This window comes from Durio zibethinus, chromosome 2 (assembly GCF_047325235.1).
Source record: "Durio zibethinus cultivar Kanyao isolate XHJ-2024 chromosome 2, ASM4732523v1, whole genome shotgun sequence".
NCBI lineage: Eukaryota > Viridiplantae > Streptophyta > Magnoliopsida > Malvales > Malvaceae > Durio > Durio zibethinus.
Window position 1 is genome coordinate 33,842,248 of NC_143163.1, and position 60,948 is coordinate 33,903,195.

Genomic DNA, 60,948 nt, shown 5'->3' on the forward strand with positions numbered 1-60,948 from the left:
GATCTCACACTTACTGGAGTCTTTGGAGATTGGCCACTCATCAATCTAAGGTTGTTTCTACCCTCTGTTAGGTTATAGAGACCGTCAGAGGCTTCATTTTGCATTGCTGTTTGCTGCAATTGCACCATTTTCTTATAGGCCCCACCTTCTCCATTGTTCATTTGGATAAGATCATCATGAGAACCTGATTCAATAACTCTTCCTGATCGGAGAACTGCTATCAAGTCTGCTTTACGGATTGTGGAAAGGCGATGTGCAACAATAATTGTAGTCCTTCCTTGTGAGGCATGATCCAGGGCTTCCTGTACTATCTTTTCAGATTGCGCATCCAATGCACTCGTGGCTTCATCTAGAAGAAGGATCTTTGGATCTCGGATCAAAGCCCTTGCTATTGCGACCCTTTGCTTTTGCCCTCCTGACAACTGAAGCCCAAGTTGTCCTACCTGACTTGCAATGGTAACTATTAGTTCAGTAAAACAAACAACTTCTAAAGTAATATCAATTAGAGGATGCTAGGACTTACTTGAGTTTCATATCCGTTAGGCAACTTTACAATGAAGTCATGTGCATTTGCTGCCTTTGCTGCCCTAATAGCAAGTTCCATTGATGCTCCTTCCTTACCAAAGAGAATGTTTTCTTTTATGGATGTTGCAAAGAGAATTGGCTCTTGATTAACCAGTCCCATTTGGGAGCGCAACCATTTAAGCTCAAGCTTCTTTATTTTGCGTCCATCGAGGAGAATATCTCCATTGATAGGGTCGTAAAACCTTTCAAGCAAAGAAATGACTGTGGACTTGCCAGAACCACTACCTCCAACAAGACCAATCATTTTTCCAGCTTGCGCTTTGAGATTGAACCCGTGGAGAATAAGGGCATCAGGCCTTGATGGATAACTGAAGTCTACGTCTTTAAATTCAACTTCTCCTCTCACATGAGACATGATTTTTTCCTTTTCATTTTCGGAGTTTATATTTGGTTTGCGATCAATCATCTCAAAAATTTTTGAGGCAGCCTGTCTTGCATCTGAGATGAATGAGAGATTTGGAAGCGCACTCATAACGGCCCTGAATGTTCAACGTCAAACTGTTAGCTGCCACATAATACACAAAGTAAGTGAAGCCTATGAAATCTTTTTTTTTTCTCTTTTTTTTTTTTTTTGGTAGGATTTTTGTCAATGCTATAAAAGTAGGATCAAATGTTGGAAGAAATCCATTTGTAGTATCATACAAAGTTAAAATTGAATGTAGTCCTCCGGTACCAAGCCCAAATGGGAACAGTTTCATTTAAAAATAAGCATTTACTCGTTGCTTTCGACATGCATAAATTTTCTAGCACCCATTTTAATTATCTGCATGCCCTTCTGATTGAATTTTAGTTTTTGTGATTAACAACCGACTTTAAACATGAAATGAGACACTAATTCTTGAGAATTAAAGTTGTTGCAGATAAACAACAGAAGAAAAGGACAATATTAAGGGAAGTAACTCACAATCCTCCCAAGATGATACAGATCCCAGCCACGAAGACGGCGCCTCCGCTTTCTCCATATTCAGTAACAAGAACACCTCCAACCCAGGCTTGAAAAGCCCATACTGCATAAATCATTCCCATGCTTCCAATCAGCAATCCTTTTGTGAAACCCTGCTTCATCCCTAGCTCCATATTTTTTTGAAGGGCATTGCTAAATTTGTCTAGTGTTAGTTGCTCAGCAACATATGAATAAACTGTTCTGATCGAGGAGATTGCTTGCTCTGTAATCCCACCTGCATTACCACAAGCAACCTTCATGTCTGCTCCTATGTTCATCAGTACCTTACCAAATCCAAGTCCTGGGATTACGAACATTAGTGCGAATGGCAAAGCAGCCAACGTTAGTCGCCAGGAAAGTTTGAAGGCAACGACAAGGCTTAAGACGAATGATGTCAAGTGAGCCAGGCAGTTCGGTATCTGAATTAATAGAAATCCACCAACAGAATTATGAGACTAGAACATTTACATTTCAAGAGGGAGAAAGAGAAATGGCAGAGGGAAGAAAAGAAATATTCCAGGCAATTGATGACCTTTTCAGCTATGGTATCTTGGATCGAATGGGCATCAGAAGTGACCGTAGAGATGACCTGGAATGTAGGGGAAGAGGCTGTTTGATCGTCGAAGAAACCAACTTCTTGCCTGAGAACTGATTTTAGGTATTCCATTCTCATGCGAGATGCCTGCCTCTCTGCACTTCTTGTCCAACAAACTCCTTCTGGAAAATAAACGTTAAGTAGTTAAATAAATCTTTTATTTAACTTGGCAATCAGCCTTCGCATCTTTAAGAGGGAATGACCTCAATGCATTATCAATATGCTCTATAAAGAGCAACTAAGAAATACAAATTTAAATAGAGAATGACACCTTATGAGCTATGAGTATTTGAGGGGGTTTCACTCATTAAGTGGTCAAAAGCAACATCATATCTTTAAGTGGTCATTTCAACTTGCTAGATGAATCAGTGAATAAATTAGAGCAAACAAATGATATTTACATTTACACTTACCAATGAAAGCAGATATTCCCACTCCAATTGCAGAATAAAGTAGCCTTAGTGCATACTGAAAATAGGATGAGGCAGCGTGTTAACAATTGTATTAAGTAATTTAAGATTTATGATTCTGCTAAGACGATCCAAACCAAAAGATCTCAAACTTAACTGCATAAACACGTCTATGCTATGTTTTGATTTGCAGGAGTTACTGGTCATTTTGACTTCTTCATGCAGTTTCAGTAGATTGATTGATAATCTTAACCTGATGAGAGTTTGTCCTGCACTTTTTTACACGGTGTATATAGTTTTCTAGATGTGCATCAATGTAGGGGAGAAAAACCTTCTGATGGTTTTCTCATGGTTGCGTGGGCTCTATGGAGTGCAAGGAATGATGAACTAATTTAAAAGAAAAAAAAGAAAAATGTGAGGGCCATTGCCGAAATAGTTCTTTTCTTGAAGATTTAAACAGGCTCAGGAATTTTCTACAAGGAAGCAGAATTCGGGAAATGAAGGTGCCTCCACCTATATGTCGTCACAAAGTCAATATTGATGGTGCCTTGATATTCACAGAAAATATGGAGGTACAGGCATTATTATTAGGCCCATACGAGCTGCCACCTCCAAAGCTTTGACAGCTCCGGCCAGAGCTTCTATAGTACACTCCTCAAGGACTATATGGGGTGTTATAAATGGCAGATGAGGATCTCTTAAATATTGGAGCTATTCTAGCAGATGGCAGGAAAAAAATGCATGGATTTCATTAATGTGTAGTTCAGCATATAAAGCGAGAAGGCAATGAGCCAGAGCACACGCTGTAGCAAAAAATAATCTCTCAATATCAGAAGATATGTATTGAGTTCAGCAAATTTCCTAATGTTATAAGTTATATTGTACATTCAGATGTTTATATCAACGAGTAATTAATGAAATCGTCTTTTTGTTTCAAAGAAAAGAGGAGAAAAATCTGTAAGTTCAGTACTAAGCTATAACTGTCATACCTTGTCCACTATTTCATTGGAGAAAAATTGGTCAGAAGCTCCATAATCGTTTAGCGCACCGCTGAGAATGTACATGTTAACGGGGGACATCATCCCATCTCCAATGCTACCTAAAGTTCCAAAAAACATCAGCAGTTTGTCTATCCCATCAGCGTAGCGGAAGAGGCCACCAGCTTTGGTCGCCATATCACTAGTTTCATCCAACGCCAACTTCAATTTGTTCCCTTGATTTTGATCTTTAATATGCTGATCTTCTCCAACTCTGGAACTTTGTAAGTGATTGTTATATCATTAGAGGTTTACCCTCCATTTTGTGTCTGGTTTCAGGTGAATGTACACTTTGTGCCGAATTTATTTTATTTTTTATGCCAAATGGATTGAGTTTTGAGTTAAGTCGGCAGTTGTACCCGTATCTTATTCCTTAAAGGATTGTTGGTTTATGTTAAAATGGTATCATCTCGGACCAAATAAATATTTAATTTTTTGTAGTTTTATATTTAGGTTGGATTTTTTTATTTACAACCAATTGATTTTAAGTTAAATATTTAATATAATATCAGAATTAGAACCTTTTTTGTTACTCTTTCCTAATTTGTCACATGAAATGTTTCACTATTAGTGTATTATTTCATATCTAATAAGTATCTAATCTTTTGAAACCTTATATTCAATTTTTTTTCTTATTTTACATTTCCCTAGCCTAAATCCCATCGGATTCCACAGTTATAAGAATTTCCCTTGGCATCGGGGGGATTACGGCTCGAACTTGATCAATCCTCCAATGTTTAAACATTCTTATGTCGTTGAGTCAAATGCTCGTTAAAAAAGTATTTTTTATTATCTTTTTTTAATTTGTCACATAATAAAGTTTTTTTATATTAATTTATACGTAATGGTAACTTCTTAAAGTAATATTATCTCACGTCGAATAAATATTTAATTTCTTATAGTATTATATTCAGGTTGAACTCCTCCACTTAAGTTAAATGTTTAACATAATATCAGAATCAAGATTTCTTTCTATTGCTTTTTTCAAATTTATTACGTGATAAGTTTCTTATATCTCCGTTTACATATGATGGGGACACGTTAAAGTTATATTATTTCACATCTAATGAATATTTAATTTTTTGTAATCTTATATTCAAGTTAGACTTTTTTATTTACAGTCAATTGATTTTAAGTTAAATGTTTAACATAGTATCAGAGCTAGGATTTCTTTTTATTACCTTTTTCAAAATTTGTCACATGATAAGCTTATTTTATCTTTATTTACTTATGATAAGGGCTTGTTAATATGATGTTACTTTACATTTAATAAATATATAATTTTTTATAATTTTATATTTAAATTAAATATTTTCACTTATTATCAATTGATTTTAAGATAGATGCTTAATACTCACAATAATTCTAAATTGGGCTTCCTTTTAGGATTTTGCAACACTGATAAATGATCTTCAAACAAGAATTCCTTGTCTGTTTCTTTATTATTGTCATAACTCAAACTTTTGGAATTGAAGAGCTATGAATCTGCGATTTCGGATACCACGGAAAACAAGGCCAATGCTGCGACAACTTAAGCCGCTTGCTTGTTGGTTCTGGACATTGACCCTGTCTAGGAAATTTGCTTGTTAACATCAGTGGGTGGCGACCGGGTGACAAATGTAAAGGTTGGGATTCATTTGGTAGTAGAACAATTAAGAAATTTGAGTTTAGAAATGTTAGGGAATAAAAAAAAATTTTAAATGCTGATTTAGATGTTTAAAATTTTAAATTGAGTCATTTGTTACATGATATATTAGACTCTCAAGTAGTTTAGAATCGAATACGACGGGTGACAAACGGTTTTATCGCAGTATGTGAATTTTGCACTTACTTGTCTTAACAGGGAATGATACCCTTTGGAAAAACAAATTAATTTTAGATATATATTTGCTTGTTTGGATGCTTGCTTTCACAATGTAGCCTTCTTTTGTTTCATGTAAAATCCTATACTGTGGAAGTTATCTTTTGGGGAATCATAATGCAGGCTAAATCCTTGTCTTCTGCTTTGTATGCATGATAAAATATACAATGAGATAAAGAATTGAAAAAAAAAAAAAAAACAAAACAAACAAACAAACAATTCGGAAAAAATGACCCCACGTAACGAAAATGCTTCTGAAATGCTTATTGATTCTACGTTTTTGTCTTTACTATTTATATTTTTTGATGTGACAAAAATTAATTGGTTTAAATTTAAATATGATATTTATCAATAATATTATTTATCACAAATTGATAAATCTCGTCGTCAAATTATCTTTATCGCATCAGAAGGAATAAATAAAAGGGGATAAAATTGTAGAATCCAGCAACATCTCTCCCTTTCATAAATAGGCCATGCGTAAAAAAATTGGCTTGTCATAATTTTAGAATTATTTGAAAACTTCATGTTTATTTGATTTAGCAAAATTAATGGTCAAGTTAATAGAATTAATGACAAAAACTTAATTTCCTTAGTGATTGGATTGACATTTATAATTTCAAAAATAGAGGATTTGATTTAGTTAAATTATTAATAAGGTTTTGTTATTTTGTAATTTAATCATTAAATTAATAAATTTTTTTCTTTCCTTTGTTTTTATCAAATAAATTTTTAAGCTTTACTTAATAAATAAAAAAAAATTAAGATGAAAGCATTATTAATTTAATCGTTAACTTTTATAACTACATGTGTTAAAAAGGTTTTATAACTACTTTTTTAGATTAATAAGTTTTTATATTAATAATTTTTTTATCTTTACTTTTTTAAGTTAAATATAAAAATAACCTTTGTACTATACATTTTTTGTCAATGTATTACCTAAAAAAATAAAATTATCATTTTAATACTCAAACTTTTATTCCGTCACCACTTTAGTACCTTGAGCTAATATTATTAATTAACTCGTTAATATGGTATGAACATCCAATAAGATGCTAACATGTATTAAAAATTTTAATTAGCGCTCTATCATTAATTATCACATCAGCATTAAACAAATTTTTTTAATTTTTAAAAATTCTAAAAAAAAACTCTAAAAAATGAAATATTTTAAAATTTATAAAAATTTAAAAAATATAAAATATTTTTAGAAATTATAAAAATTTAAAAATTATTAAAACTTAAAAATTAAAAGAAAACTCAAAATTTTAATAAAGATCTAAAAAAATTCTAAAATTTTCAAAAATAAAAAAATTTTCATAAAAATAAAATTTTCTTAAAATTCAATAAAAGATTAAAAAATAAATAAAAAATAAAAAAATCTAAAATTTTTTAAAAATTTTTAAAAATTAAAATATCTAAAAAAATTTTAAAAATTCCAAAAACTAATAAAAAATTATTTAAAATTTTAAAAAATTCTAAAAAAGTAAAAAATTTCAAAAATCTAAAGTCATAGATAATATTATATTACAACATATATAGAAGCATGATAAACTTTGTTTACATAGATGCTTAGATGGATGGTTTCCCCTTTCGACAAGAAAGAAAATCTCAATAATTTCTCCTTATAATGACATGTAAAATATTTCCTAATTTTAAGCTATTTATAAAAAATTATATATTTACAAATTATTTAATTATCTAAAATTTTCAAACTTAAGTAAAAGACCAATTCAATTATTTTTAAGTTGTTAGTAACAAAATCTAATTTAAATATATTATTTTTAAAAATGCATTTCCATATAATATAAATATATATCCTTTTAATTTAAAATTTTCAAATATAGTGATATATTATCTTTTAAAATAGGTTCCTAATAATACAAATATATATATATATATATATTTTTAAATCTAAAAATCTCAGTTGTATTAATATTACAAAATGAATTTCTTAATAATTTAAATATATGTCATTTTAAATTTGAAATTTTAAAATATAAATTTTATTTTGAGAGATTTCATAATAATCTATTATTATTTGATTATTTTTAAATTAAAAAAAAATATCACATATATTAGAAGATATTTTTTTTAACAAACTCTCACTGTTAATTTTATTTTTTTAACCTTTATACTTACAAAGTAATGGTTTTTTAACTTGTAAGATACACAAAATTTTTTATTATGTTTTTATAAATTTTTTATATATGAGATACACAAATTTTTTATTATATATTTACAATATGTGCATCCATATGTTAAAATGTTAAAATCAATGTTTTTCTGTTTTTGAAATTTTAATGAAAATCTTGAATATTTTGTTTATTCCAGAGTGTATGCACAAATCTTATAAAAAAATTTTAATAATTCATGGATGTTGTAGCGGAGGAAGAAAATCGGTTTAATACAATAATGATTTTTCTAAAGTATTTTGATAATTGGAAGTAAAGAAATATTGATTTAATTGTTTAGACATTGTTTGTTGGGTTTATTTATTTATTTAGAAAGATTACATAAGCTTATTTTTAATTGTTGATTTTATTACTATTTTCTTTTATTTGTTTTTTTTTATTTATAAATAAAGGCAAATGACTAAAACACAATACTAATTCTAACATAATTATTTTACATAAAAGTAAAATCATGTTTATTTATTTGAAATTAATTTTTTATAATTTTATTCTTTTATAGTATTTTTGGTTTTTTCTTAAAGGCTAAATCAAAATTGCAAAAGTAAAAAGTAACTTTTTTTACCTTTGAAATTGATTATAAAATCCTGTGAATGAGAATTGACATTTTTTCATTGAACCCTTTTACAACAATTTTTTAAAATAATTATTTAATATTTAATATTTTTATTTAAATTTTAAAACTATTTCATTTCAACTTTATAGTAACACAATTTTGTATCAAGTCTAAAGCTTAAAACAAGTATAAAAATTAATTTGTCAAATCTTATAGATATTAAAAATCAAGATATTATTAAAATTGATTATAAAATCCTGTGAATGAGAATTGACATTTTCTCATTAAACCCTTTTACAACAATTTTTAAAAATAATTGTTTAAAATTTAATAATATTATTTAAATTTTAAAAGTATTTCATTTCAACTTTACAATAACTCAATTTTATATCAATTATAAAGCTTAAAATAAGTATGAAAATTAATTTGTTAAATCTTATAGATGTTGAAAATCAAGATATTATTAAAACTCATGCAAAAAATGTACATATGTGTAGGCTATCACGCATATTATTAAACATTTAAATTCAATTTTTTTCAAATTAATGAAACAAAATTTAAAATTATATAAACTTGTAAGTGTATAAAAATGATTGCACAAGATGAAAATGACACAAATTAAAGAAAGTTAATTTGAATTGATCAAATTTTAGTTTTCAAATTAATATTTTGTTGTATACTAAAAAATATGTGTATATAAATCTTTTGGATATTTTATTGTCCTCAAATATTATTATATGTTTTGAATTTTAAAAATTTTTAATTAAACATTTGAATTTTATTATGTTTGATATCTTAATTATATTAATTATAATTTACATATATATTAAACATCTAAGTGATTAAATAATATTATCTATATATCTTAACATGTTTAAATAAATAAAGATAATCCGCACATTATACGTGTAACAAGCTAATATTAAAAAAAATTATTAAAAAATTAAAAACATTTTCTAAAAAGTAAAAAAAAAAAACTGACAATTTAAGAAAAATCAAAAAAATTTCAAAAATTTGAAATTCATAAAACATAGAGAAAAAATTAAATTTGTAAGATTAAAAAAGAGAATTTTTCCTAATTTTAAAAAAATTACAATTTTTCAAAAATTTTTAGACTTTTCCAAAAAAATTTTAGATTTTTTTATTTTCATTTTTTTAAGTTTTAGTGAATCTTTCTTCAAATTTTAAGAAAAATTTATTTTTCTTGAAATTTTCATTTTTTATGAATTTTTCAAAAAAAATTTAAAACTTTTATGGGATTTTTTATTAAAATTTTGTGATTTTTTTAATTTTTAAGTTTTCATAATTTTTAAAATTGTTAAAAATATTTCAGTTTTTAAAATTTTTATAATCTTTTAAAAAATTTTAAATTTTTTAAAATGTAAAAAAAAAATTTTAAATTTTTTAGAATTTTTTAATGCTGATGTGGCAATTAATGATGTAGCATTGATTGGACTTTTTGATACATATTGCATCTTATTAGATATTTATATCATATCAGTAAGTTAATTGACGACGTTAATATCAAGTACCAAAATAGGTGGTAGAATGAAAATTGAGGTATTAAACTAAAATTTTTATTTATTTAGATATCAAATTGATAAAAATTATATAGTACAAGGGCTATTTTATATTTAATTCTACTTTTTTTTATGTTTCTTCCTACCAAAGTTTGAGCTTATGTTTGGGTTAAAGGGAATGGAGAGAAAAGTAAAGAAAAGTGAAGAAAAAAACTTTCTTTCCTTTATTTAGATAACCAATGAAATAAAATAATAGGAATGGAATGGTACTTAGTATCTCTTGATTTTCCTCAAAAACTCTATTTTTCAATTCCTTCATATTGAAGGAAAAAATAAAGAAAAAAAAGGTTAAATAAATTTAGATGCTAAAATATCCACAAAACCCTCAATTATTTCAACAAGTCTTGTGGCAGCTACTTTTTTTTTTTTTTTCAAAACATTGTTGTGAAGCAAAAACCCAACATGTAACAATGGATGAAATTTTTTATGTGTTTGCATGTTGGTCTGTTATCATGAATATTTAATGAATAACAGAGAGATATTGTGACCTAGATTGACTAAAAAATATTAGCTAAATGTTCAATTTGAGATTAAACATTTAAATGGTTATTTAATTTAGAACTAAACGTTTTGTTTTGTACGAATGAGGAATAAACGTTATTGATTTGTAATACTAATAGATTTTTTCGATAGATTTAGGAGTGTACATTATATACATCGTCATCTTAAGTAAATAATTCAACCCAACTAATATTTTTGTTGATGTGGTAAATTAAAAGTATCATCTTTTACTGATATGACAATATTTTTATCCACATGTGCAAAATAATACAAAAAATTAATTTCAAATGTAATTTATAAAAAAATTATAATTTAATTAATTAACTTTTAAGTTAAATAACTCTTTTTACAAATAAATGAATACTAGCTAGTTCTTTAACCTTTTCTAGATTTTGATCATCATACACCACTGCTAGCCACTACTTGCCAACATTGATTAACCTCCAAATTTTACTAATAAGTTTGTCTTAGTCTCTTCTTTAACATGATCTAGTTGGTTTTCTCAAAGACTCGCTAGATTTTTGTGGATCCCAGATCAAAGTTATGATTTTCTCTATTTTTTTCGCCTCTCTGATGGTTGTTACCTTAAGATATGTTATTCCCTTTTTTTCTTGACTACACCTTTATGAGTTTTTAAGACCTAAATCCCCTTTGATGATGCAAACTTGAATATGAAGAGGGATGAGACTTTCTCTTCCTTTTTGAAATTACTATTACTGTATTGGCTACTGATTTTCCCTTTATTTATTTCTCTTACCCCCAGATGAACAACAATCCATTTTTTAGAAAAATAGCTTCTCACTTGAGTTTCTAGCAATTTTCACAAATTTGGAAAACCCACTTCATTATTCATATAAATTTGAAAGAATGAGTTTTTAAACTATAAAAACAAAGTAGAAAAAGGGATTGCCTAAAGATTTGCAATTGGGATTTGCCCTATCTCTCTCTTAGTCTACCATTATCACTGTTATTGGTCTCTCTTCTTTGCTTGTTGTCTCTCTTATTTAGCAGCTCTTTGGTTTATCCTCCTTTCTTTTTTGTTGTGCAAATGACAATCTCTATTAATAGCTTCAAATTTTCAAATTGTATTTGAAACTTCTAAAATGGACATTCATCTGGCTAAGTAGAAATCTTGACCTATTTGAACTAATGAAGAATGTTATGATTAAGAAATTTTTAAAATTTTTAAAATTTTAGGATTAAGAAAACCTAGAAAAAAAAAAAAGAGATTTGTTTGAAAAGAGAGAATATGAGTAAAAAATAGAAAAGAAGCAAAATATTTTTAAAAGTTGAAAAATACACGTAATTTTTATCTATTAATATTTTTTAACTTACTGGCAAGTATGTTTCATTGCCTTTTTCAGTTTAAAAAAATCCTATATTATTATAAATCGATAATGTTTAAGCTTTATTTGTATAAAATAAAATGTTTAGTTATAAATTGAGTAACCACTTAAATTTTTAATCCTAAACTGAACATTTAGTCAAAAAATATTAGAGCCAAGAAAAAGTAAAGATGTTGACCACATCCATTATATATCCATAATTACTTGTATACAAAAAAAGGATTATTCCTTCGTCTCAATTTGATTGTTGTGTGTTAATTTTTACGGAGTTTAAGAAAAAAGTTTTTGACTTTAATATATTTAATATCAAAATTAAATTTTTTTATAAATTAAAATTTCATGATTTTTAATATTAAAAAGTAAAATATATATAATATAATTTTAAAATATAAAAAGTAAAAGTTTTAGATGTTCAAAAAAGAAAATAAGATGAAATTTTAGGACATCCAAAAAGAAAAGATAGATAAAAAAAAAAAGGGATAGAGGGAGTATATATTAACACATTTAAACAATAAAAGGTAAACTTACGAGGGTTTCTTTTTCATTAAAACTTTTTAACTACGTTATCTACTTAGTAACAAGTCAAGTGACACAACAATTAAAAATCACCATATAAAATATGTATATTTATTTATTAATTAAAATATTAAAAATAATAATTACACATATGAACTAAATGTTATTTTAGTTTTTAATTTTGAAAAAAAATAAATTTTTATATTTTTTTAATATAAAAATAATTTTATTTAAAAAATATAGTTAAAAATATTATAATAAATAATTTCCTTTCCTTTTCATTTTTTAACCAAATAATGGTTATTATGATTCTTTTCTTTTTTTTTTTATTAGTTTTAACTATCCAAACAAATGTTATATGTATCTTTTTCTTTAAAAAACCTCACTTTACTTTCCTTTACTTTTTTTTCTTTTCTTTTCATTTACTAATATATATTAAAACATAGCGTTAATGATTTATCTTAAAAAACTAGCTTATGACTCATACAATGCACGAATTAATTATATCTATTTAAATATGTATGATACACAAATTATTATTTTTTTAAAAATTATATTTAAATTTTAAATACTTAAATATCATATATATTATAAGAAAATTAAAATTTTGAAAAAAATGAAAAATTTTCAAATATACATTAATATTATTTAAAATAATAAAATAAAATAAAATATTTTCAAATTTAAACCCAACACTCACACTAATCAACAAATTACTAACGATTAAGAGTTCAACATTCATGGCAATACTATTAAGAATTGAGCCAGCAAGGAAAGCAAGACCTCCAAAACACAGAAGCTTTGAATAAAAAAATCTCTGTTACTATTGAAGCAACAAAGCAAGCTACCAAAGTAGCAATGTAGAGGGAAGAGGTGAAAAGGGTCAATAGCTAGCTATCAAATTTGTAGTACTCGCTTTCATGTTTGGTTTCATCATTAATTGTTTTATATACTGAAGGGAAGAACTTCTGCAAGAATTGTTCAATTGAGGTCACCCCTCTTACAAAGATTACAAAAAATTCAACTCAAGATCCTGAAAATGTTTTTAAAAGACGATGAAAAAAACCATGAGTCTGATACAAATATAATATTCCTAGGTCATAACTAAAGAAAATTGAATTCTCTTTATATTTTGAAAGATTAATTGAATATATGTTGCATTATTTTTTAAAATAACAAAAATATTGTTGAATGATAAATTCAATTATAAAAAAACTATTAGCATATTTTTACTTTCGTGATCCTAATTAAATTGCTAAATAAAATAAGAAAAATGATCAGAGATGTTTATCAAAAGAAAAAAATAATAAAAAGAAAACTTATTTTTATACGAAAAATAATATTATGCATGTATTATCATATCTTAATTATTGTGAGCTGATCAAATTACTGAAAAAATATTAAAAAAAAAAAGATTAATAGCGTATATTAAAAAAAAGAATTGTATGTAATTGACCTTGAAAATTAAAAACCAAAAAGTAAAGTAAGAGAAACAACAATAAAAGCAGAAGCAAAATTCAATTATACAAATTCGCACAAAGAGTACCTCAGGTTCCGAAATCTATTTATACTTGCATGCTATGAGCGAGCATTACACTGATATCTACTAACTGAAGTTCCTTTCTTGGTACAACCTTCATCAAAAGGAATCCATCAACAATATTCATTGTAAGATAGAGTGTCCCTGGCATAAGGTTGAATTTGCGGTGGACTATCCATCAACCAGTCCACGAGGATTGATCTCATCTTTGCATTGGTATCTAGCTGCAAATCCATATAATCATGTAATCGACCCTCATCCTGCATCAGAAGATTTATGATGTTAGAATATGAAATATATTGAAGTAAAAAAATTATTAAAAGCGAAAGATTCATACTTTTGGGAACTTGTAAAACTTGTAGATATCATCCACATATTCAGTAATAGCCAATTCACGACCAACATCAGCTCCATCAATGTATTTAATTAAATAATAGCCAATTCATTATCAACATCAGCTCCATCAATGTCCTCAATGGAATCTTTACGCTTATTTGTAAGACTACAAGCAGCCTAAAATGAAATCAATTAATCAACAAACAGTAAATTAAAAACACGAGAAAAAAGTTCAATCATTTCTTTGCTTGACATATCTATCTATCTATTATCTTACTTCAAGTAGAGAGGATCGAAGCGAAGGTTTTAACTTCCTTCCTTGAAGATCTTTCTTTTCTGCTAACATGTCTGCTTTTCTCAATTTTTTCATCAGAGCTTATCAATATCGCGGTATCAGGTTTTGGTTTATAAACCTTATCAACAACAAACAAATTTCATAAAATTTTAGTATCATATCTGTTTGTATGTGACACATACATCATACTTTTGAAGGAAAATTAAGTTGTAAACTGAAAAAACAAATACAATATTTAAAATCTTAAGATAATTCTTGGATGGCAATTAAGATATGTGGATAATTTTTTGAATTTAAATTAAACATAATGATAAAAAAAATCTAATTCTTTATAAATGCCGTGTGTTTGCAGGTGTGTGTATATATATTTGAAATACAAACTTGGTAGTTCTAATTGAAAATGGATATAGAATGCATTTATTGTTCCTAATATTTAGGAATTTAATATGAAAGAGCTTTTTAAATTTTAAATGTTATATATATTTAAAAAGAGTGAATTTTGAAATAAATTTTATCTTATTCAAATTAAGATAAAATGGTTGAAAGATTTGAATAATCTTAACTTTTAAAATTTTAAATATTTTTAAAATTAAATAATTAATTGAATAGGATTATTTAGCAGAGAACTAAAATGAAATTATTATCTTATGGGTGAAAAACATAAATTATTCATGCAGACATTCACGAGGCATACCTTAACATGTAGTTATGTATCTTGTAATATAATATAATATATATGATTTAAAAATAGTGAAATAGTTGGGAATACTAATAATTAATAAAGTCTCTCTAGGGTTTTGTCCATAAGAGGTGTTCTGGTTTTGTCCATAAGAGTAACAACTTTTAGATCGTCTCTGTGGGCATCTTCAAGTAAGAAGTTAAGTCAGTAGGTTAGTTCAGTAGTGGAGTCAGTGATATGGCGGATGACCTAGAGGATATGTGGGGGAACCTAACTCTCACAAAGGAGGAAATGGATAGGATAACACCAAAAAACAGTGGCTTGATCAGATCAAATGGAAAGGAGCAACAATGGATGGTGGGAAAGATTCATACTTCAACGCCATTCAATAAGAAAGCAATGATAAGCACACTCAGAATAGTTTGGAGGTTAGCAAAGCCTGTAGACATAGTAGATCTTGAAAAGAACTTTTCCTGCACAAATTCAACTCCAAGGCTAATAAGAATAGGGTACTGGGCGGAGCACCCTGGTCCTTTAATAAGTATACACTTTTGATGAAGCCGTACAAGGCAGTGTTAAGACCACAGGATTATCGTGTGTTTTTGGCTAAGAGTTTATATCTTTCCACTGGGAATAAGATCTCAGGAGGTAACAAGAAGTATTGGAATAAAGATAGGATAGTTGGTTGCTATAAATGACAGTTTGGAGGATGAAGGTTGGTCGGAATTCATCAGAATTTGGGTGGAAATTGACATAACTAAATCGCTGACACAGGCTTTGTTAGTAAAGGGAAAAAATGGTTCACCGAATATATATGGAAGAATCAAATACGAACAAATGCTAGCCTTCTGTTATTTCTGTGGTACAATGGGACATGTTGATGCGAACTGTTAGAGGAACCCAACACCATAAATCAAGCCTAAAGGGGGAACATAATATGGTGACGACTAAGGGCATCCTCATTGAAAAGAAAAAGCATGGGTGCTAGGACAAATAAGATGCATACGTCCGCAAAGAAGGGACATCACCAAAAAGGAGGTTTGAACTCAACTAGCATCGAGGAGAGACACCGGACAACAGTGGCTATTGATCTAGAGTCGACCGAAAATAGGCAAAGCTTCCATGAAGGGCAGTTATGGAAATGAGTTGAACAAAGCGAGAAATTTAGAACAAAGCGAAATTGGAGGAGGAATAGGTGGAGGAAATATTGTGATCGGAGATCTCGTAACTCGATGTGATACTTAAAGCATGAAGATAATGATGATGAGATAAGAAGCTTTGGACAAAATGAATGCAACAACATGATCATAGGCTTTTTTCGAAATAGGTGAAAAAACAGACTATGGCTGAAATAGCTCAAATTGGACTGGATACTAGGTTGATCGGGCTTCAACGAAATGGGCCAGCTACTTGTGGTTTGTTAGGCCACAAAAGAATAGGCCGAAAAGGGATAGAACCCAAGCTGGGATACTCCTGGGAGGAAAATGGATACTCGGGATGAGGGAAACATAGAAGATGGAGAAAATGAAAACAGAATTCCATGATGCAACACTGGAAGCAAAGGAAAGTGGAAAAGTTGACTCGTTCCACTTATAGTAAATCGTATGAAATTTTTGCTCTTTTGTGAAATAATCAATTATCATAAAGATAAATCGATACAATTTAAAGCTTTTAGAATGATAAATCCAATCACATCTATTTCTCACATAAAGAACAACCATAGAGATGCGAGAACATGTAAAAGAACTGAATGAGTGTGAATCTTATTTGCATATATGTGGCATTTATGATATTTTTTAGCAAAGTTAATACAATCACTCTTTATCGTTAACCAATAAAAGCCCATTCTCATGATCTATTTAGCCATCATGCACTTCTTCAAGTATCTTCTTTGCTTTGACCACATTCATGTATCTCAATAATATTTGATCTCAACTTCTTTTGTATAAAATTTCTCTATCGAGAAAAAATCTCATAGCCAATCTTTGAATAATTCATTTGTTATTTTCTAATGCATGTTCTGGGTATTGTTAGTGCTTAACATATTGCATGATATCATAATACCAAGGTAAACCATCAACCTTCTCTTAAACACTTAAGCAGTATGCCGGTGATCTTTGTACATTCAACTGGATAGGTTAGATTCTACTTTATCACTTACTTTGAACATTGCAGCCAATATGGCTAAAGCATCTGCCATCTGATTATCTTCCTAAGGTATATGCCAATTGAACCTTCTTAGATTACTTGATCAAATCTATCACATACCTTTAGTATCGTACTAACTTTGAATTTCTCATTTTTCATTCACCTTGTAACTGGTAAATTATCAAGGTCGAGTCCTTATATGCCTCAACCATTTCAATATTCTTCTCAATTGCCATTTGCAGGCCTATTATGCATATTTAATATTCTACCACTTTATTGGTGAAATATCCAATCTTATAGTACTTGGATAGTATCAAGGGGTATCAAAATTAATATCCTATGCCCCAAAGCATTCAAAGCTCCAGCAAAGAACATTTTTCATGGTTTTTCTATCGGTTCATCTTTTTCAACTTGGGAGATGGTCATCAAATATTTGTCAGAAAAGTCAAACTTCATGGGGTCATATTCATCAGTTGCACACTTTACAAGAAATTTAGTCATTACACTTTCTTTGATAGCCTTTTGTGCAACATATACAATATCATATTTAGAAAGCAAGACTCGTCATCTCGCTAACCTACCTAACAATGATAGTTTTTCAAAAATATACTTAAGAGCATTTAGTCTTACTATTAGCCAAGTAGTGTGATATAGCATATACTGCCTGAGCTTGTGGGCTATCCATGTCAATGCATAACATATTTCTTTCAATTGAGAATATGTAGACTCGTATTCGATAAACTTCTTGCTTATATAATAAATGGCATGTTCTTTCTCACCTATTTCATAGTGTTGCCTCAACACATATCCCATATAATGATTGTGCACCATGAGATACAAAATCAATGGTTTCCCTATGACGTGTGGTACTAACATCGGTGGTTTTGACAGGTATTCCTTAATCTTTCAAAGTTGCACTAACACTTTTACCCTATTTGTAGAGGTCATGTTTTGAAGTAACTTAAAAATTGGGTTATATTTGAAAGTGAGTTAAGAGATAAAGTGAGATATGTATTTCAAACTTTCTAGAAAACCCCTTACTTTCTTTTACATGTATGGAACAGACAAGTTCTGAATGGTAAGTATCTTATCTAGGTCAACTTCAGTGCCCTTTTCACTAACTATAAACCCCAATAGTTTTCTTGACTTAGCACCAAATGTGCATTAAGCCAGATTTAGCTTGAGTTGGTATGTTTGCAATATTTCAAATAGCTTTCTAAGATTGGTAACGTGTTCTTCTCCTACACGAGATTTTGTAATCATGTCATCCACATACATTTCTATTTTTTTATGCATCATAACATGAAAAAAGGTTACCACCAAGAGCTCTAAAGTGCTGAAGGCATTATATGGTTGAATTTTTTAAGAAATTTGAAATATATTGTCATGATTATCTGATTATTTATCTTAGGGCATTATTACCCAAATAGCCATCTTTGTATGCCTTTATCTTATCCCGTTGCCATCTTTTGTAATATGCTTCTTCTATCTATGTTTCACTTTCAATCCTTACCTTTTTCTTTCTATTTAAATGCTTTGCCATAAATAGAAGAAATGTATAATTTGCATCTTATATTTTGAAATTAGGATAATGGTTAATAATTGAATAATATCATGAAAGATTATGCATTACTTTGGGATAGTTGAAAGGATTAAGACAAAAGATGAAATCCTCAAAGTTTGGTAAAGGCATTCATTTTGAAAATTCCTTTTAAAAAAAAAAGATAAATGCCTATTTTGAGTGACAAAAAATGGATCTGATTTTCCTTACAAGAAGCATGCAGAGTTTGGGATGCAAAAGAATGAGTATGGAAAACTTTAGTATCACCATTGAAATTTTCATATAAGACATGCATTTGCATCGTTCACATTATTGTTTATTACATACAAATTTTTTATCTCAACAATCTATATCATGTTTTTTTTTTTACTCGCAGTTTGATCCCAATCACCCATTTTTTATCTTAACTCAGTCCAAATCATGTTGTTTTTTTTTACTCACGATTTGATCCCGATCATCCTTTTTTATCTCAACTCGATCTAAATTATTTTATTTTTCTAACTTGTAATTTGATCCTAGTCACCCAATTTGATCTCGATTTCGTCTAAATCATTTTATTTTTTTAACTCATGATTTAATCTCGGTTGCTTATTTTTTATCTCAGCTCAATCTAGATTATTTTATTTTTTTGACTCGTAATTTGATCTTGGTTGTTTATTTTTTAATCTCAGCTCGAGCTAGATCATTTTATTTTTTTGACCGGCAATTCGATCTTGATCACTCAGTTTCAATCTTGATTCGATCTAAATCATTTTATTTTTTTGATTTGTGATTCGATCTCGATCACTTAGTTTTGATATTGGCTCAGTCTAGATCATTTTAATTTTTTTATTCACAACTCAGTCTCAATCATTTTCACTTTTATATTTTGGTATACCTCAATTAATTTTGACTCAGACTCAATTCAATCATTTTTACATTTTAATTTGACTTCAGTTTTCAAGTCCAGACATAATGGTTATCGAAGTTTTTGCATTATTCTTGTTTCACAAGAGTGCAAAAAGAGGTAATTGTAAATACCTGTTTTCATCTGGGGTACAAATCGATTTTTCAATTTGGATCTTTTTGGGATTGTTGGGCCTCAAAAGGGTTAATGTTTAGATTTTTTATATTTTTTATTATTTTGTTTGGGCTTTAAGCTCGGTAATTGTTGATCAGATGCAGGCTTTAATCCAACCAATATTATTATTATTATTATTATTATTATTATTATTATTATTATTATTATTATTATTATCAATTTTATTTTAATTTTTCCTTTCTTTCTTTCTTACTTTTATTCATGTGTTAATTTATTAACAAGAAAACTAAAAAAAGAAAAGGAGTAAATGGGCAGTTAGGGATTTTGAGCAGAAATCAAGCAAAAATTTTCTAAAAGGATTAGAGACAACAAATCATTAAAAAATCCCAAGATTTGAGCTTAGATTAACTTTGTTTGAGCCCTAAAATCACTACTAAAATATGTTATAAATGGGATGCTAAAATCACATAAAAAAGAAAGAGGGAAGGTTTTGGGTTTTGTTGCTGTTTGGATAAATCTATTTTTAGGATTAGTTGACAATTAAGTTTCTAGGTTTGAGGAAAAGTGAAACTGTTTGGAATCGTTGCAAAAATCTGAAAGAGGGTGAGTTTCTGAAAATTTTGGAAAATTTTGGGTTTTAAAAAGAACACACTAATTTTTCAATTGAATTTTTTGGTAGGATTTGAAGTTTTTAACCAAGTTCTGATCAATTTTTCAAAAACTGACAACCAAACCTAGTTTTCAATGACTAAGTTTAGGAATCCTAGAAAGAAGCAAAAGAGAAAAAGAAACTAGAGAGACAGAGAAAGCTGAGATGGGTCTGAGGAAAAACAAAAGACTTTGCCTTTTATACTACGCCAAAACAACACCGTTCTGAATGCCTTAGACCCTCGCGTCGACCCATTGACTTACGTGTTAACCGCACTCCAAACCTAACTTGATCGTAGGTTTTCTTTTTTCTTTTTCATTTTATTTTCTATTTGCATTTTTATTTATTCTATTTTTCTATATTTCCTTTAATTTCATTTATTATCATTATTATTTTTTATTTATTGTTTACATTTTATTTATTTTATTCTTTTAGATTTTTTTTAATTTCATATATTATCATTTTTATTATAATTATTTGATTATCATTTTTATTTTTAAAATATTTTTAAATACCGTCATGAATCTCATTTTTTTTAAAAATAATAATAAAAATGTTTCTAAAATGAATTTATGAATCTTACCAAACTATTGAAAGATTTTTCATAAATTTAAATTTTTTTATGAATTCTACCAAACTATTAGAGAATTTCATAAATTGATAAAAAATATTATTAATAAAATATTTCATTTTGAGCCACCAAACTATTGGAGAATTTGTATCTTAAATTAAGTCTTAGCAAACTATTGAAAGATTTAATATATTTACTAAATCTCACCAAACTATTGGGAGATCTACTTCAATAAATCCTACCAAACTATTGGAAGATTTTACTAATTATTTTTTTGGATAAAATATGTTAATGAATCCAACGACAAAGCCTCTTAAGGATAGGACACTAATCTCCGTGAATACTCTTAAGGTGAGAGAATTATCTTAAATTGCTACCAAATTATTGAAGTAATTTTAAGATCAATTTTTAATATTAAATATTTTTTTGAAAATCATAAACATGATTAAGGCTTATATAATTTGAAATCAAATTGATACCATCTTTTGGATAGGTACTATGAGGGTGCTATAACCTTCTTAATACGTAACCACACTCATGAACCTAAAATTTGAATTTGTGAAATAAAATCTACTAATTAAAGGTACATAAGTCAATCTTAGGACTCCTCTTTAAATGGAACATATTTTATCAGACAGCCAATCATACCTAAATAAAAAATATTATCGATAACTCCTTTAATCCATGTCTAGTAGTAGATCCATAGATCTATACATTATGACACTATCTAATTAGACATACCATCTGGCTGTAAACCCAATAAGGTTGTCTTGGAAATAATGGATCAACAACTTATCATTATTTATATGGCTGCCATTATGTGATAAAATATTGTGAGATGAATAGATGGGCACTTAGTTTTGTCATACTTTTCAAAATCAGAAGGTTTAAACTTCAACAAAATTACTAGATCAAGGACTAAACTAAGTTCGTTCGCGTCAATACTTCCAAAATTATTCCTTCCTTCTATAGCTTTTAGTCTTTCTTCTAGCAAGTCATATTTGTGTTAAATCTCATCTTCTATTTGACTCCAATATGCTTTTTAATTTATCTTACTCTTTGGGTTTATCCATGTTTATAACGAAGTTGGATCAATAGGACTATAGCCTATATTGCGCCCGAATTGTACTTGATTTTGTTGTTGGTTAGTCGGTAGATTCATATTTATGAAAGGGTAAGGTTGACTACCCATAGGTAATGGATACACTACTTGAGAGGCTCAAGCATGAAGTGACGTAAACCCATGTGGGTAAAATGGCTTTTTTCTAACATTATTGTTTTCTTAAGGTCAATTTTCCTCTCTTGTAATAAAGGTTTTAGCAACGTCTTTTCCTTTGACCATGCCTTTATCAACTCCCTTAACTTTATCATTTGTTTTCTCATTTCTTCTTGTATTTTAGCTATCTATTTTTGCATATCTTCCTGAGCTTTTTTCATTCTTTCTATCTTGACTGCTTACTCATTTTTCATTATTCTGATTTGTGAACGTGTATTGTACAGATGATAAATAGATGAGTTTTAAACTTCTAATGGTTCAACTATCATTAAACTTTTATTACAACAATTTGAAAAATTAGGATGCCATATTATTTTTGTGAAAGCAAATTTCTCATTTTAACCCTTTAAAAAAAACCATTTTAATGAGATAAATATTAAGAAAGAATGAGCATGCACGATGTATGTATGTATGCATTAAAAGGTATCTACTTCATGACACATTTCAAACACTAGAACTTTCCATTGATTAAACAACTTTTGATTACATAAAGCATATCATTCTAGAATTGTAACCATATAAATATTTAATTTGCTTGTAATGATATTTAGCTTCAACCAAAAAGTCCAACAAACATTGCCCATAACCCCTAATTGGATTGATTTTTTGTATCAAAGTTTTTACCCTCTCGACCATTTCCCTTACTTTTCTCACTGCCTTACAAATTTGACTATTCAAATGCTCTATGTATTATTGCCTTCCCAGACTCTTCGCTTTCCATTTCACACGAGCGTTCACTTTGAGGTCACAAGTATATTTTAAGTCTTCTTCCTTATTTTGTCATTCTTTTATAATTATGGAAATATGGTCCTCGTGGTCTTGTAATTGCTGTTTCATTCTTAAATTACCTAGTAGAGTGAATCATTTTCCTTTTGCATTTCACAGTGCTTTTTTCTTTCATCTTTTATCTAAGCCTTTAATCTTGTATTTTTCTTTTAGCATTATATTAATCTTGCTGAAGTTGTCGAGTATAAATCTTTCCAATTTTTCTATTCATGAGAAATCCTAACAGCTCTTTCCTCGCTCTCTTTAGCTTTGTCTTTCCAAAGTTGCACCTCTTTTTAAAGTCTATGCTACCTACCACCAAGTATGGCACCCTTTCTTTCATTCAGTTATACTCACATCTTTTTGTTTTCTTGATGCAAATCTTTTTATCATTTATGGCCACATCTCTATCTTACATTACCTTTTTTAGTCTACTTTTTTGGGCTTTTGATTCATAACTTAATTGTCCTAATTTTTCTCAGAGTTTCAAATTCTCTTTCTTTATTTTTTTTCTTTTTTCATTTCAAGTTCGTACTTGACAAACTCAACTTTCGACAATGGTTTTTTTCCTCAAAGGTTAACTTGTTGAAATGAAAAGTCATCTAGAGGGAGCACAATATCTCTAGAATGTTTTACCTTTCAAATCTTTGTCAATGAGAGGTCCTAACCTTAGCATTCAAGTCTTTTTCCATACTTGAATGGACTGTTTTGCTGTTCTTAACAAGCCTATTTTCCCATAATTAAATTTTACTTAGGCGAGTCCATGTGTTATAGGGACAAATTACTTTGCACTGAATTATCTTAGCACCATTAATGAAGGGCAACTTACCACTCCTCATAATATCTAAAGTAGTACCTATGGCTCATTTCCCTATCGATATAACATAGGCACATGAGCCATCCATGGTGCCATCTATATAACCTGATCACTAGTAAGTCTTTGAAAGAATGCTAACCGTTCTTCTTTAAATTTCAGTGTTGGCCACTGACTCTAACAAAATTTTTTGATCGAGGCTCTATTTCAAAGATAAGGCTTCAAAAAAGTGTTTTTTTCACATTTGAAAAGGTTTTTTATCTAGACAAATAATAGATGCGCACACCCTGTAAAATGCCTTCTTTTCAAGCAACAAAAATATAATCCCCTAATAGTCTCAACTAAGATTACCAAAATGGGATTAATCGCCTAACTTTTGACTTGTTCAAATAGATCGACCATTGCCAGTTTAATGTACCTTAGAGTTTTCAGAAAGATTATCATGCCATAAATTTTTAGGATGAGTACTATCATGCCTTGATCATCTTCCAAGTGTCCCAAAATGAAATCTCAAAAAAGGGTTCAATTTAAATGGGAGTATTTCACTTGTCATTATAGAGGTTATCACCTCACGAGAGTATAAGTACTTTACTCCCTCCTAAAAGGGTTAGAACCCAAGTATAGAACTTATATATAATGTGAATGTGTTGTATGTGAATAAGGGAACAAAATATCATACTCTTTATTCTAAGTGCCTCATAATAACAATAATAATAAATACAAAGCATAAATAAATGACATGGTTAAAATGAGATGCAAGTTGTTGTTGTTGTTGTTGTTGTTGTTGTTGTTGTTGTTGTTGTTGTTGTTGTTGTTGTTATTATTATTATTATTATTATTATTATTATTATTATTATTATTAGAAATAAAATTAAGATTAATTAAATTAATTTTAAATACCAATTAAAACCATTAAATCAAGATTAAAGATAACACATGATTAATTTTTGACCCAACTTTTTTTAAAAAAATGACATCCCTTGTAGAGTCGCCAAGTTATCATAATGGTTTTGGTGCCATTAGATGAATTTTAAAAACATATGGAGTTGCCACCAATCTTTTTTTGGTTAGGTATGATTGACCACCTATTAAAATTTACCTTTTTAATAAAATCTTAAAATTAATTAAAATTTATTAAATAAATAATTTTTGGGTCTGTGAAAATAATTTGAGCTCAAGAGTTGCTTACGTGTGGGGAAGGATTAGCACCCCCACAGCGTTCGTAAAAATAGTACCAATTAATTATGTGTTATCTTTTAATCTTGATAAACATGTTTTAATTTTGGTACTTAAATTTTTTTTTATTGTAATAAAAAAACATATTTTTATTTTTTAGTTGTATGCTTGGAAAATAGAGAAGAACCTTACATATTAAAAAGTCTTTAAAAATATTTCAATACTCTAGCAATATTAAAAGGAACTTTCTCATTTAAGGATTTTTTAAGAATCGTTACTTGAATTTCTCAAGAGTCCCATCCTCAATAATTCATATCTATTTTCAAAATTAAAATTTATGACATAATAAATGATACCTATGATTTAAAAAACATTTTTTATTCAAATTTTTTTAAAAAAGGGAAATCTTTATTGAAAATTATATTAAATGCTCTAGTACTTTGGTGGTATTTTAGATAAATTTTCTCACCTAGAGATTCTTAAAGAATCACTACTAAAACTTCATTAGGACCTCATCCTCGGAGATTTTGTTTATTTTTAAATTGGTGTGCATGGATTTGTTTAAAACATTATTGCATTACATAAAAAATTTTTCATGAGGAAAAGTAAACAAGAATTTTTTTTGTTGAAAATTGTTCTAAATACCCTGATACTTTGACAATAATTTAGAAAAAAAAAATTTACCTAGAGATTTCTTAAGAATCATTATTCAAACTTCTTAAAAAGCCCATCGTCGAAAATTCACGTTACTTTTGAGATTATTGTATGAGATGCAAATGATAACATATGGTGTGCATGCAACAATTTATAGTCAATTTATTTATTTTTCCATGTGTTATATATTTTTTATTAGCTATTTTGTTTTACATGTCTAATTGATTTATTATCATTATTATTAAATTATATATATTTAGGGATTAAAGCAAGGAAAATCTTTTTTTCAAAAATTTTTTAAGTACCCTAATACTTTGGTGGTATTTTAAAAAAAAAAAATTTCACCTAGAGATTTTTTAAGAATCTTTACTCGGACTTCATTATGACCCTATTCTCGAAAATTTTCATTTTATTTCCTCTCTTTTTTTATTATTATTTTCGTTTTATTCTAACTTTAATTTTATTTTTAAAAATATTATTCATATTATTATTATTAGTTTTTGAAAATAAAAGTTATCATCACAAATAAAATTTAAATGTCATTATATTAATCTTGTTACTAAAAAAAAGTTATTTTTACTTTTGATCACCTTTTTTATTTTGTTTATTTATTATTATTATGTCTTATATATTTTAAGAGAGTTAAATAAATGAAAAATCTTTTGTATTGAATACTTTTCTAAATATTCCATTATTTTGATAGCATTTTAGAGAAATGTTTTCATCTAGAAATTTTAAAAAATTACTACTTATATTTTCTTTAATATCTCATCCTCAGAGATTTTTATTTTTTGTTATCATTATTTTGTACACTTGTTTTTTATTTTTCAATTTTTTTATTATTTTTTATATTTTTTTATATTTTTTTCACACACATTTTTTAATTTATTATTTTTAAACACTAATTTTTCTATTTTCTAAAATATATGCATTGATTATAAGTATTTTAAAATATAAATATTCATTATTAAATAACTTAAATAATTTAAAAATTAAAAAAATATAAATAAAAAAATTACTCAATAATTGATTGTTTAACGCCGCTCAACAGTCCATAGGCAATCTAGCCAGTTTAGGAGCGGTTTGAAAGGTTTTCAACGATTCAAGGATGTTATTAGCGGTTCAAGTCAAATTGGACTGGCTCACTAGCATTTCAACTCTAGTTTAGTCTAGATCAATCTAAGCACGAGAATCTAGGTGACTTTCAGGTCATGTAAGTGGACTCAGGGTTAGGTTATCGAGTGACGCGCAGATTTTACCCAGATAAAACATCTTTTTGGGTGTTTTCTTTCCTTATATAATCCTAACTTTTTTTTAATTCATTTTTCTCCTCTTTTGCAAAAAAAAAAAAAAAAATCTTCAAAGCTTATCTCCACCCAGGCTAAAAGACAGACAGATGTCGCTATGCATCACCACTCATTGTTACCATCACTAGTGGTTAGTCATCGTTGTTAATGGTGAAAAACTTTAAAAATCACTAACGAGCCCCTCTTTTCCCTATCTTTCTTGTCTCCACCTTGGTTTCTCTAGAAAAGACACCAAAATTTCCAAATATGGTCTTGAAGTTTCGGCCATCTCCATTCTCTCTTTTTTTTACTCTTTTTTCTCTTTTGTTTTGACACTGAGGCCCTCTTCCTAGAGACTGTGGTTGTGTTTTTTTTGTGTTTTATTTTTTTTATTTTCCAATATTAGGCAAAAAGGTTTTTTATTTTTTTTATGGGTTTCAGAAAAGAAGATTAAGTTTTTTTATTTTGGATAATCTTTGTCACTTTTTTGTGTGTGTTTATGATTTTGATAGATTTTTTATGGTGGGGTTTTTGGCCAATTGTTATGAAAGGCTAAAGGGTTGTTGATGTATAGTTAGGCTAAGGCTAATGATGGTATGGGCGACGAGGCTAGGTTACGACATTTGATCTGTATGGCTAGGGTACTGGTGAAGGTGTGAGGACTAGTGTGGCAATGGAATTAGGTACGTAAGGTAAGTGCTAGGGCTAAGGCCAGGTGAGGGTGGAGGCTGGTGATGGCGTTGGTGGATGACTTATGAGGGTGCAGAGATTAGTGTGGGCAATGGCATCGGGTCTGTGTGGCCAAGGTGTTGGTGAAGGTGTAAAGAATGGCGTGGCAATGAAATTGGTACACAAAGTGAGTGTTAGGGCTAAAGTCAGGTAAAGGTGCAAAGCTAAGGTTGGTGGAATTTTTTGTCTTGATTTTATTGGGTACCAAGTAGCGGTTTTCAATTTCTAGTTTTTTTCAGTGGTCTCTTCTTTTCCACTGATGTTCTCTTGACCCTTAAAAGTCCTTCATTTTTAACCTCTTAATTCAATTTAGTAATAGTAATTCTTTTTATTTTGATCCTTTTCTGTCAAATGCAACAATAGATACTCAAGAAAGTATTAAGGTGACTATATCTAGGATAGTCGGATCTTCTGGGTTATTGAACTTTTGATTAACTGATCATAAGACTATATAAGTGAAATTTAGGGATAAAAGCAAAAAGTTAGGAATAGGGGAGACAATTTGGAAAGAAAGACTTTGAGGGTTGACAAAAGCTTACTGCCAGGGCAGCTTAAACTAGATATTTCCTTTACCATTATTTGCCATCTTGCGTAAGCAATTTTATCATTTTCAGCATTTGAAGAAAAAGACAAAAGCCACATATGAGCCTTATTTTATTTTAAGCCTTCCAATTTACCTAACCCATATCTATAAATTAAATCCCTACTTGAGCTATGAAGAAATAGAAGAAAAAGCCCAAAAATTGGTCCGAAGAAAAACAGCATAAGCCTCAAGCATTTCAAATTAAAAATGAATTAAGCAAAAATTGATAACTTAATCTAAAGCTAGACCCAACCATATTTAATTGTTAAACAATGATATGCAATCATCTCGGACAAAAATGAATATCTACAAAATGATTGGAAAATGAAGTAGGTGTATGGTGTGAAGATTTAATAGAGATAAAAGAGATAGCAACTTAATATTTCAAAAAATTATCTAAGTCCCAAATACCATCGAACCATAAAGATATACTAGAGGCTGTTGATACAAAAGTTTTCGAAGAGATGAAAAATTTTTTGCTCGTAACTTTTCAAAAAAAAAAAGTCATTGAGGCTATCAAATAGATACATCCAACCAAAGCCTCGGGACTTGATGGTATGCCAACTTTGTTCTATCAAAAATATTGGCAAATTGTAAGACCTGCTATCACTACATTTTGTCTGTCTTTCTTGAATGATTAAGGTAGCATCCAGGATATTAATTTTACCAACATAATTCTCATTTCGAAAGTGAAAAACCTCAAAGCCATGACTAATTTTCAGCCAATCAGTCTATGTAATGTTAGATATAAGATCATTGCAAAAGTTCTAGCTAATAGGCTTAAATATATTTTACCTTATTGTGTAAGTGAGTTTCAAAATGCCTTTGTCTCTGGTAGATTGATATCTGACAATATGTTGATTGCTTATGACTTATTGCATTCTTTAAAATTGAAAAAAAAAAAAGGTAAGATAAGGAATACAGCTCTCAAACTAGACATGAGTAAAGCCTACAATAGAGTGGAATGGCTTTTCCTCAAGTCGATGATGGCAAAGCTAGGTTTTAAGGATAGATGGATGAATATGATCATACACTATGTACGATCAGTGTCGTACTCTATTGTAGTGAATGGTGATGTCTTGGAGAGGTTTTACCCAAGTCATGGCCTACATGAAAGTGACCCCAGGAATTTAAATAGTGGTCACGATTACGTTTTCGATCGCATCGCATTTATCACGTTTTTGGATGTAACGGAGATCATTACAATCATCAAGGTCATCATAGTCGTGAATTTTTTTTAATTTTGCATAATTTTTTATAAAATATAATAATTATAATTATAATCATAAAAATTCTTATTTAATGATTTTTAAAATATATCATACTATATTTTTTATTTTCTAAAAAAAAATATTCACAATTTTAGTTAGATTATAATAAAACATTCATATTTGATTAAGCAACAAAATTTTTGCTTGAGCCAAGTTCATATTCAATGTTAATTCTAGACAAATCAACATATTAATAAAACATAATATATTAAATACCAAGCATCTATATTTAATAAAATTACAAACTGAAAAATATAATAATTTCAAATTCTATCAACTATAACTATTGATATATATTTCAAAATTTACCACATGTTATAATGACGATGAGGATCAAATTCTTTATTTTCATTTTGAGAGTCAAGTTGACTCCATCCTCATCTTTGTGGCCTTTATTCTTGATGCATTTGAGGTGGATGATATATTTGAGAATTATATATATTTATGGTGGGGGATACATTTGAGGTGGAGGATACATTTAAGGTAGAGGATACATTTGAGGTGAATAATAACTATATAAAGGTGGATAACCATGAAAAGGTTAAAAATTAGGTTGTTCCGGTAGATAGTAACGTTCTTGAGTACTAGCAGATGATTCACTATACTCAAAATTATCAGAATTTAATCTCCTACCTGAAGATGAAAAATCTCTAGAAATATCATAATGGTGTTTCTTGGCTTTTTCTTTTGAGCGAGCTGTATATGCATTTTGACCCCCACTAGATTTAGTATATATATTTACTCAATATTCTGTCATGTTAATAAAAAATCTACCAGTAGCAGCAAGGCCAAATTCTCCTCCAAGTGAGCTATAAGGTCGATTTGCATTAATATTACCACCAAAATTTGCACTGTCACGATCACCATCACCATTAGCATCATCTGGCCCCATCATCATTACTCTAACTTGGTGTTAGACTTGAACTTGAATGAGACACATTCTTTTATTGAGATTAGTGTGACTATTCAACATTCATTTCATTATCAGAATTATCTGCAGGCAACTAATTAGAGTTTTGACCATCGAACAGAGGATTTTTTTTTCTCCTGCAGCTATTTTATTAGTAAATCATCCTCTTCAAAAATATGATCAAGGCTAATAGGATTAAAACTATTATTTATCTCGTCAATGCTCATTCTTTTTTGATGTCTCATCCTCAGCCTCATGTTGTAATAGGTATATACAAGTTTATGAAGTTTTTCAAACTTTAATCTATTTCTTACTTTGGTGTGAATATAACTAAATGTGCTCCAGTTACGTTCACAATTTGTTGCAGATGTTGTCTGACTAAGCACTTTGATTGCTAATTTTTGTAATTCAGGAATACAAGTGCTATATATCATCCACCATTCAGTTGTATAAAATTATTTAAATTAAATTTGAATATACTTTTCAATTAAATAATATAAATAAATTATAATTATTTAATTTACTAATTACCTGGATTCATTTGCCTCCAAGCTCTTTGTGCCTGTGGAGTACCAAATATTTCATGCTTGTCTCAGAATAATAGCAACTACATCAATTAAAAATACAATAATAAATGAATAAATAAAAATAATTTTATTTTTAATACATAAAATAAATGTCAAATTTATAAAATAGTATTAAATACTAACCTGATTAATTATTCTGATTTAAGTATCTATATAAGGTTCTAATCTTTCAATAATTATTCTTGTACCATCTAATATTTCTTTAAGTACATTTTCAGAATGCTCTACTCCAAATTAAAATTATGGATTTAGATAGTAACATGCCAATAATTCATAACAATATTATATTAAAGTAATAAAAAATAAATATATGAGCAATTTAAGCATAAAAAATGAACATATTTTTTTAAATACAATCTATATTCTTCGTTTACATACCAGTTGAATGTAAGTCAGTATGCATAAAACTTCATCTATTATCAATAATCTTTTCATATTTAGCAGAATATCGATAATTTTGCTAAATTGCTTGTTTAGCTCTATCCATTGCCTCGTAAATAAATCTCATTGTTGGTTTTTCATCACCATCAACAAGGCGTAACACTTTTACCAAAGGCTCATAAACTTTTAATATATCACTTGCTTTTTTCCAAAAATTTTTTCTCAAAATGATTTTTCTGGCTTCATGAGCAGGTTCTGATTTTTGTTGTCCTCATTTTGATTCTTTAAATTCTTATATATTTAATAATAAATTTTTAGAGTAATATATTTTAAATAATGATATCATAAAAAAGATGCTAGATTTAAATAGTTATACTAATTACTAAGTACTAACCTTTGAATTGAACAAATCTCTCTCAAATCTTACTTTTGCCTTGTTATTTCTTCTAACTGTATGAAATGAGTGGCAAATCGGGCAAGAGCATGATGAAGTATTTGCTTCCCTTGTATATATTTTTTTATCAAATTAACAGTCCAAATGTGATTGTATATAAAACAAGTCACTTTTTTTGCATCCTCCAAAACTTTTACCACATTTTTTTCTTGCCAATATCCTCAAGGCACAAGTCTAAACAATGAGCTGAACATGTTTTTCAATACAAATGTTGTCTCTTCTTTATCAGTCTTTTTCCTACAACCTTAAGTGCTGCCTTATTATCAATGACTATTTGAACAATGTATTTTTTTTCAATTTCTTCCACAACTTCATCCAATAATCTATAGTAGAAGTTTGCATCTCTACTACGAACATTTGAGACATCTATAGATTTCCAAAAAATGGTCCCTTTACTATAATAAACAAGGAAATTAATGATATGCATTTGATTCAAATTATTGGTCCAACCATCACACATCAAAGTGGCACCCAATTCATTCCAATGAGCTTTTAATCCATTAACTCATTCATGAATTTGTTGATACTCAGACTCTAAATACACATCTAAAACCTCATAAGGTGTTGAAAGTTTCACATGTTGGCCAATTTCTACTGCCACAGAAATCAAATTATGCAAACATGGAGAGTTTGCTAGCTGAAAGGAAGTCAATCATATATCAAAAATTTTGATATCAATTCACCGATCTTCCTTCTTAATGTCTTTAAAATGAATCGCTTATTTTTTGTTGTTTTAAACTCTTACTTCTAACTAATTCAATATAGCCCATCTTAATGAAAATTTAGACTTATTTAGAGTTGATTTTCTCATTTTTTTTCTCGAAATATTCAACAACTAAGCCATGAAAGCTTCGTTCCTCTTCATGTATATTACTCCAACCACCAGTTCTTTGTCTGAATTCTTGTCTTTGGTGCCACCTATATTGTGATTGGATACTATCTCGCATGGCTTGTCCAGTAGCGATGTCTTCATCAATAAAACATTCATAGTCATAGTCTTTCCTTCTTAATTGTAATAAGAATTCATCCTTTCTCATTTTGTTCTCAACTTTCTTTGATTTGCTTTCTTGAAAAAGTTTCATCATACTTTCTCTTACTAAACCTATTAATAATATAGTTAAGAAAAAAAAATTAGTTGTACATGTTTATGTAATTTTGTAATATTTATTGAGAAATTAACAATAATATTTTCAAATAAATTATAAAAATATAACGTACTAGTAACGTTGGGGCATGGTGCAACATTGCCAATTTTATGAGCAATGTATTCCTTGAAATGTGTTATTTCTCCTTTTACAACTTTGCCACAAAGTTTGCATTAAACATTTCCTTTGATATTTGGCACGGGTGTTCCAAAATGCCGACCTATATCATCACTTGATGTGCCCTCTACTCTTTTGCTTGGGAACTCTTCACGTGGTGGCATATTTATTATTTTGTATAAAAACAAAATAAACTTATATTTAGAAATATTAATGTTACTTATTTCATCATTAAAAATTGAATCTACATTAAATTTTTTAATTTTTAGTTTTAATCTTAAAAGTAATAGATCGTAAAATGCTAAATTTATTAAGTAATTTAATCTTTTTGATATACTAATTGATGTAAAAAAAATTTTATCACAATTTACTTTCAATATATTATATAATAAATAGAATATTCAATAATTACACAAAAATAAAAATAAATTAATAAGAATTAATTTGATAGCAAAAGAATTGACAACAATATAAATACCAAAACAATAGAAAAAATTATTAAATTTCAAATATAAAATTATAAATTAATAAATAAAAAAATCAAAATATAATATTTAATTTTAATTATTTTTCATCTAACTTATACAAAAAAATTTATTAAAATTTTTCATCTAAAATCCCTATGTATTTCATATTAAATTATTAATTTCTTAATTTTTTCAATTATAAAATCCCAATCCTTTAACTAAATTTTATCAAAAAAATTTTAAAAATTATAAAATTTTAAATTTAGATTTTAATAAATTTAATTATAAAATTAAATAAAAAACACACACCTCATCCTACCTTCCAATACACCCAATCTCACCTCACCCATCCACCTAACCCTCAAATGCACCCCACCCCACCCCCTTACCCTACACCTTACACCCCAAGCACCCCACCCCACCCCACCCCCCACCCTAACCCCCAAACAGCCCACCCCACCCCTTACCTTTTACCCCATCTCGAAAATTAAGAAATCGCCCTCCATTCTCTTTCAACCCCAAATTCTTCTCTATTCCTCTTCATTTTTTGATGGCATCAACGATATATCTCTCAAATAAACTCAACCAAACTTCTTATTTTTTCTTGGTCTCTCTTTCTCATATACACTCATCTCTCTCAACATATCAGATTATTACAAATATAAATATCAGCATTATTTTAAAAAAATTTCACAAAAAAATAGGTAACTTCATTTTTTTCTTATCTTTTTTTATTTTGATTACTGATAGAGGATTTAAAACTGATTTGAATTTGGGTAGCTACCGATTGAATGGTTGAAAGTATCTAAGATTTTTTAGATGAATTTTGAATATGAGAAAAGAAAGAATGAGACTAAGTTATCGACACTGGGCAGGGATTTTTTTCTTTTGGCTTTTGTCTTTATTTTTGCTTTTACAATCTTCTTGTTTTATTCTAATTGTGGAGAATCTTGGTTGTTTAAAGCTTTTTTTATTATTATTATAATTTGTGCTGAGCACCTGAGTGTGGATGAAAAAAATGGGATAACGGCAATAACAGACCGTTATTGCCATTATTCTCATTACGCCATTTTTTAGCGACCGTTACACACCATTTTGATGGTGATTAAATTTTTTAACCGTTTTTTTCTTGATAGCGGTGGTGCTATCACGATTTCGCGATCGTTATTCCACTATAGCACCATTATTTGAATCCCTGGGTGACCATCTATCACCATACCTGTTCCTAATATGTACTAAGGGATTTTCAGTATTATTGTCTAAACACCATAAAGAAGAAAGCAGAGGATTAGAGTACATGGCTATGAACCACGATGTCGAGGTTTGAATCCCTCCTTCCCATAATCAGCCCAAAAGGGAAAGACCTTTCCCTCTGAGGGTAGGAAAATCATGATTGAGAATAAATGGGATCAGAGCAATCTAGAATGATCCAAGAATCAATCACTTATTTTTAGCTGATAATAGTTTGCTTTTTTTCAAAGCAAATCAATAGGAATGTGATAGGGTAAAGCACATTTTAAAGGTATATAAAGAAGGTTTTATACGGTTGGTGGATTTGGATAAATCACAACTCTTTTTCAATACAAATACTCTAGAAGGTCCAAAGGAGGTTGTGAAACAATGTTTGGGTGTCCACGATACCAACAACCCCGAAAAGTACTTGGGGCTGCCATCAATAGTCAATAGAAATAAAATGAGGGCTTTCAAAGACCTAGTTAATAGGATCAAAATATAGGTTCAACAATAAAGCAAGAGACGTCTCTCTCATGGAAGGAAAAAGGTCTTCATAAAATTAGTTTTACAAGCCATCCCTGCATATGCAATGAATTGTTTTCTCCTTCCAAAAGGATTATGTGAGAAAATAAATAGTATAATAAGCAACTATTGGTCGAGCTCAAAAAAGGATAGGAGGGGTATGCATTGGCGGAGATGGGAAAAGGTATGTTCAGTTAAGCTTCATGGAGAGATGGGTTTAAGAGACTTCGAATGTTTTAATTTAGCTCTACTGGGGAAACAAGGGTGGAGGTTATTAAAAGATTCTGACTCCTTAGTGTATAAGGTGTTTAAAGCTAAATATTTTCCAAGAACATCCTTCCTGGAGGCGTCACTGGGAACGAGACCTTCCTTCACTTAAAGAAGTATCTGGACTGCCGAAGATGTGTTAAAGGCTGGCCTAAGATGGAGGGTGGGAGATGGAAAGCAAATCAGGATATGGCATGATGCATGGATGGAGGATGGTAGATTATTAGTATTCCCAGCAAATCAAAGTCGACTGCATGAGGATGCACCTGTTGCAGAACTGATAGAGCATCAAAATATGACATGGAAGAAGGATGTTCTATCTGAAGTGTTTGGAAATGAGGTTGCTAACCAAATATGCAACATTTCGCTTGGTCAGCTCAATCACAATGATGATCTGGTATAGGGTCGAGAGAGAAGAGGATATTATACGCTCAAAAGTGCATACCATGCAAAGCTACATACGCAGCAGACACAAAATAATCAAGGGAACCACGATAGTGCAAAGAAGTGTTGGGCCAGGCTATGGAAGGCAGGTATCCCAATGAAAATCAAGGTCTTTGGTTGGAAGCTGAACTATGGAATTTTACTAGTTCTTTGTAACTTGAGAAAATGAAATATTGAAACACCAACTTTGTGTCCACATTGTGGGCAATACGAAGAGACTATCATACATGCGGTATGGGACTGTAATAGAGCAAGGGAGGTTTGGACAGCAGCAAAAGTGGATAATAGGTGGTTGGACCAGTCTCATGCAACAGAAAAGGGTTAGTTAACTGGGTTGGTGGAATCGATGGACACAGATAGTTTTGAGAAAGGCTTAACAGTTTGCTGGGCAATTGGGCATAATAGGAATTTGTTTATCAAGGAAGGGGAGCTACGAAACCTTCAGGTTACAACCAGCTTTGCCACTAATTATATAGAGGAATTTAGAAAATGCTAAAAGAAACAAGTGAGAAAGGTGGATGGCCACATTACAGGGAAACCACCTCCAGCTGAGTTTGTAAAGGTCAACTTTGACGGAGCAGTAAAGATAACAGAAGCGATCATTGGTATAGGAGTAGTTGGTGAGAAGTAATATGAAGTCCTGGGAGCAGCTCTACGATATTTAGAAGGTGTGAAGGATCCTATAGTAATCGAAGCGTGCGCAGTACTAACAAGGATCACTTTTGCAAGGGATTTAGGTTTTACTACGGTAATCATGGAAGGAGATGCTGTAGAAATCATAAACATGTTGGGAATGCAGTCAAAGGATTTGTCCATGATTGGTAATATATACCGGATGAAGTGAGGATAATGTGCCAGGGATATAATTATTTCCTAGTAGAGCATACAAGACGTCAAGGAAATGAAGTTGTTCATAAGTTGGTATGGCATGCACTGAAGCTGAAGAGTGACAAATACTAGATGGAGAACTACCCCTCGTTGTTACATTATACTTTTGTCTCATAATGTACTCCTTCTATTTAATGGAATCTATCTTTTATTTAAAAAAAAAAAAAAAGTAAATTTTGAGATAAATTTTATCTTATTCAAATTAAGATAAAATGATTAAAAGATTTGAATAATCCTAACTTTTAAATTTTCAAATATTTTTAAAATTAAATAATTAATTAAATAGGATTATTTAATAGAGAATCTTTTTTTTTTTTAAAAGTAGAGAATTAAAATTAAATCACTATCTTATGTGTAAAAAATATAAGCTATCTACCTTGTCGTCCTACCTTGTCATCCACGTGGCATACCTTATCATGTAATTATATATTTTGTAATATAATATATATAAATATGATAATGTTGACACAAAATTCTCCAAATAAATTTATTTATTTTATTGAGATAATAGTATATTTTACTAAAAAAAATTTATAAATTTGTAACTACCTTATGTTTTTTTTTTTTTTTTAAGAAATAATTACCCAAAATTTTAAGAGAACTATGAGCAACAAAAAGAGAAAAATGTGACGTTTTTTAGTAGGTCAGATATGGAAGATGGACAACTAGAAAGCAGAGTGCATTAAGGGAGAAAATAAGATGAAGTCCATTCTAAAATTCCTTGGGCAATTTTGGAATTTTATCAAAGGAAATGCTATTTACACCTCGCTTTCTACTCTATACAACCCATTTCTAAATACATCTCAAATTCAAAACTTAATTTTCTATTTCTACTAAATAAACCTCCAACCCTCACTTTTTATGTACCATTTCTACCCTTTCTCTCTTCTTCTCTCTTTATTTTCTAAAATTGAGTTTCTCAAAAATAAATATCTGAGAAGTTTTGAAGTTTCTCGGAGATAGATATTTGAGAAGTTTTAAGAATTTTCAGATATTCATTTTTGAGAAACTTCAAAGATTCTCGAAAATAGATATTCGAGAAAACTCAAAGTTTTGAGTTTTCTTAAATATCTATTTTCGAGAAACTTAATTTTACTTTTAATTACTGAAAACCTTAATTATGCACTTATGAACTCATTTGCTTGATAATGTGTGTGAATGGAACTAAAATCGATGTTCTCAATATGTATAACCTAAACTTGTTCTTTTTCTTCAAACTTCATAGAATCGATATGCCCTTTTTTAGTTTTCTAGTTTTGCATGAGTAAAAAGGTGTCTTAATTTTTTAGTCTCAAGACAAAAACATTTTTATGCCCATACATACTTGAGAACTAACATATCTCTTCCATTCATACATATGATCAAGAATTGGTACATTGATGACTTATATGTATGCATACATTCTATTCCAAGCTTAAACACCCTATAGAACATTGACCTTGACAATATCATCAGTAAACCAGCGAATCAAGAGTAAGGATCTTTAATTTTTCAGCCACCAGTCCTTATTGCTAGATTTGCCAATATGCTGATTACATTGTCAGTGACCTAAAGATTAAAGATCTCTATTGTCAAAATTGAGCCATAGCTCAAAGAGAAATTATTAGAAATGTTTGAAGATCCTAGCATATCCAATTTTCTCGTACCAGACACTGATAAAGAGATTGATTTATTTTAGTATTATTTAAGGTAAAATATATAAATGATCACTCAACTTTATGGGTCTTTCTAAAATAGTAACTTAAGTATTAATTTTTTCAATTTTGTCACAAAGTTTGTGTCCGTTAATTTTTTGGTCACTCTACCATAATGATTGATGGTGTGCTGATAAGGCATTGCCATGTTAGTATAAGGTACAAATGGCACTGCCACCTCATTTAATAAGCGATATGGCATTATAAAACTTAAAATAAATAAAAAAAAATTTAGTCACTTAAGTTTTTAAGAATTTTTATTCTAGTCACTAACAAATAAGTCCTCAAATTTTATAAAAAAAAAAAATAGAAATAAGTATTTGATATTTTTATTGCATAGAATTAAATTTTTAATTTTTAATTTTATCACAATTATACCATTTAAATTTGAAAAATGAAAGAATATTATCCATTTGAAAAAATTACTATAATAATGTTATTTCACATTTTTGTCATTAAGCTCATTTAAATAAACTCAATTAAGTATTTCATATTTCATAATATCAAGATTTAGTTTTGATTTCATGTAATAAAATATTAAAGGAAATATAGATAACAAAATAAAATAAAAATAATTTATTATATTAAAATTTACAAACCATTGGTGATTAAATTGTTATAAAATTACGTTGAAGGTAACATCTAAATATTAATAATTTCACAAACAATGATAACCAAAATGTAAAAATTTAAAATAGTTACTTAAATTTATTTAGATTAACTGAACGATAAATATCTGAAATAATAATATTTAGTAACAATTGATTAATATTCTTCTATTTTCAAATTTAATTGGTATAATTATAACAAAATAACAATAAAAATATTAAATATTTATTCCTTTGTAAAATTCAATGACCTATTTGAAAATTAGGTTAAGTCATAATTTCATATATTTTTGCATTAGATATATTCTAACCATATCCAAAAACCTTAACCTAGTCAAAACCCTAGCAAAAAACCCTAACCCTAACTTAAAATCGAAACCTTAAACCACCTAAACCTTAACTTTAAACCACCTAAACCCTAAACCTAAATCTCTTAAACCCTAACACTTGAATATTATCCTAATATTTTTTAATAGTTAACATAAATAATAAAATAATTCATTATATTAACTTTTATAATAATTGGTGATCAATTCATTATAAATTCACAATGACAATGAGTCATTGACAATGAAGGATAAAATATTAATAAATTTCATATTTTATAATTTTAAAATTTTTTTGTCACTCAATCGTTAATTTTTTTTAAGTTTGGTATTCGATAATATTCATTCATTTTTCAAATTTAAATGATACAATTACAATAAAATAAAATAAAAATTATAATTTAATTCCATGAAATAAAAATATCAATACTTATTTCTACTTTTTTATAAAAATTAAAGACTTATTTATTAGTGACTAAATTATAAAAAATTAAAGTTAAGTAATCAAAATAAAAAAATTTTTAAAATTACGCCACTAGAAAAAAAATTTTTAAGTTTTATAATGCCACATGATCAATGCACGTGGCTTGTTAGATGATGTGGCAATACCACGTGGCACCTAAAACTAATATAATAGTGCCACATCAACAGGTTGTTAGTTATTAACGGTAGAGTGATTAAAAAATTAATAAACTCAAACTTAAATGATTAAATTAAAAAAATTAATACTTAAGTGATTATTTTAAAAAGATCTCTAAAATTGAGTGTAGATTTATATATTTTATCTTTTTTTAAAGATTAAATGTATTAATTTTATTTAAATTAAAATTAAATATTATCGAGAGTTTATAATTAAATATATATTTAAATAAAATTTTATGTATTTTAAAAAATAAATTTTTGAGAATACAAAATGATTTTTAAAAATTTATTTTTGAGAATGTAATATAATTTTCAAAAATCGGTATTTGTAAATTATATTATTTTTTTTAAAAATAAATTTTTAAGAATCATTTTTTTTTTTAAATGGATTGTTGAGAATATGATTTAATTCGCCAAAATTTATTTTTGAGATATACAAAAATGGTTTTAAAGTGTATAAGTTGTTGAAGGTATTTTAATTATTTATTAAATGTTAAAATTGATAGTTATTATGAAAGTACTTTTGGAAAAAAAAATTGAGTTGTAAAGAGAAATTTTTGTATTGCATATAAAGAGCCCCTTTTATCAATCAAGCGGCTGAGACTAGAATCTCGACTCTGCAACCTCAAAGTCGGAGAAGAAGAAAAGAGAAAAATGGTGAAAGTGGCCACTTACTTCGCAATGACACTGGGCGCCTTTGTTTTCTGGCAAACCATGGATAAAGTCCACGTCTGGATCGCCCTCCACCAAGACGAGAAGGTCCACGAAACCCCTCTCTCTCTCTCTCTCTCTCTCTCTCTCTCTCTCTCTCTCTCACTTTTTCTTTTTTTTTTTTGGTTATTTCCCCTTATTTTACTTATTTCAATTCTAGTTTTAAATCCGAATTAGGTCATCGAAATATGCCCATTGTTTTTTCCATTTGAATTCTTAGATAAATGCTTTCAATTTTGTTAGTTGCAAATAGATTAAAAGTTATGAAACCCTAGATTATTGATTATAATTTTTTGAATAATTATTTTATTTGCAGAAAGAGAGATTGGAGAGAGAAGCGGAGATCAGGAGAATGAGGGAAGAGCTGCTTCAGCAAGCCAAACAGAATGATCGTCTTGCGTAAATTCTGCGTTCAAGTCCTTTTCTTGTTGCTGCTGTCTCTTTTTTTTTTTTTTCATGGACTTTGTTTTAATTTAGACTTCATGGAATCATGGTCGAAAACCATAATATTGGCTTTGATTAGCTGGATAAACCCGTGCTATCATGTCATGGACGAATTGTTGTTTCCTTCTGCTTTATAAAACCCTATCTCCATCTATTTGAAATTGACGGAATTTTCTGTTTATGTTATGTGTGCTTCTTTCTCATTTTCATTTGTCATGATGAAGACAAATGTTTGGAATTTATGAATTGCATTATGTCGATTATTGGACGCATTTTTTTGTTAGTTCTTTTAGATTTTGACTGCTAATCTCTCTTGTTGAAAGAGTGAGAATCTGAGTGCTTGCCTTTAATTTTCAGATGAGGGCTAAATAATTAAATCAAAGAACCATAGGAGGGAGAGAAAAATAATAGTAGTACTAGTACATTATTTGTGGAAAGAAATGTATACCTTGTTGATATTGATGATGTGCACCACCTTCCTTCTCTAAAATGATTTGTTAGTCCTTACCTAAAACTACGTAAGCTGTTTTCTTTGGCTACGTGTTCTTTTCCATCCTCAACCAAGCAGCATTTGAATGTTTAGATTTAAGACATTCTATAAAGGAAACACTACTTTATTTGACATGGAGTACATTTTTTATGAAATATATGTATCAAAGGCTCACCAAATACTCTCAAGTGTAGCATGATTATACACACACACACACACACACACGCACAGATGGGAACCAAAATACTTTGGTTTCTTAATACTTCAGTATTATCATATCTATTTGCCATCAAGGCTTCAACAATACTGCCCTGTTATGATATAACAATCATATTGTCTGCCTGACATGTGGTTACTGTCAACTCCTCGGCCACACACTATCTCTCTGCTCATTATGAATGACTGATGGTTTATTACCATGTTTAGACACGATAAAATGTATTTGATCTGTATTCAAATATGAAGTATCTGAGAAGGCCAGATTCATTCTATTTGAAGGCTAACTTTTAAGCTCACTATTTGATAATAGCCATTTGCCCCCTCTGTCCGTTATGATGTGGGTGCAAGTGTGGGTTTTATCATGTATGTCTGCCTTACAAAGACAACTTTCCCTAAGGTCAGAAGTGAGATTGCTAAGGATATTTAGTTTAGTGGACAGATATTATGCCAATGATGATGAATACAAACTGATAGCATGATGGTGCTGACTCTGCCGAGGACTTGCTAAATTCGATTTTTTTATTTAAGCATTTCATACCAGGAACAATAACAGATTTCTGTAAGTTGTTGCTGCATGTCTCCCACACTCTTGTGCGTGTATATTTTGGCCGTTGCAAGGTGGATGTATGTTATACGAATGAAAGCCTCTCAGTTGGAGTTAGCCAGTGCGAATGGCTCTCTTCTCACCCTTTCTTTCTTTTTTCCTGCCAAAAGCATATGCTTAATTTGCTAGCTGGGCTCGAATGAAATGAGGCTGAGATATTTTACACATGTTTCGTACATAGCAGTTATTTACTGTCCAAATGCAACATGTGTACCATGTTTATATGCAACGTGTACAAATATCAGATTTTTGGAAGAAAAGACAGCAGTTTTGAGTACTGCTTTCTCCGGGACATGCAAGAAATCGTGTTCTATATCCTCTGGCAGCTTCAAATACATAATCATTTTGTCTCCTATGAACAAGTTAAACAAAGGCAGCGTGGGTTAGCATGTAGATCTTTGGTAAGTACTCACAAACTCTAACAAATCGCCTCTTAAACTAGGCGCAAAGTTGTATTCTCCAAAAAGAGCACACCCTTTTTGCCTTAATTTCTGGTAAAACCCTTGTAAACTTAAGATGCCAACACCCTTCCTTTATCAGCATAAAAGGACATGCTTGCATCGCTAGACAATCAAGGAATTAAATCTTTGATTGTAGTCGAATATCATACATTGATATTTTTTGTTTTCCTTGGATTCTCGTGTTGAGGATTTCACCTACGAAACCTGCATTTATGGTATTGAAGCCCTTGGAAATGGACATACGGAAGTTAATCTTGGTTGTATTTTTGTTGGCTCTGGTTTTTGGGCTGGCTGAGAGTTTCGAGTGCCATGAGAGCGACTTGGCCTCAGAGGAAAGCCTGTGGGACTTGTATGAGAGATGGAGGAGCCACCATACGGTCTCGCGTGACCTGAAGGAGAAGCAAAAGCGTTTCAATGTGTTTAAGGAAAATCTGAAACATATCCACAAGGTGAACCAGATGGATAAGCCTTACAAGTTGAAACTGAACGAGTATGCAGATATGACTAACCATGAGTTCATGAGTACAAGAAGCTCAAAGGTTAGCCATTACCGGATGTTCCAAGGTCCGAGGCGGATGACTGATTTCACTGATGAGAAAACTGACAGCCTTCCTCCCTCCATTGATTGGAGGAAGAAAGGAGCGGTTACTGGCATCAAGGACCAAGGCAAATGTGGTAAGGACTCTTATCTTTTGAAGTTTTCTACCAGCAAGCATCTATTAATAGATTCAACAGCCAATTCCCAAATCAACCCAACTATTAAAATTCAGTAAAAAAAATGTTATCAAGTTTCACCATAAGGAATATCTTTGAAGCTTCCAAGAATTTTAAATTCTGAGCTTGACCGATTAAAGTATCATTCAAACTTTCTAAATTGCAGTAACAAAGTATTAAAAAATTGTTGATGTCACAGGTAGCTGCTGGCATTTTCAACTGTAGTTGCAGTGGAGGGTATAAACAAAATCAAGACAGGAGAGCTTGTGAATTTATCTGAGCAAGAGCTAGTTGATTGTGATGGGGAGAACCAAGGTTGTGACGGAGGATTGATGGAACAAGCATTTGAGTTCATCAAGCAAAGTGATGGATTAACAACTGAGAATAACTACCCCTACAAAGCCAAAGATGAGTCCTGTGACTCATCCAAGGTAACAAAAGAAACTCCTAATTCTGTTTTTATGCAGATATGGTGATTTGAATATGCTACCCGCTGATTTTTCAGTTGAATGGTCATGTGGTGATCATTGATGGCTATGAAATGGTGCCGGAAAAAGATGAAAAAGCTCTGATGAAAGCTGTTGCAAACCAACTTGTGTCTATTGCTATAGATGCGGGTGGCAAGGATTTCCAGTTCTACTCAGGGTAATTAAATTTTCAAGCCATAAAACTGATAAAAACATGCGGTTAGTGACCTATTAGGGCTGCAAAATGAAAACGCAAAAGCAGAAGCCGATGCATTGAAAATGCCTAATAGGCAATTATTACAATCCCCATAACAACAAAATTTGTTGCAGGGGGTGTTCGCTGGAGACTGTGGCACTGAGCTGAACCATGGGGTGGCAGTGGTAGGATATGGAGCAACCCAGGATGGGACAAAGTACTGGATAGTGAAGAACTCATGGGGCAGTGAGTGGGGAGAGAAGGATTACTTAAGAATGCAACGAGGCATTGATGCAGAAGAGGGGCTGTGTGGTTTAACTTTGGAAGCCTCTTACCCTGTGAAGTTGCATTCTAATAACATAAGAAAAGCTTCCCCCAGCCACAAGGCCAAGGATGAACTGTAATTTCAGTAGATCGTTTTGTTGGTCGAGTTTGGAGGTTAAAGTGAGGCAAGTGTTGTGATAGCAGAATAAAATGTCTCGCAAATTAGGTGTTTCTGCGAGAAGCTGTATTTATATACTATGTGTTGCTATTTTGAAATGCTTTGAAATGATAATAAAACCTGTTGGATGCTTCAAACTTTATAGCTAAACCTGAAACAGCCTTATTTGATAAGACCAAGTAGTACAATTGCTCATGATTTACTTTTTTTTTTCTTTCGGTTTATTAATACAAAGTAGTACAATAACAGAGTATGTTGTGAACTTGTGTTTAGGTTTGGCCACAAAATACTAAATGTGTTATTGGGGAAAAAAAAATAGAAAGTAATAATTTGATGAAACCGAAGAGATAAAATAATTCAGTAGCTAAATGGACAGCTTCTACTATTTTATCTGCAAATTCGGATATTAGAGGAACTGGCCTTTATAGGTTGCGCCAACACAGCCCTTTTTTTTTTTTTACCATTTTGGACTTGACCCAGCTCCGTACTTAATATTGGATTGTGCTAGCCTGGCCATTGTATCACCCTTAGGTAATGCAGTAGGGAATATTTTTCATTCTTATTCTTAAATTTTTATATTATATTTATTTTCATATATATATATTAAATAAATATTTTAAATTTATCTCTATCTTTAATCTTATTTTTATTGATATTTAATAAATATGAATAATCTTCAAATCTTTAACTTTAAAAAAAAATAAAAAATAATTTTTTTTATTTTTTTATTTATCTTAGATATTTAAGTAATTTTTTAATAAAAATATATTAATTTTAATTAATCTAAAATAATAATTTATATTATTTAATAAAAAATTTATTTACTAAATATATATAAATATATAAATAAGATATGAGTACAAGGTAGATTTCATATTACTCATTTTCATCTCTATACCTAATAAAAATTTAAAATCATATACATTTTTATTTTCATACACATAATATAATACTCATCTATATCTTTATTTGGATAAAAAGTCAAGTTTTTCATTGAGTATAGATAAAATTAATATTTTTAATGATCTTAACTAGATTTAATAATTTTAAACATAATAAAATAACATAAAATAAAAACAATACAAAAAATGACATAATTTAAAATTTTAATAAAAATTATATATAAATTTAATTAAAATATATATATATATATCATTTTTTATGCATGAACACGAATTTAAGGCAAAAAATTTTTTTTTACGTAAACATGAAAAAAATGACATATACAAATTATTAAGTCTCATCCTAAGTAAAAGCATTTCTATGTTACGCCTGAAGTATTGTTTAATTAATGTAAAAATATTTTTGTGGGCAATTTTTACGCATACGTAATTTTCGTGGGTTCGGTCCAATTTTGGCTGCCCTTGAACATAATTTTTTAGGTCCAAATTTGGTCTGAAGTATTATTTAATTAATGTAGAAATATTTCTAAAATATTTTAATAATATTCTAAAATAGCGAATAGGACTTTAATGAGTTAACCTAACCAAGTTTTGGGCAAGTTTTTATAAATATTAACAAGTCCCATCCATAAATCAAACAAACTCATTTGATACTAAAAAATTTTACTAAATGTTATATATTCTTAAATTTTATGAAAATAATGCATTAAATATTTTTTTGAATATTTTTTATTTATAAAAAAAAAATTGAATTATGCTCAAAACATAAATTTGCGAATGCTTTTAAAATAATATTAAATTATATTTAATTATTATTTATTGACACAAGTTAATTGAACCCTATTAAAATTAAAGTAAGCCTAAGCTAAGCCTAAGCTTTGAAAGCACATGGAGAACATGGGAGAAGCACATCATGGCCATGGAAGATGAATGGTGGGCCCTGTGTGGTCTACTTTCATAGGCCTAACAGGGCCCACCAATATTGTTGGGTTCGCTTGTGTGGGCGATCATTTTCTGCACGTGGAAGTGCTCTTGTTGGGTCCTCCTTGTCATTCCTGGATATTGCGAATCCTAAATATCAGTTAGAGGTATACCCATGCGAATATTTCATCTTACATTAGTATAAATTTTATATATTTTATAATAAGTGAATTAAAATTAAATTTATGATCAATTTAAATTAAAATAATATTTTCAATTTTAGTTATTTTGATCCATGAATCATTTAAGTATCTTCCTATTAATTTTATTTGTAAAGTTAAAAAATTTAATTAGCAATATATTTAATAATTTTTTATATATATTCTTTATTTCAAAATATCGTATAATTTATTAATTTATTATTCAATAATATAATTTGACTATGATATAATAATTAATTATTCAATTGATTATATAGATATAATACTTAATCATTAGTGTAACTACAAAAAAATATCATATTTCAAGCATTTTATGTTTTATAAGGATGAGAAATAAATGAAAAAAAAACATTTTATGATTTTTTTTTAAACTTAAAAGCATTTTATGTTTTAATTCGTTACAAATAATGAAAATAATAACAATTTATTTATAAAAAACCCATATTGTCTTCTTTTTGTTTTTTCCTCCACTTTCTAAAAACATGTTTTAACAATCTTAAAAGGTATTTGGTTCAAGAAAATTTATATATTTTCTTCCGAAATCTTATTGTTGGATATTTGATTCAAACATTTGATTCAAGGTAATATGATTTTGAAAAAAATTAACAGATTCTCAGTAGAACCCAAAATCTCAAAATCAAAAACTCATTTTCTCTCTGTGATATTTTAAGATTCTGGGGACTTGACTAAAAAAATTACAAAATAGTTGTTACAATTTTGAAAAGCATGTCTGAAATGAATGCAAGTCAATTGTAGATTTTTACTGGTAAAAAATTTGGTTTATATATGACATTTGACATGAAAAACACCTTCAATAATCCTTTATCAAAAAAATTAAATGAGATTATTCGAAGCGTTTCTAGCCAAAAACCTCTTGAATAATCTGTTCGGCTAAAAGCCTCCAATCCAATCACATCAGCGGAAGCAAAATCAAATAATAAATCAAACACACAAGAGACAACAATTTAACGTGGTTCGGTCCAATTGACCTACATCCACGGATGAGAAACAAGATCCATTAGTTGTAGAGAATTACAAACTTACATCAAATCATCAACCTCACTCAATAATCAATACTCATAAGACACTCTCAATCTCCTCTAGTCCTATGAAGTATTCTCTACCCAAACAAACACAAACCCAAACCCTTGTGCACTCTTTCAACATAACCAAACACATACCCATATGTTCCCATACATCATAACTATGCGGACCTTCTCAATCTCCTCTAGTCCACTCACAAACAAACATACACACCCATAAGATGTAAAGCCCCAATACTCCTATGGGGTGTCTATCCCACAAAACCCTACAACTCTCTTACATCTTTTTCTCATACCTAACCCTGTAGAGACTTCACCTATTTATAACCATACAAACTTGCCCATTAAGAATCCCTCTCCTCTTAGAATTCTTCTCCTGTAAGTCAAACTTGCCTATTAAGAATCCCTTTCCTTTTAAAATTCTTCTCTTACAAGTCAAACTTACCTATTAAGAATCCTCTTTCTCTTAGAATTCTTCTTTTGCAAGTCTTCTTGTCCATCAAGCAATATCTGACAAATCCCAAACAAATCTCTAACAAATCTCAAACAAATCTCTTATGGGATTTGAGTCAATATTCCCAACAATCTCCACCTTGACTCAAATTCCATCAATCATCTGTCTCAATGCTAGACATTCTTGGCTCCACCTGTAATGGAAGTCTCACAATCATCTTTTCTTCTCTTGTGTCTTCACGCTTCATACAAATCAATCCCCAATCTTCAAAACTTAAACTCGAACTCTTCTCTTGAATCGAGCTCCTCTAACCTTACTTCTTCCCATGTCTCAAACCAAGCTCTTTCTATATCTCGAACTATCAACTCTTTCACGTCTCGAACCTTCGACTCTTTCCACACCTTGAATCTTCAACTCTTCTCACATTTCGAACCTTCAGCTCTGATACCACTTGTTGGAGATCACCACAGCTCTGATACCATTTGTTGGGCTAAAAGCCTCCAATCTAATCACATCAGCGGAAGCAAAATCAAATAATAAATCAAACACACAAGAGACAATAATTTGACGTGGTTTGGTCCAATTGACCTACATCCACGGATGAGAAACAAGATCCACTAGTTGTAGAGAATTACAAACTTACATCAAATCATCAACCTCACTCAATAATCAATACTCATAAGACACTCTCAATCTCCTCTAGTCCTATGAAGTATTCTCTACCCAAACAAACACAAACCCAAACCCTTGTGCACTCTTTCAACATAATCAAACACATACCCATATGTTCCCATACATCATAACTATGCGGACCTTCTCAATCTCCTCTAGTCCACTCACAAACAAACATACACACCCATAAGATGTAAAGCCCCAATACTCCTATGGGGTGTCTATCCCACAAAACCCTACAACTCTCTTACATCTTTTTCTCATACCTAACCCTGTAGAGACTTCACCTATTTATAACCATACAAACTTGCCCATTAAGAATCCCTCTCCTCTTAGAATTCTTCTCCTGTAAGTCAAACTTGCCTATTAAGAATCCCTTTCCTTTTAGAATTCTTCTCTTACAAGTCAAACTTACCTATTAAGAATCCTCTTTCTCTTAGAATTCTTCTTTTACAAGTCTTCTTGTCCATCAAGCAATATCTGACAAATCCTAAACAAATCTCTAACAAATCTCAAACAAATCTCTTATGGGATTTGAGTCAATATTCCCAACATAATCTTCAAAAATTTTTATGAGGAGATTATTAAAAGTTTTTTTTGTTAGAAATACCTTGAATAACCTCAATTAAATTTTTTGTAAGGGATTATTCAAAGAAATTTTTGGTTTTGGATTATTCAAGATGCTTTTTGTTAAAAATATCTTGAATAATCTACTTTAATTAAAAATTGAATTATTTAAGTTACTATCGTATATGCCAAAGAGATTATAGTAATTATTCAGGATTTAATATATGAAAATTCTCCTAACCAAAAAAGTGAATCTGAACATGAGATATCCTGAAAATTAAAAAAAAATCTTAGGTATCGTATTTTTTCGGAGATCACATTTTTTTTCAGAATCTACAATTTCGCAAACCAAACACCCCTATATGTTGTCTAAACATGTTGTAAGAGAATTGTCTAAGTTTGAGAATTCAATCATAAATTTACACAATTATAATCAAAAATGAAAAATCTTCTAATTAATTGCTCATGGATGTTAAATGTAACATATCAAAGGAAAATATTTAGATGAAATTCATGAAATTTTTTTATTAAAAATGATTAAACAGAAATAAAAATAAAAAAATTGATAGATAGAAAAGTTTTTATACATAAATCAAGTGTACAAAATTTGAAAAAAAATAAAATATATTTTTTAGATAAATATTTTTAATAAAAATATTAACAAAATTTTTACCATTAGATATGTATTGATCAAATTTGAATTATAAATAATATTTTTAATATTTTTTTACATATTCTCATGTTTATATTGAATTATATTAATCTATTAGTTTAAAATTTTTATTAAATTATTTTTTTAAAAATTCATAAATTTTACCTTAAAAACTTAATGTAAGTTTTGTCCCATATCAAATAACGAAAATTAACAGTATTCAGTTTTCCTTGAAACTTTGGTTTCTATCGAGAGAGAGAATTGGAAACCAAGCCATAAATCATGCCTTAAATACAACTAATATAAGTTAATAACCGGAGCCATTGCACAACTACAAATATAACATGTATTCACTTCCATTTTTTAGTAAAATTTAATGGATAATCAAATAATAATGGCAATGGCATTTACAATTATGTGGCAAGGGATTCATCCATGTGCCAAAGCTGTCATAACAATTGTTTGTTTTGTAATTAAAATTTAAAATAGAGGAGGCGGAAATTACAAAAGCATATATATAGAGGAAGGATCAACTTAATCATTGATTTTAATAGATTTAAGAGACAAAATTAAACTATTTTTTTTATTTGTCTCTTTTTATCTCTTGAATTTATAAAAAATAATGATAAAAAAAATGTAAAATGAAAAAGTTTTGAATGATGGTTTTTAGAGTCTTAGGATTTTTTGCTATTTTAAGATTTAGTAGTTTATTTGCCTTTCTCATCTCTAGATCTATTAAAATTAATGATAAAAAAATATAAAACTAAAAAAAATTTTACATCATGTAAGTAGATCCTTCTTACATACATACATACATATATATATATATATATGTATATATATATATATATAAAGTTTCACAATAAATTGATCAACTTATACAATACAAAAAATTTTTAGTTTTACACATTTTTTTAATATTTAATTTTAATAGATCCAATGGATGAGAGAGATAAGTAAAAATAGTTTAATCTTATTTTTGGATTTATTAAAATCAAAAGTTAAAAATATGTGTAATACCGAAAATATATATATTTAAATTATGTAAATATATATATATATATGGGCATTTGGATAATAGGCTAACAGCAGGAAGAGAACATGCTACAATGTATGCCTTCCAAATCAGATTGAGTGGCATTGCTGGAAATTTCATTAGAAAATGAAAATTTCCTTAGTCTATATATTTTAGTCAGGATTGCATGTTTAAAACCATGCAATTTTACACCTTTAATGGAACTGGATGTTTAGAATCATTTCCTTTTCATTCTTTTTTTTATTTGCAATTACCTGACAATTGGTTAATGATATATGTTCAAAAGCAAATAAAATTATGAATGGCCCCACTTAAAATATTTATGCTAGCTAGCTTGCATAGTTTTTCCTGAAGGTATTTGTGGAAACCAAGGCAAAGAAAGTTGAGAATGTCGTCTAGATCGGATCGGCGGCGGTGATAGATGCATGCTTCCTTGTCCCTAAGATTCGTCTTGGTGATCAAGTTTTCATGTGTACTCTTTTATCAGAACATGTTCGAACATGATCTTTAGATACTTAATTCCTTAAGAAAACAATCATCATTTAGATGGAAAATGAGTTTCATGAATGTCAGAAGAAACCGCCTTATCCCAACATCAGGATCTAAAATGTCTTGACTTTTGTTTACACATATACTGACAAGCTACAATCTTCTGGCGCATAAATTCCTTCATAGTTTATTCTTAGGCTTCCTGTCTCGAAACATGGGCTAACCACCATGAGACGGCCGTGAAGGCTGGAAGTTCTATAAACGTGGAATGCCAATGTTGATTGAGCTGGATAGAGGAGATGAAGGACCCCAATTTATGTTATCTATGCATTGAATTTGGAAAGTGGGGGAGGAATAATCCAGGGTGTTTTCATGGTATTGTGGGTGATGACAGGTGGTGGTCTAGAGGGGGGTCTGGGTTGGGTGGTGGTGTGGAATCATGTGGTTGCATGTGCATCTAGTTGGAGAACATGCCCAAAGCAAGAAGCAACACCCCTTACGTACACTTGGCTATTTCTATTCATTCATCATATTCCCTTGGAAGCCTTCCATGAAATTGTACCCGTCCCCACCCTTTTCTGCTGTCATTAAATTATTTGAATTATCCTTATTGGCCATCAATCCAGTATCACCCCCCCCCCCCCCCCAAAAAAAAAAAAAAAACCATATAAAAGCTGTCAATCTTGCCGTTTGTGTTGTACATGTTCTTTGTCTTGGCAACAAATTAAAGGTTTGAAAGGTGTGCTTCCAAGTTTCTTGAGACGCAAAGAATTGATTTGAATCATGGGAATTTCACCACTTCCCCTCCCTTCATTTGATTCGAATGGTATCCAAGGCAATGAGGAAATGTCCGAGTCCAATGGTTCCTTGTGGAGCAAACTTTTGGAAGCACCGCCCAAGAGAAGGTTGAAAGCAAAGAAGCAGAGATCAGTCGCAAGGAAAAAAGTAAGGCGTGTTAGGTGCAGAAGGCCCAGAAGTATTGTGATGAAGAGGAGGGCACATTCAGAAGGTTCCAGAAGGCCCATGAACCATATTGAACAAAAGGTTAAAACCCTAAAGAAGCTAATTCCAAACAACGACTCCATGAGCTTGGATGGGCTTTTCAGGGAGACAGCTGAATATATTTTGTCATTGCAAATGAGGGTCAAAGTCATGCAGATTATGGTTAAGGTTTTGACAGGTTCCGATGAGTGAATAGATGATATTCATTTGTAAAGGCTGATATATTATCATATTCTTTTTTTTTTTTTCATGTTGTTTCATAGCCATAGGTGTTTGTTTTATTACAAGCCCAGTTATGTGGATTCATGACTTCATGTCCTTAAGATTTAACTGTAGCTTTGGTCGTTCTATTTGTGTGAAAATGACCTTGAAATGAACACCTGAATTTTCCATTTGATCCATTTGTGTCTTCCCCCACATAACTAAAACAAAACAAAATTTATTCACCTTTTGCTAACCAACTTAATTTTGTTGTACCTTATATTTAGGTTAAGGGAAAATTCAAACTCAATTGCCCTGCTCATGAGAAAACCAGAAACTAGAAATATGGAGACAGTGTGAGAGGGGTACTACAAATGCATTCTTACAGTTTGCAAGTTTTTGCCAACAGTCCATGTATTTTATTCGTAAAGAGCTGAACTCTTAATTTTATTGATAGTGATCAAATATTAATAATCTTAAATATATTAAAAAATATATTACAAATGTTAGCAGTCTCAAATATAAATATATATATATATATACAATAAATGTTAATAATGTGATATGTATCAAACAGTAAACAATGAAAAATAAGAGTTTATTAAGGATAACTCAATTTTGGAATTTTATTAAAATTAACTTAAATTACATCAAACTATACGTCTGCATTTCTATACTTCACTTTCTCGAAAGATAAAAAAATAAATAAATAAAAGATTACTCTTACTCTATCACAATGGCTCCTTTTGATTAATATTTTTATTACTTGTTTTTTTTTTATTTTTTAGTAGAAAGTATAAAGCAAAAAAGGAGAACAGAGAAAACTAAAAACAAAGAGAGCATAAACTTATAATTCTTTTTATTATAATATTACAATTATCTAATTATATTATAAAAATTATATAAAAATTTAATACTTACAAGTATAAGTTTTATATAAAATTTTGATAAATCTTACATAATTTTTAATTGTGATTAATTAACTATATTAAAAAACACTATTCAAATGGAATTTCATATCTTTCATTGGCAAAAAAAAAAAATCAAATAGAATTTAAAATAGAAACAAAATATAATATAATCTTAAAAATAACGATATTCAAATTGATAATCTTAAAAGAATACAATATCAATTAAATAATAATTTCATAAAATAAAGGTAATAACTAAAGCCTACGAATTCATGATATAATAATTTCTATCAATGTTGTCAAAATCAAATGAAAGGATCAAACCGAAATTTAATAGATATTCGATGATTTTTTTTATAAATTTTATAATTATAAAAAATTATAATTATAATAAAGTGTTACGTTTATATATAATAAATTATTAATTAATTAATTAAAATATAATTAAACAAAATAAATACAAAATTGATTCAAACTTATATATATAATAAAATTTAAATTTAAAATCTCTTCCGTATCTCTTAAAATCAAAATGATAGCAAATTGATCAATTATGTTGTGAGGACTAATCCAAACCTGAGCGGAATGACTGGTATTGATTATTTATTTTAATATTAAGTCTTTTAAAAAATTTAAACTTTTTGAATCTTTGACCTCTTAAACCTTCACTAATTACCTTATTATTGAACCAACTCGATGGAGTTTTTTTCTGCACAAGTGTACATTCAAATTTTTATTCTTAAATAAAGGCACTTCTGATCTTTTTTTCTTTAAATTGAGTACTAAAAGCCATGTCAACCATATATCATCATCTACTTTGTCTACGTGGAAATTGATTTAATTTTTTATTTTTTCTTTTTTCTTTTTATTTTCTTACTTTTCCTTGTCTTTTCTTTCACCACTTCTATGTACCATTATTGGTTAATCTTTTGTTACAATATAAAATAATTTAAAACGATTCCCTCATTGCTAATAAATTTTCACCCACATCCAAGGTCTAGTATTATCATTTGAAATTTTTCCTTGAAAGACTAGTCGAGTAGACTTCTATTCTTCTCAAACTTGCATCGAGAGCATCAATGTTGAGAAAGAAATTCAAGAGAGAAAACAAACAAGTTGAAGATTCCAGACGAAATGTTTCAAAGAGTTGCTGTATATGTGTGGGTTCATTTTTGTTTTAATTGTCATAGTCATTAAGTACTCTAACAAATACTTTTTGTAGGAACTTAGGTATAAGCCACTAATTGTTGGCTATGCTCTTTTTTTTTTCCTACTTTTTGTTGTTATTTCTTCTAGCAGACTTGCTCTACTTCTTTGGATTTTTACAATTATCCAAAAAGGAAAGTGACTTTAATGCAATCTTTTTGTTCCATTGTTAACATGAATTCTATAATAATATATTTGATATTTTATTGGTTGTTGATAGTTTCTCCTTAAAGCAACGGTGACCCTGTTGGATATAAAAAGATAAAGTTATACATGAGTGGAATTTGTGTAAAAACTTAGATTTCAATAGAACTTGATTTCGCAAAATACTTGAATTTGGATAAATTTTGTGAAGAAATGGGTTTGGTGTTTGATAGAATACCATAAAAAGAGATGTAAGTCAAAAACCTGAAATATGATAATTATTCCATGGCCGAAAAGAAGAGATTCTGAGGGAACTATATAATTTTTCTGGTCTTTTACTTAAAGATGTCATCTGTCATGAACAATGATGCCAATTGATTAGTGGGGCAAGCCAAGAAAACAAATAAGTTGTTTATGGAAAATAGGAAAAGACAGAAGTGAGGTTGATAAAGTAATTTACGGATTCTTGCAACCTGGTAATTTGGGGCTCTCCTCTAGCATTATCACACTAGCATCAGTTAATTTTTTCTGCAACGTTGTTCACATGGAGGAGAAGAAAAGCATTACAAGAGAATGAAAAATATTAAAAAAAAAAAAACAAAACAAAACGATAAAAATGATGAATTTCATTAGCAATTTGACCACCTAGACAATGACATAGACTTAAAAAACCTTATTTATTAAAAAAAATTAAAAATACTTAATTTTGAGAATTAAGATTATAATGTATCCTATGCAATTCTATGTTTTTTATATATGTTCACTTCATTTAATAAATATTTAATATCAAAATTATATAATCAATAAAATCGAATTGATGGATGAAATCCAGTTGAGTTGAGAATCGAAACTTTAATCATCCTATTACTAAAACATTAATTTCTAACTATACCTTAAATTAACCTTTTTGTTGGGTTCCAAAATAAGTTGTGACGAAAAAATTAATGAGAGGGGTGGGATCGAAGTGGCCAACCGTGTGGCATTGATCAACCAAAAAGGGGCACTCCATCCCTCGCACGCACAACAAGTCTTTGACCACTTTACGTCTACTTGCTGCCCTTTGCCCTATTCATCAGTCAACACGTGACATTCTTAATTAAAATTTTCAACTAAACATTCTTGGTTATTGTCACAACTACACTTTGGAAAGGGCCACATTTTTTTAGATTTTAGAGTTATGGGCCTTCTAATTACTCGTATCTTTGTCAGTCTTAAATTAATGGAGCTTAAATTTATGATCATATATACAGAGAGTACAACACTGACTACCCCTGAAGAGAGGACAGGTTCCACAAATCCCCAGAGCATCCAATGACAAACCTTTTATAAATATATATATATATATTTAATTACTGATCTTTCCAATATAGTACTATACTAACTATAAGAAAGATTAATTTAGACAAATTACTATTTCTAGTATTAAGTAACAAAAAACTTAAACCTATTTCCTCTTTAATTAAAAAAAAATGTTATTGTAGAATGTTTTCTAAGAAAAATCATGGCTAACACTGTATGTGTTGGGATTTGCCTTGAATCTCAGAATCCCACATCGAAAGTTAAGTAAGTTTGAATTTGTCTTGTATCCCACATCGGGAGTTTAGTAAAGGTATAAAGGGTTTCACCCTTATAAATAAGATGTTTTGGTTTTAGTTTAGTAACCCCAAAGAGTTAGACACCAAGAGAATAGCTAAGTGAGTAGGCTATTAAAGGGTGTAATTGGGTTTTGGGTTAAGTTTTGAGTAAGGAGTTTTAGGAGACTTTTCTCATTCTAAAAGTCTCACAATTGTAAAGATTTATTTGATAGTGGATTAGATTTGGAGTAGGCCATTTTGAGTTAGGCTGAACCAAATATATTTGTGTTTTTTTATTCTTAATTTGAGCTTGTTATTTTGTGTGTGGTTGCTGCGCGTGGGTGTTGTTTTTTCTCAACAAGTGGTATCAGAGCGAGGTTCGAGGTTCGTGGGTCCAAGAGATCGTGAAGCAGTGTTTGAAGATGTCTGAAGAAGGTATGTCTGGTATGTCTATGCCTAAGTTTGAGATTCCGTTATTTGATGGAAAGAGTAATTTTATGTTATGGCAAAGTACGATTCAAGATCTGTTAGTACAACAAGGGTTGGATCAGGCATTAGAGAGTAGTAAGCCTGAGGGAATGTCTGATGCTAATTGGAATAGGATTCAGAAGAAGGCTGTTAGTACTATTAGATTGGCATTAGCTCCAGAAGTAAAGTACAGTGTGTTGACTGAGAGTACTCCGAAGAGTTTGTGGGATAAGCTTGAAGGTATTTATGCTTCGAAGTCGTTGACTAATAGATTATGTTTGAAGATGGATCTGTATTCTTTGAAGATGGAAGAAGGTATGAGTCTTCACAATCACCTGAATGAGTTTAATAGATTGGTTTCTCAATTGCTAGCGATTTCTGTTGATGAGTTAAAAGATGAAGAGAAGGCTTTAATTTTGCTGGCATCTTTGCCCAAGTCTTATAGGCCTTTAGTTCAGACTGTGTTGGTAGGTAGGTCTACTTTAAAGTTGGATGATGTGACTGCTTTATTGCGTGAGAATGAAAGGTTTATGGGAGCTCAGAACTCATCACCTGGGGGGAGTACACTAGCTGTAGAGGGTTTTGATCGAGGGAGGACTCAAAAGAGGATTGATGGATCAAGATGGAGATCTAAGTCAAGAGACAGAGATTACAATGATGTAGATTGTTATTATTGTGGTAAGAAGGGACATATCCAAGTGCGCTGCAGGAAGCTGAGAAGGGATATGGCTGCTTTCAAAAGGGCGAATGATGAGAAGAAATCAGATGAAGAAAAGAGTGATACTGCTGCTGTCGTGTCTGATGATGATGATGTTGTTTTGACAACTTGTGTGGATGAGACCCAGACTTTGAAAAGTGATAAAGGTTGGGTTTTAGATTCAGCTGCTACAGTTCATGTTTGTAATGATAAGAGCTGCTTTGTGGAGTTGGATGAGAATGAAAAGTATGGAGATATTGTGGTTGCTAACAAAGAAAAGGTGCAGATTCAAGGCATTGGGAGTGTTCGCCTTAGATCTCACAATGGTGTTATTAGGACACTTCGTCATGTAAGGTATGTACCAAATTGTCACTACAATTTGATTGCTTTAGGTGAGTTATCTTCTCGGGGATACACATTTTATGGTAGTAATGATTGGTTGAAAGTGTATAAGAATGATAGTGTGATTTTACAAGGGAATATGGTCAATCACTTGTACATGTTTGATGGAGGCTCAGTTGCTGGAATGCCTGTGATGAAAGAAAAGAAGAAAGGTAAGCATGTTAGCTTTGCAGATACTGTTGAAGTGTTTGGAGATTCAAGTCAAGGGAGGATTTGTTGGGATTTGCCTTGAATCTCAGAATCCCACATCGAAAGTTAAGTAAGTTTGAATTTGTCTTGTATCCCACATCGGGAGTTTAGTAAAGGTATAAAGGGTTTCACCCTTATAAATAAGATGTTTTGGTTTTAGTTTAGTAACCCCAAAGAGTTAGACACCAAGAGAATAGCTAAGTGAGTAGGCTATTAAAGGGTGTAATTGGGTTTTGGGTTAAGTTTTGAGTAAGGAGTTTTAGGAGACTTTTCTCATTCTAAAAGTCTCACAATTGTAAAGATTTATTTGATAGTGGATTAGATTTGGAGTAGGCCATTTTGAGTTAGGCTGAACCAAATATATTTGTGTTTTTTTTATTCTTAATTTGAGCTTGTTATTTTGTGTGTGGTTGCTGCGCGTGGGTGTTGTTTTTTCTCAACAGTATGTTCTTTGAAATTTTTGAAAAGATGATTATAGTATGATTTAAATCAAAAGCGTAAAATTTTAAATCATGATCGAAGAGTTAAGATAAACTAGGGGTGAAAAAAATCAAAATTAAATTTAAAATTGTAGTATTTGGATTTTTTTTATTTGGTTTGATTTAATTAAATTTGAATGTTTTGATTTAATTTGATTTGATTTTCGGATTGAAAAGTACAAAATTGAAAATATTCTAATCAAATTATATATTTTTATTAATTTTTATATTTTTTAAATTTTTTAAAAATAAAATAATTGTTTTATACCTAAATTTATTTAATGTATTTAAAATAAAATAAAAATAATTAAAAATAATTAATTTTTAAAAAATTAATAAACCGACATACAATCGGAGATAGAGATAAAAAATAATTTCGTACTTGATAAATTTAACTCCTCCTAATTGGATAAAATAGAATTTCTGTTTTTAATTCGAAGTCAAATTAGAGGCGGGATGGGTACTCTTTTAAAAGGCTAGGGTTCAGCTAGAGGTGAATTTTGGGGTACTCTAGCCCAACCCACCAACGTGTACATATAAAAAATAAATATTTTTATTATTTATTTAATTTTATAATTATTATATATTAACAAATTATTATTTAATATTTTAATTTAATATATGAATTTAATAAAAATATTATATTTTTATATAATGAGAATGTAATTTACATTAAAAGTAATATTTTTATAAATATTTTATTAAATTAATTTTAGATTAAACACAAATTATTTATTTACCCATCTAATCAAAATCGAATATCAAAAATAATAATTCAATATTAAATCAGGCTAAAATTAAATAAAATAAATTTAAAAATAAAAATAAAAACCCATCTCATCCTAACCCGTTACCCTATTCAAAGGACTTATAAGATAAAGATAATCGGGGGACGTTGGAATTGTTGTTCTACTGTTTTAACCCTCAAGCGAGTCTTTACTCAAAAGATTAACACACAGTCCAAATAAATGAATGAAGAGAATAATGGGAGAATACCCCTGGCTCCTATAGATGCTGGTATCTTTATATAGCATGCATATAGAGTAGCAAGATTATTGAAATGCCCTTGAGGTAATTTATCGGCATTACATAACATATCTGTCTCATTCTCATACTGCAAAGAAAACCATGATTTGATGAGTAATTACTCTATTACTGGCTTATCTCAGACTGGTGCCTTCTTTGACTACCAGAGTTATAAGATAAGAGTGATCTAAAACCAACAAATTACACGTTTCAGTGTGCATTCGTACAGAAAATAATGCTTATCTATAAACTTTTTGTTTCTTATTTTCATATCATTAATTTATGAGTAATCAAATTAACTATATATCTCAAAGTTGAGCAAAATAACATTATCCAAAACACACCATAACAGACGTCTGTCTAGTTTTTAATTGAAAATGTTCTTCCTGCGAGCGCTGGGACATAATTTCTACGCTGTAGATCAGTTTAACACATATTGCCAATACCAAACGAAATTAATGCTTACTTAGAGAACTGAAACAGGGTCTGGCAGGTTTCCTGAAAATTGAAAACAACACAACTGGGCTGGTCCTGTAACATGGAGATATGACTTACTTCGATATTGTGTCTGATCTGATTACAAGAAGACTAGAAATCTGTCTTGAATTGAATAGGTCAACACAGATAAAAACCCTCAGTATTCTTTGACAACAACAATACGAGGTTGAACTGTGCCCAAATCCAAATCGGCACCAAAGAAGAGCTGGAGACGTGAGGTATGTGGCAAGCATCTGGTGGTCCACTTGTCGAAACCCCCAATGTTCATCATCAAGGCTTATTGCA

At 29.5% G+C, this 60,948-nt stretch overlaps 3 protein-coding genes and 1 pseudogene across 4 annotated transcripts in view; 3 read left to right on the top strand and 1 right to left on the bottom strand.

Annotated features, from left to right (window-relative positions):
- Positions 1–4,018, bottom strand: part of LOC111317455 (putative multidrug resistance protein) — a 6,050-nt gene extending 2,032 nt beyond the window's left edge. The window contains exons 1-6 of the mRNA XM_022919877.2: positions 3,523–4,018; positions 2,537–2,591; positions 2,061–2,245; positions 1,490–1,947; positions 524–1,064; positions 1–443 (exon numbers count right to left, since the gene is read on the bottom strand). The exon at positions 1–443 is cut by the window's left edge and continues 1,530 nt beyond it. Of these exons, the coding sequence (XP_022775612.2) occupies positions 1–443; positions 524–1,064; positions 1,490–1,947; positions 2,061–2,245; positions 2,537–2,591; positions 3,523–3,708 (1,868 nt within the window). The 5' untranslated portion in view covers positions 3,709–4,018. The remainder of the gene's footprint in view (positions 444–523; positions 1,065–1,489; positions 1,948–2,060; positions 2,246–2,536; positions 2,592–3,522) is intronic.
- Positions 4,019–40,697: 36,679 nt separating this feature from the next.
- On the top strand, positions 40,698–41,497 carry LOC111317935 (uncharacterized). The gene is made up of 2 exons (XM_022920469.2): positions 40,698–40,920; positions 41,189–41,497. The coding sequence occupies exons 1-2, from the start codon at positions 40,816–40,818 to the stop codon at positions 41,273–41,275; spliced, it is 192 nt and encodes a 63-aa protein (XP_022776204.1). The 5' UTR covers positions 40,698–40,815; the 3' UTR covers positions 41,276–41,497.
- Positions 41,498–41,638: 141 nt separating this feature from the next.
- Positions 41,639–45,046, top strand: LOC111317936 (vignain-like; annotated as a pseudogene). The gene is made up of 4 exons (XR_016332579.1): positions 41,639–43,765; positions 44,004–44,235; positions 44,310–44,448; positions 44,600–45,046. The product of XR_016332579.1 is annotated as a vignain-like (transcript).
- Positions 45,047–52,562: 7,516 nt separating this feature from the next.
- Positions 52,563–53,419, top strand: LOC111317456 (transcription factor UPBEAT1-like). Its single transcript, XM_022919878.2, has one exon. The coding sequence runs from the start codon at positions 52,650–52,652 to the stop codon at positions 53,058–53,060; it is 411 nt and encodes a 136-aa protein (XP_022775613.2). The 5' UTR covers positions 52,563–52,649; the 3' UTR covers positions 53,061–53,419.
- The last annotated feature ends 7,529 nt before the right edge of the window (positions 53,420–60,948 follow it).

Coding starts and splice junctions, on each gene's coding strand:
- LOC111317935 (XM_022920469.2), top strand. CDS start 40,816: ATGGTGAAAGTGGCCACTTACTTCGCAATGACACTGGGCGCCTTTGTT. Junction 40,921..41,188: donor CCCTCCACCAAGACGAGAAG/GTCCACGAAACC, acceptor TTTTATTTGCAG/AAAGAGAGATTGGAGAGAGA.
- LOC111317456 (XM_022919878.2), top strand. CDS start 52,650: ATGGGAATTTCACCACTTCCCCTCCCTTCATTTGATTCGAATGGTATC.